This window comes from Anopheles moucheti, chromosome 2 (genome assembly GCF_943734755.1).
Source record: "Anopheles moucheti chromosome 2, idAnoMoucSN_F20_07, whole genome shotgun sequence".
In the NCBI taxonomy this organism is placed as follows: Eukaryota; Metazoa; Arthropoda; class Insecta; order Diptera; family Culicidae; genus Anopheles; species Anopheles moucheti.
This window is the reverse complement of record NC_069140.1, coordinates 64,180,515-64,250,181: the sequence shown is the minus strand read 5'-3', so window position 1 is coordinate 64,250,181 and position 69,667 is coordinate 64,180,515. Positions and strand designations below refer to the sequence as shown.

At 48.6% G+C, this 69,667-nt stretch overlaps 4 protein-coding genes across 4 annotated transcripts in view; all 4 read left to right on the top strand.

Moving 5' to 3' along the window:
- The first annotated feature begins 5,960 nt into the window (after nucleotides 1-5,960).
- On the top strand, nucleotides 5,961-16,486 carry LOC128297223 (histone H3-like). Its single transcript, XM_053032833.1, has 2 exons — nucleotides 5,961-6,359; nucleotides 16,076-16,486. The coding sequence occupies exons 1-2, from the start codon at nucleotides 5,961-5,963 to the stop codon at nucleotides 16,484-16,486; spliced, it is 810 nt and encodes a 269-aa protein (XP_052888793.1).
- A 9,429-nt stretch (nucleotides 16,487-25,915) lies between these two features.
- LOC128297214 (histone H3-like) lies at nucleotides 25,916-35,109 on the top strand. Its single transcript, XM_053032820.1, has 2 exons — nucleotides 25,916-26,314; nucleotides 34,699-35,109. Exons 1-2 carry the CDS (start codon nucleotides 25,916-25,918, stop codon nucleotides 35,107-35,109), a joined length of 810 nt encoding a protein of 269 aa, XP_052888780.1.
- Nucleotides 35,110-45,071: 9,962 nt separating this feature from the next.
- On the top strand, nucleotides 45,072-55,051 carry LOC128297204 (histone H3-like). Its single transcript, XM_053032808.1, has 2 exons — nucleotides 45,072-45,470; nucleotides 54,641-55,051. Exons 1-2 carry the CDS (start codon nucleotides 45,072-45,074, stop codon nucleotides 55,049-55,051), a joined length of 810 nt encoding a protein of 269 aa, XP_052888768.1.
- Nucleotides 55,052-63,940: 8,889 nt separating this feature from the next.
- LOC128297194 (histone H3-like) overlaps nucleotides 63,941-69,667 on the top strand; it is an 18,478-nt gene continuing 12,751 nt past the window's right edge. The window contains exon 1 of the mRNA XM_053032797.1: nucleotides 63,941-64,339. Within this exon, the coding sequence (XP_052888757.1) occupies nucleotides 63,941-64,339 (399 nt within the window). The remainder of the gene's footprint in view (nucleotides 64,340-69,667) is intronic.

Genomic DNA, 69,667 nt, shown 5'->3' with positions numbered 1-69,667 from the left:
GCAACGACGAGGAATTGAACAAGCTGTTGTCCGGCGTCACCATTGCCCAAGGTGGTGTGCTGCCCAACATTCAGGCCGTGCTGCTGCCAAAGAAGACTGAGAAGAAGGCTTAAGGCTTCTCCCAATCTCTCTGCAAACTCCCCCAAAACAAACCGTCCTTTTCAGGGCGACAAATCGATTTACATAAAAGATGTTTGTTCGACCATCTCTTCTGAGCTGATATCAAACCGGCGCAGCATTACCTAATCGAAGGTAAATCCAGTGAAAAAACACAAGCAATCGCAATATGCGGGAAACCCCCTGAGAAACGTCATCACTTTTCGTGTTTTAAAATCTTTGGTCGGAGGTAGACTCCTCTGACCGTGCTGGTGGTACCGAGCAATGGATGAAAAGCTAAAAGCAGTGCCCCACCAGCAGCCTACCTGCTATCGTACCTGGAATGACCGATCCTACGAAGGAAAAATAACTTCCACTTTCCACCCAAAAGGAGCCCTGTGCAGGTACCGTACCTGGTCGAGGGTCTGAAGCTCAACAATTGTTAAGAAATTTCCCAATGCGAATGAAACAAACTAGCCCACGAATGGGCACCGAATATTTCAGTCTATTTTTAGCCCACCTGTATGCAGCCCTAATGGCAGATATTTCTTATTTTCTAAATAAACACGACGCCTACTGCGATGCATCGGGCTGAACGCTTAACGCTGATCACTACACCATCGACCCTAGCAACGAAACCCCAAACCATGCATGCAAATGAATATGGAACACAATCTTACCTTCAGTAGTGCGCAGCGCACGGCTTCACGCACTCCTTTCAAGCAATTGCGGTGCACTCAGCACAGTATTTTCACCACACACCAAGTCACTTCACTACATAGAGACGAATGTCGCCGCAAGTCGCAAAGTCTCTATAAGCAGAAACAACAACAACTTCACTACACCGCCCCTGCTTCTCTGATCTTTGCAGCAGCAGCAACAACAACAACAACAACTTTGTTTTTTAAAAGAGTATTTTTTTAGCGAACTCCGCGGAGGATTTCGCTGCCCCACGCACTGGGCGCCGTCGCGGTTCGTGCATCGTTTCACGCACGCATTTCACCAGCAAAAGCCGCCTTTTTGGCGGTAATCCTGCGCAGGATGGGCCGACGCACCACGCACCGAAACACCGTCGCGATTTGGATTGTCCATCGTCCTCTTTCCGAACACACGCTCATGCACATTTCACCAGCAGCAGCAGCAGCAACAACAACAACAACAACAACTTTGTTTTTTAAAAGAGTTTTTTTTTAGCGAACCCCGCGGAGGATTTCGCTGCCCCACGCACTGGGCGCCGTCGCGGTTCGTGCATCGTTTCACGCACGCATTTCACCAGCAAAAGCCGCCTTTTTGGCGGTAATCCTGCGCAGGATGGGCCGACGCACCACGCACCGAAACACCGTCGCGATTTGGATTGTCCATCGTCCTCTTTCCGAACACACGCTCATGCACATTTCACCAGCAGCAGCAGCAGCAGCAACAACAACAACAACAACTTTGTTTTTTAAAAGAGTTTTTTTTTAGCGAACTCCGCGGAGGATTTCGCTGCCCCACGCACTGGGCGCCGTCGCGGTTCGTGCATCGTTTCATGCACGCATTTCACCAGCAAAAGCCGCCTTTTTGGCGATAATCCTGCGCAGGATGGGCCGACGCACCACGCACCGAAACTCCGTCGCGATTTGGATTGTCCATCGTCCTTTCCGCACACACGCATACGCACATTTCACCAGCAGCAGCAGCAGCAACAACAACAACAACAACAACAACTTTGTTTTTTAAAAGAGTATTTTTTTAGCGAACCCCGTGGAGGATTTCGCTGCCCCTCCGCCCGACGCACTGGGCGAGGCACCGTCGCGATTAACGCACCGTCCCGCGAAGCGCTTTTCGCACATTCACACACACGCGCGTTTCTTCCGTCATTTTACCACCCGCACTTTTTAATGCCAATCCTGCGCAGGATTAGCCGTACGCGCACTGCTTCTTACCTCTCTGTCTCTCGACTAAGCGTCGCACTCTTTGTTCATGCTCGACATGCTCGATGTTGCTGGTTCGCGAAGGACGACAAAATGAGCCGGGGCCATCTTGAAATTGGCCCCTGTTCAACACTACTTTTAACACTACACGCACTTACACACACTAATACATCCGGATTGACGACGCGCGCGGACCAACTGTTCCAGTTGGCTGTTCGACGAGGACTGTGCCGAGCTCGGGACATTCGGTTACTAATTACCTTCAGCATACGAACGAGAGTGCCGAAAGTGGATCTCTCTCGCTAACTACCACCACTACTACTACTATTCGCGCAAATGTGGTTCTGTCTCACTACTCTCGCTACACAATCGCACACAATCGTTTCAAAGCACGAAGCAATTTGAAGTCGCCAAACATTTTTGCAATTCCACTACAGACATATCCATTTGCGTATGCTATTATCACCGTACAATCAGTGAAAGCAGCGAAGGATACATATGTGAATTCAGAATAGATACAGTATATGCGTACAAAAATGCAGGATTGGTGGTACATTTCATGTTAGATCTTAAAACAGAAACATATTTCGCTAGTTAATACGACACGTAGGTGCAGAAATAGGTGCGCTGCTTAAAACTAGCCGGCCAGACACACGAACGAAGCGTGCGCTCTTCCTTTGTGCGTCGCATCGGTGATCGAAATTTCTGCGAATTGTCAACCGATGTTCCCTCTCGCTCGCACACTCGGTGGCGACAGGAGGAGACTCGTTTTAGTGGAAATTTTCACCTAACGGTACCGATCACCGTGTACGCGGTCACATTTCCGGATAATTTTTGGCACGAGCTCAGCATGCACACACACACACACAGGATTACGTGCGAGAAGGAAAAAACCGACCTTTGATTTGAATACGCATGGCAACGCGAGCCCCCACCCATTTTGGAAATATTTAATCTCTATACTTCCACTAATTTACGCATTACGTTTTGTAACATTTTCAGATAATTTTTTTTCAGACTATCTAATCGGCCCGGTTACAGGGCTGTGCAACAGAATTTTGTTGTGTACGCAAACTCAAAGATGTTTTAAAAAGAGGCTTTCTTCCCAATTGGAGGATGTTGTTAATTTTATTTTATTTAGCTTAATAAATTATCAAATTTCTCACCTCGGACCCCTTTGGCTCTCATAAAAACCTATTTGGCAAAGCATATTCCAAGTCGCTTTGAGCTTTTGTTGTTGTTATTAGTTTTAACAGACCTTGAGCCTTGATGACTTCGTTCTTCTCTTAGTCTGATATATATATATATATATATTGATCTTAGTGGTTGATAAGTCCCGAACCTTGGTCATTTATCACGAATGAAATGTATCGTAAAAATTTACGTCACGTCGTGTTTGCGTGCAGCTCCCATCTGGATCATATGCAACATATCATTTTAACATGAATATTCTAAATTACAATTAAGCACTTCTTAATATTTTTGCGTCAGATCCCCAGTTGCTTGCTATGCATTTATGCTTTTTGTAGGCATCGCACATAATTTCGTCGAAAGTCGACGTCTTTCACAATCAGATAAAAGCAACTGATTGGATATATCTAAGGTTAAGTAGCCATCCACATTCAGGTACCACAGATTTCCCATGTTTTTTTTTCTAACTTTTTCCTCACAGACAGTATATTTGAGTCATGTCTTTCCAGTAACAGACACACACATGTTTAAATTTCATAAGGTGCCATTTAATCAGATGTAGCGGCGCCAGTCTTCTTTAGATAGGACCGGTACAAAATTACAACCCAACCAATCCCTCGTTCCCAGGAACAACTATCCAGGTTGCGGGTAAATAAAGTTAAAAGGCCCAGAATTTGCTGGCCAATATCTCTTGATGTTGTGCTTGTGTCATGGGTTATTGAAATACAGAGGATTTGAAAAAAATATTGACCCTACTAAAAATCTTCTCGGTTACCTGGTTTGATAAAAATTTCTCTATTTAAACTGAGAAGTAAACAACATAGCACAACAACAGCAATTACTCCTGAAACAATCTCGCATTTCTTTTAGTGAAAAATAAAACATGAAAAATTGCAGCGAATCAAGCAGTAAACTTTAACTTTAAAATATTTATAAGCTACTGTAAAGCATGGTATTGTTTTAGAAAATAATGCTGCTATTTTCGTGGATTGAACGACCATTTCTGGTCTTCCTTAATTTGTATTCATCAGGATAGTGAGTCGCTCACTTGGCACTTGGAAGCGTTGGAGCGGCCCGGTGGTTTGATGGTAGCGACCCTAGCGATCTTCACACGATCGGACCTGACAAAAATCCCATCCGGATCAATCACCCGTACTCAGGACTGACTATCCAGCTTCGGGTAAATAAAGATACAGAAAACCAGAAATGGCAGGTTCAGACCTCTTAGAAGAAGTGAGTGCTGCGTACGGGGGTACGGCTCGAATAGGTCGTTTAAGAAACCGTTCACCGTTCTGTATCACCGACCAAAATTAAAATCTTTTTGAAAATCTTGTAAAGGATCCGACTGAAAATGCAAGAAAACGCGCGAATACCCAAGGACAACACATAAAAACATTCACAAATTGCGCGTCTGTGGACGTCGATCCGTGTAAAAAACTTCCATTTGGTAAAATCATAGTATGCATGGAAAAATAAATTGTTGGCGAGGGAATCATAGAAGGCGTTGAAAGATAGCAGTTTAAAGAAGAGCTGGGAAATCAAAACGCTCCACTTAAAAACTTGATCCAAGGGTGTTGGAAATAATGTTACCATGGAAACGTTATGAGTCGCCTCCAACTAAAATTTGTATAGCGATAATTTTCAGATAATTCTTCTATTTTTCGGATGAAATAAATTAAGCTCGCTGCCCAAATGCGTGAAATATTTAATGTTTGTTTTAAAAAAGACTAGCAATTGTGTGAAATGCTTCACAATTGGTTTTAAAACGGTCAATGTTTTAGCTTTGCAATAAAATGACTACATAATACAGTTGAATTGCGGATTCTTGTGCCATCACACACATTCCCGAACACCGTAGCACGTTCATCATACTACGGAGTATTGACACACTCACAGTAGCTGAACCGTCCACAGGATCGACGCGATGCTCATCGCTTCTTCTTCTTCTTCTTGGCTTCGAAGACGCTCGGCTGCGTGATACGTTTACCTCGGGACACAGTTGTACCCCATAGACGGTAGATGAGGCTAAGGATTCGACTCACAACCTTACGTTGAACGACACACTTCATAGCGATCGGAATCATAGGAAAGAATATTTTGATGCAAAGAATGTGTGGTCCTGATAAGGACCGTTTGTTGAGATGAGCGTCGAACGTGCGTCGGCTGGCGGGTTTAACCTCCGAAACCGTACAGAGTGCGACCCTGGCGCTTCAGCGCGTACACTACGTCCATCGCGGTGACGGTTTTGCGCTTGGCGTGTTCGGTATAGGTGACCGCATCGCGGATAACATTCTCCAGGAACACTTTCAGCACGCCACGCGTTTCTTCGTAGATGAGACCGGAGATACGCTTCACTCCTCCACGGCGGGCCAGACGGCGGATGGCCGGCTTGGTGATGCCCTGGATGTTGTCGCGCAGCACTTTGCGATGACGCTTGGCTCCACCTTTACCCAGACCTTTGCCTCCTTTTCCTCGTCCAGTCATTTCGATGTCGATGCGTACCGTGTGTACCAACCGTACTGTGCAAGAGTTCACGAGTAACAATAAGGCTACGCACAATGTTTCGCTCTTTTATACACTTACCCGCAGCACACGCACACGTTCTCACACCACTGGTACACGATCGAATCGGAGTATGTGTGTGCGTGGAGCGAGGTTATAAAAATGACGATCTGGCCTCGCATACCCACATTCCGAACCTATCGTCGACACAACACAGACGTCTTTACGTTCCACTAATAAAACCGCCGAACCAGTGAAATGGCCCGTACGAAGCAAACTGCCCGTAAGTCGACCGGAGGTAAGGCTCCGCGCAAGCAGCTGGCCACCAAGGCTGCTCGCAAGAGTGCCCCGGCCACCGGAGGAGTGAAGAAGCCGCATCGTTACCGTCCGGGAACCGTAGCCCTGCGTGAGATCCGTCGCTACCAGAAATCGACCGAGCTGCTGATCCGCAAGCTGCCCTTCCAGCGTCTGGTGCGTGAAATTGCCCAGGACTTCAAGACCGATCTGCGCTTCCAGAGCTCGGCCGTGATGGCCCTGCAGGAGGCCAGCGAGGCGTACCTTGTCGGCCTGTTCGAGGACACCAACTTGTGCGCCATTCATGCGAAGCGCGTCACCATCATGCCGAAAGACATTCAGCTGGCTCGTCGCATCCGCGGAGAGCGTGCCTAAATCTTCGCCCGTATCCCCCCCGGGGCTCCTCTTCCATCGATCGTCGAGGGGCTTCACTCAAACGGTCCTTCTCAGGACCACCACAAATGTTAACCAAAAAGATATGTGTCGATTTGTCCGTACCTTCTTCCGTCCGTAGTGGCTCGTTAGTGGTGATGGTATTGAAACAATTTCGTATGCGTTTATGTCGCCCGGTCGGTGCAGAGAGCCCGTGACCGTATCCGGGTACAACAAAAGCTGCGTGTGTCGAAAAAACGTTTGTTTACGGGATGAGCAACACACCATCTTCACACGACAGGATCGACTTTCTGTCCGACGGGTAAATAAAGCCAAAGAAAGCCAGCAATGGCAGGCCTGGACGGCCGGTTAAGCAAAATGAAATAAGGGGCAGCCCAGAAAGTCAAAAGACGCGTTTTCGATTGACCGTTTGGCGATCGATCGTCAGATGTGCTTCCGATGCTGTTACACTGTGCGAGACACGGAACATTCTTCTTCTCGTGCCAACTCGTGTTTTGTACCCGCGCCCCTTTGCTTTCCGCTCACGGGTTCACATGAACGCGTCGAAAATTATGCTTTATTTTATTTAAACTTTAATCTTTTGCCCACCGTGTGAGAGGGAATGTCAAGCAGAAATATATCTTTCGTATGGATGCGTTTTGTGGTCCTGAAAAGGACCGGTTTGGGTAGATGCGAACGAACTGCGCTTCGACGCTTCGAATTACTTCGAGCTGGTGTACTTGGTGACAGCCTTCGTGCCTTCGGACACGGCGTGCTTGGCCAGCTCACCGGGCAGGAGCAGACGGACGGCCGTTTGGATTTCGCGGGACGTGATCGTCGAACGCTTGTTGTAGTGCGCCAAGCGGGATGCTTCGGCAGCGATGCGCTCGAAAATGTCGTTCACGAAGCTGTTCATGATGCTCATCGCCTTGGACGAAATGCCGGTGTCCGGGTGGACTTGCTTCAACACCTTGTAGATGTAGATAGCGTAGCTTTCCTTGCGGGTCTTCCTTTTCTTCTTCTTGTCCGACTTGGAGATGTTTTTCTGGGCTTTGCCAGACTTCTTCGCGGCTTTTCCACTGGTTTTCGGGGCCATTTTGCTTCGATTCACGCACTGATGCTCACTAACGGAGAGTCAAAACCTTTCTGATAGAGAACTACGACTCTCAGGTTCGTTTATATTCCGGTTTTCGGATCACTCTCGGGTATTCGACTTGAGTGCGTGCAGGCAGCATAACTCGGGGTATTTAATCGCACCCTGTTCAAATTTTCATTCAGAATACAAGCACTCTCCGAACAGTGAGCATCGTTGCGAACGCACTCTCATCTAAACCGAAGCTATCAACAATGTCTGGCCGTGGCAAGGGAGGCAAAGTGAAGGGAAAGGCAAAGTCCCGCTCGAACCGTGCCGGTCTGCAGTTCCCGGTTGGCCGTATCCATCGTCTGCTCCGCAAAGGCAACTATGCCGAGCGCGTCGGTGCTGGTGCACCGGTGTATTTGGCCGCCGTGATGGAATACTTGGCCGCTGAAGTGTTGGAGTTGGCAGGAAACGCTGCCCGAGACAACAAGAAAACTCGCATCATCCCGCGTCATCTGCAGCTGGCCATCCGCAACGACGAGGAATTGAACAAGCTGTTGTCCGGCGTCACCATTGCCCAAGGTGGTGTGCTGCCCAACATTCAGGCCGTGCTGCTGCCAAAGAAGACTGAGAAGAAGGCTTAAGGCTTCTCCCAATCTCTCTGCAAACTCCCCCAAAACAAACCGTCCTTTTCAGGGCGACAAATCGATTTACATAAAAGATGTTTGTTCGACCATCTCTTCTGAGCTGATATCAAACCGGCGCAGCATTACCTAATCGAAGGTAAATCCAGTGAAAAAACACAAGCAATCGCAATATGCGGGAAACCCCCTGAGAAACGTCATCACTTTTCGTGTTTTAAAATCTTTGGTCGGAGGTAGACTCCTCTGACCGTGCTGGTGGTACCGAGCAATGGATGAAAAGCTAAAAGCAGTGCCCCACCAGCAGCCTACCTGCTATCGTACCTGGAATGACCGATCCTACGAAGGAAAAATAACTTCCACTTTCCACCCAAAAGGAGCCCTGTGCAGGTACCGTACCTGGTCGAGGGTCTGAAGCTCAACAATTGTTAAGAAATTTCCCAATGCGAATGAAACAAACTAGCCCACGAATGGGCACCGAATATTTCAGTCTATTTTTAGCCCACCTGTATGCAGCCCTAATGGCAGATATTTCTTATTTTCTAAATAAACACGACGCCTACTGCGATGCATCGGGCTGAACGCTTAACGCTGATCACTACACCATCGACCCTAGCAACGAAACCCCAAACCATGCATGCAAATGAATATGGAACACAATCTTACCTTCAGTAGTGCGCAGCGCACGGCTTCACGCACTCCTTTCAAGCAATTGCGGTGCACTCAGCACAGTATTTTCACCACACACCAAGTCACTTCACTACATAGAGACGAATGTCGCCGCAAGTCGCAAAGTCTCTATAAGCAGAAACAACAACAACTTCACTACACCGCCCCTGCTTCTCTGATCTTTGCAGCAGCAGCAACAACAACAACAACAACTTTGTTTTTTAAAAGAGTATTTTTTTAGCGAACTCCGCGGAGGATTTCGCTGCCCCACGCACTGGGCGCCGTCGCGGTTCGTGCATCGTTTCACGCACGCATTTCACCAGCAAAAGCCGCCTTTTTGGCGGTAATCTTGCGCAGGATGGGACGACGCACCACGCACCGAAACATCGTCGCGATTTGGATTGTCCATCGTCCTTTCCGCACACACGCTCATGCACATTTCACCAGCAGCAGCAGCAGCAACAACAACAACAACAACAACTTTGTTTTTTAAAAGAGTTTTTTTTTAGCGAACCCCGTGGAGGATTTCGCTGCCCCACGCACTGGGCGCCGTCGCGGTTCGTGCATCGTTTCACGCACGGATTTCACCAGCAAAAGCCGCCTTTTTGGCGGTAATCTTGCGCAGGATGGGCCGACGCACCATGCACCGAAACTCCGTCACGATTTGGATTGTCCATCGTCCTTTCCGCACACACGCTCATGCACATTTCACCAGCAGCAGCAGCAGCAACAACAACAACAACAACAACTTTGTTTTTTAAAAGAGTTTTTTTTTAGCGAACCCCGTGGAGGATTTCGCTGCCCCACGCACTGGGCGCCGTCGCGGTTCGTGCATCGTTTCACGCACGCATTTCACCAGCAAAAGCCGCCTTTTTGGCGGTAATCTTGCGCAGGATGGGACGACGCACCACGCACCGAAACATCGTCGCGATTTGGATTGTCCATCGTCCTTTCCGCACACACGCTCATGCACATTTCACCAGCAGCAGCAGCAGCAACAACAACAACAACAACAACTTTGTTTTTTAAAAGAGTTTTTTTTTAGCGAACCCCGCGGAGGATTTCGCTGCCCCACGCACTGGGCGCCGTCGCGGTTCGTGCATCGTTTCACGCACGCATTTCACCAGCAAAAGCCGCCTTTTTGGCGGTAATCCTGCGCAGGATGGGCCGACGCACCACGCACCGAAACACCGTCGCGATTTGGATTGTCCATCGTCCTCTTTCCGAACACACGCTCATGCACATTTCACCAGCAGCAGCAGCAGCAGCAACAACAACAACAACAACTTTGTTTTTTAAAAGAGTTTTTTTTTAGCGAACTCCGCGGAGGATTTCGCTGCCCCACGCACTGGGCGCCGTCGCGGTTCGTGCATCGTTTCATGCACGCATTTCACCAGCAAAAGCCGCCTTTTTGGCGATAATCCTGCGCAGGATGGGCCGACGCACCACGCACCGAAACTCCGTCGCGATTTGGATTGTCCATCGTCCTTTCCGCACACACGCATACGCACATTTCACCAGCAGCAGCAGCAGCAACAACAACAACAACAACAACTTTGTTTTTTAAAAGAGTTTTTTTTTAGCGAACCCCGCGGAGGATTTCGCTGCCCCACGCACTGGGCGCCGTCGCGGTTCGTGCATCGTTTCACGCACGCATTTCACCAGCAAAAGCCGCCTTTTTGGCGATAATCCTGCGCAGGATGGGCCGACGCACCACGCACCGAAACATCGTCGCGATTTGGATTGTCCATCGTCCTTTCCGCACACACGCTCATGCACATTTCACCAGCAGCAGCAGCAGCAACAACAACAACAACAACAACTTTGTTTTTTAAAAGAGTTTTTTTTTAGCGAACCCCGTGGAGGATTTCGCTGCCCCACGCACTGGGCGCCGTCGCGGTTCGTGCATCGTTTCACGCACGGATTTCACCAGCAAAAGCCGCCTTTTTGGCGGTAATCTTGCGCAGGATGGGCCGACGCACCATGCACCGAAACTCCGTCACGATTTGGATTGTCCATCGTCCTTTCCGCACACACGCTCATGCACATTTCACCAGCAGCAGCAGCAGCAACAACAACAACAACAACAACTTTGTTTTTTAAAAGAGTTTTTTTTTAGCGAACCCCGTGGAGGATTTCGCTGCCCCACGCACTGGGCGCCGTCGCGGTTCGTGCATCGTTTCACGCACGCATTTCACCAGCAAAAGCCGCCTTTTTGGCGGTAATCTTGCGCAGGATGGGCCGACGCACCATGCACCGAAACTCCGTCACGATTTGGATTGTCCATCGTCCTTTCCGCACACACGCTCATGCACATTTCACCAGCAGCAGCAGCAGCAACAACAACAACAACAACAACTTTGTTTTTTAAAAGAGTTTTTTTTTAGCGAACCCCGTGGAGGATTTCGCTGCCCCACGCACTGGGCGCCGTCGCGGTTCGTGCATCGTTTCACGCACGCATTTCACCAGCAAAAGCCGCCTTTTTGGCGGTAATCTTGCGCAGGATGGGACGACGCACCACGCACCGAAACATCGTCGCGATTTGGATTGTCCATCGTCCTTTCCGCACACACGCTCATGCACATTTCACCAGCAGCAGCAGCAGCAACAACAACAACAACAACAACTTTGTTTTTTAAAAGAGTTTTTTTTTAGCGAACCCCGCGGAGGATTTCGCTGCCCCACGCACTGGGCGCCGTCGCGGTTCGTGCATCGTTTCACGCACGCATTTCACCAGCAAAAGCCGCCTTTTTGGCGGTAATCCTGCGCAGGATGGGCCGACGCACCACGCACCGAAACACCGTCGCGATTTGGATTGTCCATCGTCCTCTTTCCGAACACACGCTCATGCACATTTCACCAGCAGCAGCAGCAGCAGCAACAACAACAACAACAACTTTGTTTTTTAAAAGAGTTTTTTTTTAGCGAACTCCGCGGAGGATTTCGCTGCCCCACGCACTGGGCGCCGTCGCGGTTCGTGCATCGTTTCATGCACGCATTTCACCAGCAAAAGCCGCCTTTTTGGCGATAATCCTGCGCAGGATGGGCCGACGCACCACGCACCGAAACTCCGTCGCGATTTGGATTGTCCATCGTCCTTTCCGCACACACGCATACGCACATTTCACCAGCAGCAGCAGCAGCAACAACAACAACAACAACAACAACTTTGTTTTTTAAAAGAGTATTTTTTTAGCGAACCCCGTGGAGGATTTCGCTGCCCCTCCGCCCGACGCACTGGGCGAGGCACCGTCGCGATTAACGCACCGTCCCGCGAAGCGCTTTTCGCACATTCACACACACGCGCGTTTCTTCCGTCATTTTACCACCCGCACTTTTTAATGCCAATCCTGCGCAGGATTAGCCGTACGCGCACTGCTTCTTACCTCTCTGTCTCTCGACTAAGCGTCGCACTCTTTGTTCATGCTCGACATGCTCGATGTTGCTGGTTCGCGAAGGACGACAAAATGAGCCGGGGCCATCTTGAAATTGGCCCCTGTTCAACACTACTTTTAACACTACACGCACTTACACACACTAATACATCCGGATTGACGACGCGCGCGGACCAACTGTTCCAGTTGGCTGTTCGACGAGGACTGTGCCGAGCTCGGGACATTCGGTTACTAATTACCTTCAGCATACGAACGAGAGTGCCGAAAGTGGATCTCTCTCGCTAACTACCACCACTACTACTACTATTCGCGCAAATGTGGTTCTGTCTCACTACTCTCGCTACACAATCGCACACAATCGTTTCAAAGCACGAAGCAATTTGAAGTCGCCAAACATTTTTGCAATTCCACTACAGACATATCCATTTGCGTATGCTATTATCACCGTACAATCAGTGAAAGCAGCGAAGGATACATATGTGAATTCAGAATAGATACAGTATATGCGTACAAAAATGCAGGATTGGTGGTACATTTCATGTTAGATCTTAAAACAGAAACATATTTCGCTAGTTAATACGACACGTAGGTGCAGAAATAGGTGCGCTGCTTAAAACTAGCCGGCCAGACACACGAACGAAGCGTGCGCTCTTCCTTTGTGCGTCGCATCGGTGATCGAAATTTCTGCGAATTGTCAACCGATGTTCCCTCTCGCTCGCACACTCGGTGGCGACAGGAGGAGACTCGTTTTAGTGGAAATTTTCACCTAACGGTACCGATCACCGTGTACGCGGTCACATTTCCGGATAATTTTTGGCACGAGCTCAGCATGCACACACACACACACAGGATTACGTGCGAGAAGGAAAAAACCGACCTTTGATTTGAATACGCATGGCAACGCGAGCCCCCACCCATTTTGGAAATATTTAATCTCTATACTTCCACTAATTTACGCATTACGTTTTGTAACATTTTCAGATAATTTTTTTTCAGACTATCTAATCGGCCCGGTTACAGGGCTGTGCAACAGAATTTTGTTGTGTACGCAAACTCAAAGATGTTTTAAAAAGAGGCTTTCTTCCCAATTGGAGGATGTTGTTAATTTTATTTTATTTAGCTTAATAAATTATCAAATTTCTCACCTCGGACCCCTTTGGCTCTCATAAAAACCTATTTGGCAAAGCATATTCCAAGTCGCTTTGAGCTTTTGTTGTTGTTATTAGTTTTAACAGACCTTGAGCCTTGATGACTTCGTTCTTCTCTTAGTCTGATATATATATATATTGATCTTAGTGGTTGATAAGTCCCGAACCTTGGTCATTTATCACGAATGAAATGTATCGTAAAAATTTACGTCACGTCGTGTTTGCGTGCAGCTCCCATCTGGATCATATGCAACATATCATTTTAACATGAATATTCTAAATTACAATGAAGCACTTCTTAATATTTTTGCGTCAGATCCCCAGTTGCTTGCTATGCATTTATGCTTTTTGTAGGCATCGCACATAATTTCGTCGAAAGTCGACGTCTTTCACAATCAGATAAAAGCAACTGATTGGATATATCTAAGGTTAAGTAGCCATCCACATTCAGGTACCACAGATTTCCCATGTTTTTTTTTCTAACTTTTTCCTCACAGACAGTATATTTGAGTCATGTCTTTCCAGTAACAGACACACACATGTTTAAATTTCATAAGGTGCCATTTAATCAGATGTAGCGGCGCCAGTCTTCTTTAGATAGGACCGGTACAAAATTACAACCCAACCAATCCCTCGTTCCCAGGAACAACTATCCAGGTTGCGGGTAAATAAAGTTAAAAGGCCCAGAATTTGCTGGCCAATATCTCTTGATGTTGTGCTTGTGTCATGGGTTATTGAAATACAGAGGATTTGAAAAAAATATTGACCCTACTAAAAATCTTCTCGGTTACCTGGTTTGATAAAAATTTCTCTATTTAAACTGAGAAGTAAACAACATAGCACAACAACAGCAATTACTCCTGAAACAATCTCGCATTTCTTTTAGTGAAAAATAAAACATGAAAAATTGCAGCGAATCAAGCAGTAAACTTTAACTTTAAAATATTTATAAGCTACTGTAAAGCATGGTATTGTTTTAGAAAATAATGCTGCTATTTTCGTGGATTGAACGACCATTTCTGGTCTTCCTTAATTTGTATTCATCAGGATAGTGAGTCGCTCACTTGGCACTTGGAAGCGTTGGAGCGGCCCGGTGGTTTGATGGTAGCGACCCTAGCGATCTTCACACGATCGGACCTGACAAAAATCCCATCCGGATCAATCACCCGTACTCAGGACTGACTATCCAGCTTCGGGTAAATAAAGATACAGAAAACCAGAAATGGCAGGTTCAGACCTCTTAGAAGAAGTGAGTGCTGCGTACGGGGGTACGGCTCGAATAGGTCGTTTAAGAAACCGTTCACCGTTCTGTATCACCGACCAAAATTAAAATCTTTTTGAAAATCTTGTAAAGGATCCGACTGAAAATGCAAGAAAACGCGCGAATACCCAAGGACAACACATAAAAACATTCACAAATTGCGCGTCTGTGGACGTCGATCCGTGTAAAAAACTTCCATTTGGTAAAATCATAGTATGCATGGAAAAATAAATTGTTGGCGAGGGAATCATAGAAGGCGTTGAAAGATAGCAGTTTAAAGAAGAGCTGGGAAATCAAAACGCTCCACTTAAAAACTTGATCCAAGGGTGTTGGAAATAATGTTACCATGGAAACGTTATGAGTCGCCTCCAACTAAAATTTGTATAGCGATAATTTTCAGATAATTCTTCTATTTTTCGGATGAAATAAATTAAGCTCGCTGCCCAAATGCGTGAAATATTTAATGTTTGTTTTAAAAAAGACTAGCAATTGTGTGAAATGCTTCACAATTGGTTTTAAAACGGTCAATGTTTTAGCTTTGCAATAAAATGACTACATAATACAGTTGAATTGCGGATTCTTGTGCCATCACACACATTCCCGAACACCGTAGCACGTTCATCATACTACGGAGTATTGACACACTCACAGTAGCTGAACCGTCCACAGGATCGACGCGATGCTCATCGCTTCTTCTTCTTCTTCTTGGCTTCGAAGACGCTCGGCTGCGTGATACGTTTACCTCGGGACACAGTTGTACCCCATAGACGGTAGATGAGGCTAAGGATTCGACTCACAACCTTACGTTGAACGACACACTTCATAGCGATCGGAATCATAGGAAAGAATATTTTGATGCAAAGAATGTGTGGTCCTGATAAGGACCGTTTGTTGAGATGAGCGTCGAACGTGCGTCGGCTGGCGGGTTTAACCTCCGAAACCGTACAGAGTGCGACCCTGGCGCTTCAGCGCGTACACTACGTCCATCGCGGTGACGGTTTTGCGCTTGGCGTGTTCGGTATAGGTGACCGCATCGCGGATAACATTCTCCAGGAACACTTTCAGCACGCCACGCGTTTCTTCGTAGATGAGACCGGAGATACGCTTCACTCCTCCACGGCGGGCCAGACGGCGGATGGCCGGCTTGGTGATGCCCTGGATGTTGTCGCGCAGCACTTTGCGATGACGCTTGGCTCCACCTTTACCCAGACCTTTGCCTCCTTTTCCTCGTCCAGTCATTTCGATGTCGATGCGTACCGTGTGTACCAACCGTACTGTGCAAGAGTTCACGAGTAACAATAAGGCTACGCACAATGTTTCGCTCTTTTATACACTTACCCGCAGCACACGCACACGCTCTCACACCACTGGTACACGATCGGATCGGAGTATGTGTGTGCGTGGAGCGAGGTTATAAAAATGACGATCTGGCCTCGCATACCCACATTCCGAACCTATCGTCGACACAACACAGACGTCTTTACGTTCCACTAATAAAACCGCCGAACCAGTGAAATGGCCCGTACGAAGCAAACTGCCCGTAAGTCGACCGGAGGTAAGGCTCCGCGCAAGCAGCTGGCCACCAAGGCTGCTCGCAAGAGTGCCCCGGCCACCGGAGGAGTGAAGAAGCCGCATCGTTACCGTCCGGGAACCGTAGCCCTGCGTGAGATCCGTCGCTACCAGAAATCGACCGAGCTGCTGATCCGCAAGCTGCCCTTCCAGCGTCTGGTGCGTGAAATTGCCCAGGACTTCAAGACCGATCTGCGCTTCCAGAGCTCGGCCGTGATGGCCCTGCAGGAGGCCAGCGAGGCGTACCTTGTCGGCCTGTTCGAGGACACCAACTTGTGCGCCATTCATGCGAAGCGCGTCACCATCATGCCGAAAGACATTCAGCTGGCTCGTCGCATCCGCGGAGAGCGTGCCTAAATCTTCGCCCGTATCCCCCCCGGGGCTCCTCTTCCATCGATCGTCGAGGGGCTTCACTCAAACGGTCCTTCTCAGGACCACCACAAATGTTAACCAAAAAGATATGTGTCGATTTGTCCGTACCTTCTTCCGTCCGTAGTGGCTCGTTAGTGGTGATGGTATTGAAACAATTTCGTATGCGTTTATGTCGCCCGGTCGGTGCAGAGAGCCCGTGACCGTATCCGGGTACAACAAAAGCTGCGTGTGTCGAAAAAACGTTTGTTTACGGGATGAGCAACACACCATCTTCACACGACAGGATCGACTTTCTGTCCGACGGGTAAATAAAGCCAAAGAAAGCCAGCAATGGCAGGCCTGGACGGCCGGTTAAGCAAAATGAAATAAGGGGCAGCCCAGAAAGTCAAAAGACGCGTTTTCGATTGACCGTTTGGCGATCGATCGTCAGATGTGCTTCCGATGCTGTTACACTGTGCGAGACACGGAACATTCTTCTTCTCGTGCCAACTCGTGTTTTGTACCCGCGCCCCTTTGCTTTCCGCTCACGGGTTCACATGAACGCGTCGAAAATTATGCTTTATTTTATTTAAACTTTAATCTTTTGCCCACCGTGTGAGAGGGAATGTCAAGCAGAAATATATCTTTCGTATGGATGCGTTTTGTGGTCCTGAAAAGGACCGGTTTGGGTAGATGCGAACGAACTGCGCTTCGACGCTTCGAATTACTTCGAGCTGGTGTACTTGGTGACAGCCTTCGTGCCTTCGGACACGGCGTGCTTGGCCAGCTCACCGGGCAGGAGCAGACGGACGGCCGTTTGGATTTCGCGGGACGTGATCGTCGAACGCTTGTTGTAGTGCGCCAAGCGGGATGCTTCGGCAGCGATGCGCTCGAAAATGTCGTTCACGAAGCTGTTCATGATGCTCATCGCCTTGGACGAAATGCCGGTGTCCGGGTGGACTTGCTTCAACACCTTGTAGATGTAGATAGCGTAGCTTTCCTTGCGGGTCTTCCTTTTCTTCTTCTTGTCCGACTTGGAGATGTTTTTCTGGGCTTTGCCAGACTTCTTCGCGGCTTTTCCACTGGTTTTCGGGGCCATTTTGCTTCGATTCACGCACTGATGCTCACTAACGGAGAGTCAAAACCTTTCTGATAGAGAACTACGACTCTCAGGTTCGTTTATATTCCGGTTTTCGGATCACTCTCGGGTATTCGACTTGAGTGCGTGCAGGCAGCATAACTCGGGGTATTTAATCGCACCCTGTTCAAATTTTCATTCAGAATACAAGCACTCTCCGAACAGTGAGCATCGTTGCGAACGCACTCTCATCTAAACCGAAGCTATCAACAATGTCTGGCCGTGGCAAGGGAGGCAAAGTGAAGGGAAAGGCAAAGTCCCGCTCGAACCGTGCCGGTCTGCAGTTCCCGGTTGGCCGTATCCATCGTCTGCTCCGCAAAGGCAACTATGCCGAGCGCGTCGGTGCTGGTGCACCGGTGTATTTGGCCGCCGTGATGGAATACTTGGCCGCTGAAGTGTTGGAGTTGGCAGGAAACGCTGCCCGAGACAACAAGAAAACTCGCATCATCCCGCGTCATCTGCAGCTGGCCATCCGCAACGACGAGGAATTGAACAAGCTGTTGTCCGGCGTCACCATTGCCCAAGGTGGTGTGCTGCCCAACATTCAGGCCGTGCTGCTGCCAAAGAAGACTGAGAAGAAGGCTTAAGGCTTCTCCCAATCTCTCTGCAAACTCCCCCAAAACAAACCGTCCTTTTCAGGGCGACAAATCGATTTACATAAAAGATGTTTGTTCGACCATCTCTTCTGAGCTGATATCAAACCGGCGCAGCATTACCTAATCGAAGGTAAATCCAGTGAAAAAACACAAGCAATCGCAATATGCGGGAAACCCCCTGAGAAACGTCATCACTTTTCGTGTTTTAAAATCTTTGGTCGGAGGTAGACTCCTCTGACCGTGCTGGTGGTACCGAGCAATGGATGAAAAGCTAAAAGCAGTGCCCCACCAGCAGCCTACCTGCTATCGTACCTGGAATGACCGATCCTACGAAGGAAAAATAACTTCCACTTTCCACCCAAAAGGAGCCCTGTGCAGGTACCGTACCTGGTCGAGGGTCTGAAGCTCAACAATTGTTAAGAAATTTCCCAATGCGAATGAAACAAACTAGCCCACGAATGGGCACCGAATATTTCAGTCTATTTTTAGCCCACCTGTATGCAGCCCTAATGGCAGATATTTCTTATTTTCTAAATAAACACGACGCCTACTGCGATGCATCGGGCTGAACGCTTAACGCTGATCACTACACCATCGACCCTAGCAACGAAACCCCAAACCATGCATGCAAATGAATATGGAACACAATCTTACCTTCAGTAGTGCGCAGCGCACGGCTTCACGCACTCCTTTCAAGCAATTGCGGTGCACTCAGCACAGTATTTTCACCACACACCAAGTCACTTCACTACATAGAGACGAATGTCGCCGCAAGTCGCAAAGTCTCTATAAGCAGAAACAACAACAACTTCACTACACCGCCCCTGCTTCTCTGATCTTTGCAGCAGCAGCAACAACAACAACAACAACTTTGTTTTTTAAAAGAGTATTTTTTTAGCGAACTCCGCGGAGGATTTCGCTGCCCCACGCACTGGGCGCCGTCGCGGTTCGTGCATCGTTTCACGCACGCATTTCACCAGCAAAAGCCGCCTTTTTGGCGGTAATCTTGCGCAGGATGGGACGACGCACCACGCACCGAAACATCGTCGCGATTTGGATTGTCCATCGTCCTTTCCGCACACACGCTCATGCACATTTCACCAGCAGCAGCAGCAGCAACAACAACAACAACAACAACTTTGTTTTTTAAAAGAGTTTTTTTTTAGCGAACCCCGCGGAGGATTTCGCTGCCCCACGCACTGGGCGCCGTCGCGGTTCGTGCATCGTTTCATGCACGCATTTCACCAGCAAAAGCCGCCTTTTTGGCGGTAATCCTGCGCAGGATGGGCCGACGCACCACGCACCGAAACACCGTCGCGATTTGGATTGTCCATCGTCCTCTTTCCGAACACACGCTCATGCACATTTCACCAGCAGCAGCAGCAGCAGCAACAACAACAACAACAACTTTGTTTTTTAAAAGAGTTTTTTTTTAGCGAACTCCGCGGAGGATTTCGCTGCCCCACGCACTGGGCGCCGTCGCGGTTCGTGCATCGTTTCATGCACGCATTTCACCAGCAAAAGCCGCCTTTTTGGCGATAATCCTGCGCAGGATGGGCCGACGCACCACGCACCGAAACTCCGTCGCGATTTGGATTGTCCATCGTCCTTTCCGCACACACGCATACGCACATTTCACCAGCAGCAGCAGCAGCAACAACAACAACAACAACAACTTTGTTTTTTAAAAGAGTTTTTTTTTAGCGAACCCCGCGGAGGATTTCGCTGCCCCACGCACTGGGCGCCGTCGCGGTTCGTGCATCGTTTCACGCACGCATTTCACCAGCAAAAGCCGCCTTTTTGGCGATAATCCTGCGCAGGATGGGCCGACGCACCACGCACCGAAACATCGTCGCGATTTGGATTGTCCATCGTCCTTTCCGCACACACGCTCATGCACATTTCACCAGCAGCAGCAGCAGCAACAACAACAACAACAACAACTTTGTTTTTTAAAAGAGTTTTTTTTTAGCGAACCCCGCGGAGGATTTCGCTGCCCCACGCACTGGGCGCCGTCGCGGTTCGTGCATCGTTTCACGCACGCATTTCACCAGCAAAAGCCGCCTTTTTGGCGGTAATCCTGTGCAGGATGGGTCGACGCACCATGCACCGAAACACCGTCGCGATTTGGATTGTCCATCGTCCTTTCCGCACACACGCATACGCACATTTCACCAGCAGCAGCAGCAGCAACAACAACAACAACAACAACTTTGTTTTTTAAAAGAGTTTTTTTTTAGCGAACTCCGCGGAGGATTTCGCTGCCCCACGCACTGGGCGCCGTCGCGGTTCGTGCATCGTTTCATGCACGCATTTCACCAGCAAAAGCCGCCTTTTTGGCGATAATCCTGCGCAGGATGGGCCGACGCACCACGCACCGAAACATCGTCGCGATTTGGATTGTCCATCGTCCTTTCCGCACACACGCTCATGCACATTTCACCAGCAGCAGCAGCAGCAACAACAACAACAACAACAACTTTGTTTTTTAAAAGAGTTTTTTTTTAGCGAACCCCGCGGAGGATTTCGCTGCCCCACGCACTGGGCGCCGTCGCGGTTCGTGCATCGTTTCACGCACGCATTTCACCAGCAAAAGCCGCCTTTTTGGCGGTAATCCTGTGCAGGATGGGTCGACGCACCATGCACCGAAACACCGTCGCGATTTTGATTGTTCATCGTCCTCTTTCCGAACACACGCTCATGCACATTTCACCAGCAGCAGCAGCAGCAGCAACAACAACAACAACAACTTTGTTTTTTAAAAGAGTTTTTTTTAGCGAACTCCGCGGAGGATTTCGCTGCCCCACGCACTGGGCGCCGTCGCGGTTCGTGCATCGTTTCATGCACGCATTTCACCAGCAAAAGCCGCCTTTTTGGCGATAATCCTGCGCAGGATGGGCCGACGCACCACGCACCGAAACATCGTCGCGATTTGGATTGTCCATCGTCCTTTCCGCACACACGCTCATGCACATTTCACCAGCAGCAGCAGCAGCAGCAACAACAACAACAACAACAACTTTGTTTTTTAAAAGAGTTTTTTTTTAGCGAACCCCGCGGAGGATTTCGCTGCCCCACGCACTGGGCGCCGTCGCGGTTCGTGCATCGTTTCACGCACGCATTTCACCAGCAAAAGCCGCCTTTTTGGCGGTAATCCTGTGCAGGATGGGTCGACGCACCATGCACCGAAACACCGTCGCGATTTTGATTGTTCATCGTCCTCTTTCCGAACACACGCTCATGCACATTTCACCAGCAGCAGCAGCAGCAGCAACAACAACAACAACAACTTTGTTTTTTAAAAGAGTTTTTTTTTAGCGAACTCCGCGGAGGATTTCGCTGCCCCACGCACTGGGCGCCGTCGCGGTTCGTGCATCGTTTCACGCACGCATTTCACCAGCAAAAGCCGCCTTTTTGGCGGTAATCTTGCGCAGGATGGGCCGACGCACCACGCACCTAAACACCGTCGCGATTTGGCGATTGTCCATCGTCCTTTCCGCGCACACGCATACGCACATTTCACCAGCAGCAGCAGCAGCAACAGCTATGTTTATAAAAACAATTATTTTTGGGGCGAACCCCGTGGAAGATTTCGCTGCCCCTCCGCCCGACGCACTGGGCGAGGCACCGTCGCGATTAACGCACCGTCCCGCGAAGCGCTTTTCGCACATTCACACACACACGCGCGTTTCTTCCGCCATTTTACCACCCGCACTTTTTAATGCCAATCCTGCGCAGGATTAGCCGTACGCGCACTGCTTCTTACCTCTCTGTCTCTCGACTAAGCGTCGCACTCTTTGTTCATGCTCGACATGCTCGATGTTGCTGGTTCGCGAAGGACGACAAAATGAGCCGGCGCCATCTTGAAATTGGCCCCTGTTCAACACTACTTTTAACACTACACGCACTTACACACACTAATACATCCGGATTGACGACGCGCGCGGACCAACTGTTCCAGTTGGCTGTTCGACGAGGACTGTGCCGAGCTCGGGACATTCGGTTACTAATTACCTTCAGCATACGAACGAGAGTGCCGAAAGTGGATCTCTCTCGCTAACTACCACCACTACTACTACTATTCGCGCAAATGTGGTTCTGTCTCACTACTCTCGCTACACAATCGCACACAATCGTTTCAAAGCACGAAGCAATATGAAGTCGCCACACATTTTTGCAATTCCACTACAGACATATCCATTTGCGTATGCTATTATCACCGTACAATCAGTGAAAGCAACGAAGGATACGTATGTGAATTCAGAATAGATACAGTATATGCGTACAAAAATGCAGGATTGGTGGTACATTTCATGTTAGATCTTAAAACAGAAACATATTTCGCTAGTTAGTACGACACGTAGGTGCAGAAATAGGTGCGCTGCTTAAAACTAGCCGGCCAGACACACGAACGAAGCGTGCGCTCTTCATTTGTGTGCTGCATTGGTGATCGAAATTTCTGCGAATTGTCAACCGATGCTCCCTCTCGCTCGCACACTCGGTGGCGACAAGAGGAGACTCGTTTTAGTGGAAATTTCCACCTAACGGTACCGATCGCCGTGTACGCGGTCACATTTCCTGATAACTTTTGGCACGAGCTCAGCATGCACACACACACACAGGATTACGTGCGAGAAGGAAAAAACCGACCTTTGATTTGAATACGCATGGCAACGCGAGCCCCCACCCATTTTGGAAATATTTAATCTCTATACTTCCACTAATTTACGCATTACGTTTTGTAACATTTTCAGATAATTTTTTTTCAGACTATCTAATCGGCCCGGTTACAGGGCTGTGCAACAGAATTTTGTTGTGTACGCAAACTCAAAGATGTTTTAAAAAGAGGTTTTCTTCCCAATTGGAGGATGTTGTTAATTTTATTTTATTTAGTTTAATAAATTATCAAATTTCTCACCTCGGGCCCATTTGGCTCTCATAAAAACCTATTTGGCAAAGCATATTCCAAGTCGCTTTGAGCTTTTGTTGTTGTTATTAGTTTTAACAGACCTTGAGCCTTGATGACTTCGTTCTTCTCTTAGTCTGATATATATATATATATATTGATCTTAGTGGTTGATAAGTCCCGAACCTTGGTCATTTATCACGAATGAAATGTATCGTAACAATATACGTCACGTCGTGTTTGCGTGCAGCTCCCATCTGGATCATATGCAACATATCATTTTAACATGAGTATTCTAAATTACAATGAAGCACTTCTTAATATTTTTGCGTCAGATCCCCAGTTGCTTGCTATGCATTTATGCTTTTCGTAGGCATCGCACATAATTTCGTCGAAAGTCGACGTCTTTCACAATCAGATAAAAGCAACTGATTGGATATATCTAAGGTTAAGTAGCCATCCACATTCAGGTACCACAGATTTCCCATGTTTTTTTTTCTAACTTTTTCCTCACAGACAGTATATTTGAGTCATGTCTTTCCAGTAACAGACACACACATGTTTAAATTTCATAAGGTGCCATTTAATCAGATGTAGCGGCGCCAGTCTTCTTTAGATAGGACCGGTACAAAATTACAACCCAACCAATCCCTCGTTCCCAGGAACAACTATCCAGGTTGCGGGTAAATAAAGTTAAAAGGCCCAGAATTTGCTGGCCAATATCTCTTGATGTTGTGCTTGTGTCATGGGTTATTGAAATACAGAGGATTTGAAAAAAATATTGACCCTACTAAAAATCTTCTCGGTTACCTGGTTTGATAAAAATTTCTCTATTTAAACTGAGAAGTAAACAACATAGCACAACAACAGCAATTACTCCTGAAACAATCTCGCATTTCTTTTAGTGAAAAATAAAACATGAAAAATTGCAGCGAATCAAGCAGTAAACTTTAACTTTAAAATATTTATAAGCTACTGTAAAGCATGGTATTGTTTTAGAAAATAATGCTGCTATTTTCGTGGATTGAACGACCATTTCTGGTCTTCCTTGATTTGTATTCATCAGGATAGTGAGTCGCTCACTTGGCACTTGGAAGCGTTGGAGCGGCCCGGTGGTTTGATGGTAGCGACCCTAGCGATCTTCACACGATCGGACCTGACAAAAATCCCATCCGGATCAATCACCCGTACTCAGGACTGACTATCCAGCTTCGGGTAAATAAAGATACAGAAAACCAGAAATGGCAGGTTCAGACCTCTTAGAAGAAGTGAGTGCTGCGTACGGGGGTACGGCTCGAATAGGTCGTTTAAGAAACCGTTCCCCGTTCTGTATCACCGACCAAAATTAAAATCTTTTTGAAAATCTTGTAAAGGATCCGACTGAAAATGCAAGAAAACGCGCGAATACCCAAGGACAACACATAAAAACATTCACAAATTGCGCGTCTGTGGACGTCGATCCGTGTAAAAAACTTCCATTTGGTAAAATCATAGTATGCATGGAAAAATAAATTGTTGGCGAGGGAATCATAGAAGGCGTTGAAAGATAGCAGTTTAAAGAAGAGCTGGGAAATCAAAACGCTCCACTTAAAAACTTGATCCAAGGGTGTTGGAAATAATGTTACCATGGAAACGTTATGAGTCGCCTCCAACTAAAATTTGTATAGCGATAATTTTCAGATAATTCTTCTATTTTTCGGATGAAATAAATTAAGCTCGCTGCCCAAATGCGTGAAATATTTAATGTTTGTTTTAAAAAAGACTAGCAATTGTGTGAAATGCTTCACAATTGGTTTTAAAACGGTCAATGTTTTAGCTTTGCAATAAAATGACTACATAATACAGTTGAATTGCGGATTCTTGTGCCATCACACACATTCCCGAACACCGTAGCACGTTCATCATACTACGGAGTATTGACACACTCACAGTAGCTGAACCGTCCACAGGATCGACGCGATGCTCATCGCTTCTTCTTCTTCTTCTTGGCTTCGAAGACGCTCGGCTGCGTGATACGTTTACCTCGGGACACAGTTGTACCCCATAGACGGTAGATGAGGCTAAGGATTCGACTCACAACCTTACGTTGAACGACACACTTCATAGCGATCGGAATCATAGGAAAGAATATTTTGATGCAAAGAATGTGTGGTCCTGATAAGGACCGTTTGTTGAGATGAGCGTCGAACGTGCGTCGGCTGGCGGGTTTAACCTCCGAAACCGTACAGAGTGCGACCCTGGCGCTTCAGCGCGTACACTACGTCCATCGCGGTGACGGTTTTGCGCTTGGCGTGTTCGGTATAGGTGACCGCATCGCGGATAACATTCTCCAGGAACACTTTCAGCACGCCACGCGTTTCTTCGTAGATGAGACCGGAGATACGCTTCACTCCTCCACGGCGGGCCAGACGGCGGATGGCCGGCTTGGTGATGCCCTGGATGTTGTCGCGCAGCACTTTGCGATGACGCTTGGCTCCACCTTTACCCAGACCTTTGCCTCCTTTTCCTCGTCCAGTCATTTCGATGTCGATGCGTACCGTGTGTACCAACCGTACTGTGCAAGAGTTCACGAGTAACAATAAGGCTACGCACAATGTTTCGCTCTTTTATACACTTACCCGCAGCACACGCACACGCTCTCACACCACTGGTACACGATCGGATCGGAGTATGTGTGTGCGTGGAGCGAGGTTATAAAAATGACGATCTGGCCTCGCATACCCACATTCCGAACCTATCGTCGACACAACACAGACGTCTTTACGTTCCACTAATAAAACCGCCGAACCAGTGAAATGGCCCGTACGAAGCAAACTGCCCGTAAGTCGACCGGAGGTAAGGCTCCGCGCAAGCAGCTGGCCACCAAGGCTGCTCGCAAGAGTGCCCCGGCCACCGGAGGAGTGAAGAAGCCGCATCGTTACCGTCCGGGAACCGTAGCCCTGCGTGAGATCCGTCGCTACCAGAAATCGACCGAGCTGCTGATCCGCAAGCTGCCCTTCCAGCGTCTGGTGCGTGAAATTGCCCAGGACTTCAAGACCGATCTGCGCTTCCAGAGCTCGGCCGTGATGGCCCTGCAGGAGGCCAGCGAGGCGTACCTTGTCGGCCTGTTCGAGGACACCAACTTGTGCGCCATTCATGCGAAGCGCGTCACCATCATGCCGAAAGACATTCAGCTGGCTCGTCGCATCCGCGGAGAGCGTGCCTAAATCTTCGCCCGTATCCCCCCCCCCGGGGCTCCTCTTCCATCGATCGTCGAGGGGCTTCACTCAAACGGTCCTTCTCAGGACCACCACAAATGTTAACCAAAAAGATATGTGTCGATTTGTCCGTACCTTCTTCCGTCCGTAGTGGCTCGTTAGTGGTGATGGTATTGAAACAATTTCGTATGCGTTTATGTCGCCCGGTCGGTGCAGAGAGCCCGTGACCGTATCCGGGTACAACAAAAGCTGCGTGTGTCGAAAAAACGTTTGTTTACGCGATGAGCAACACACCATCTTCACACGACAGGATCGACTTTCTGTCCGACGGGTAAATAAAGCCAAAGAAAGCCAGCAATGGCAGGCCTGGACGGCCGGTTAAGCAAAATGAAATAAGGGGCAGCCCAGAAAGTCAAAAGACGCGTTTTCGATTGACCGTTTGGCGATCGATCGTCAGAAGATGTGCTTCCGATGCTGTTACACTGTGCGAGACACGGAACATTCTTCTTCTCGTGCCAACTCGTGTTTTGTACCCGCGCCCCTTTGCTTTCCGCTCACGGGTTCACATGAACGCGTCGAAAATTATGCTTTATTTTATTTAAACTTTAATCTTTTGCCCACCGTGTGAGAGGGAATGTCAAGCAGAAATATATCTTTCGTATGGATGCGTTTTGTGGTCCTGAAAAGGACCGGTTTGGGTAGATGCGAACGAACTGCGCTTCGACGCTTCGAATTACTTCGAGCTGGTGTACTTGGTGACAGCCTTCGTGCCTTCGGACACGGCGTGCTTGGCCAGCTCACCGGGCAGGAGCAGACGGACGGCCGTTTGGATTTCGCGGGACGTGATCGTCGAACGCTTGTTGTAGTGCGCCAAGCGGGATGCTTCGGCAGCGATGCGCTCGAAAATGTCGTTCACGAAGCTGTTCATGATGCTCATCGCCTTGGACGAAATGCCGGTGTCCGGGTGGACTTGCTTCAACACCTTGTAGATGTAGATAGCGTAGCTTTCCTTGCGGGTCTTCCTTTTCTTCTTCTTGTCCGACTTGGAGATGTTTTTCTGGGCTTTGCCAGACTTCTTCGCGGCTTTTCCACTGGTTTTCGGGGCCATTTTGCTTCGATTCACGCACTGATGCTCACTAACGGAGAGTCAAAACCTTTCTGATAGAGAACTACGACTCTCAGGTTCGTTTATATTCCGGTTTTCGGATCACTCTCGGGTATTCGACTTGAGTGCGTGCAGGCAGCATAACTCGGGGTATTTAATCGCACCCTGTTCAAATTTTCATTCAGAATACAAGCACTCTCCGAACAGTGAGCATCGTTGCGAACGCACTCTCATCTAAACCGAAGCTATCAACAATGTCTGGCCGTGGCAAGGGAGGCAAAGTGAAGGGAAAGGCAAAGTCCCGCTCGAACCGTGCCGGTCTGCAGTTCCCGGTTGGCCGTATCCATCGTCTGCTCCGCAAAGGCAACTATGCCGAGCGCGTCGGTGCTGGTGCACCGGTGTATTTGGCCGCCGTGATGGAATACTTGGCCGCTGAAGTGTTGGAGTTGGCAGGAAACGCTGCCCGAGACAACAAGAAAACTCGCATCATCCCGCGTCATCTGCAGCTGGCCATCCGCAACGACGAGGAATTGAACAAGCTGTTGTCCGGCGTCACCATTGCCCAAGGTGGTGTGCTGCCCAACATTCAGGCCGTGCTGCTGCCAAAGAAGACTGAGAAGAAGGCTTAAGGCTTCTCCCAATCTCTCTGCAAACCCCCCCAAAACAAACCGTCCTTTTCAGGGCGACAAATCGATTTACATAAAAGATGTTTGTTCGACCATCTCTTCTGAGCTGATATCAAACCGGCGCAGCATTACCTAATCGAAGGTAAATCCAGTGAAAAAACACAAGCAATCGCAATATGCGGGAAACCCCCTGAGAAACGTCATCACTTTTCGTGTTTTAAAATCTTTGGTCGGAAGTAGACTCCTCTGACCGTGCTGGTGGTACCGAGCAATGGATGAAAAGCTAAAAGCAGTGCCCCACCAGCAGCCTACCTGCTATCGTACCTGGAATGACCGATCCTACGAAGGAAAAATAACTTCCACTTTCCACCCAAAAGGAGCCCTGTACAGGTACCGTACCTGGTCGAGGGTCTGAAGCGCAACAATTGTTAAGAAAATTCCCAATGCGAATGAAACAAATTAGCCCACGAATGGGCACCGAATATTTCAGTCTATTTTTAGCCCACCTGTATGCAGCCCTAATGGCAGATATTTCTTATTTTCTAAATAAACACGACGCCTACTGCGATGCATCGGGCTGAACGCTTAACGCTGATCACTACACCATCGACCCTAGCAACGAAACCCCAAACCATGCATGCAAATGAATATGGAACACAATCTTACCTTCAGTAGTGCGCAGCGCACGGCTTCACGCACTCCTTTCAAGCAATTGCGGTGCACTCAGCACAGTATTTTCACCACACACCAAGTCACTTCACTACATAGAGACGAATGTCGCCGCAAGTCGCAAAGTCTCTATAAGCAGAAACAACAACAACTTCACTACACCGCCCCTGCTTCTCTGATCTTTGCAGCAGCAGCAACAACAACAACAACAACTTTGTTTTTTAAAAGAGTATTTTTTTAGCGAACTCCGCGGAGGATTTCGCTGCCCCACGCACTGGGCGCCGTCGCGGTTCGTGCATCGTTTCACGCACGCATTTCACCAGCAAAAGCCGCCTTTTTGGCGGTAATCTTGCGCAGGATGGGCCGACGCACCATGCACCGAAACTCCGTCACGATTTGGATTGTCCATCGTCCTTTCCGCACACACGCTCATGCACATTTCACCAGCAGCAGCAGCAGCAACAACAACAACAACAACAACTTTGTTTTTTAAAAGAGTTTTTTTTTAGCGAACCCCGTGGAGGATTTCGCTGCCCCACGCACTGGGCGCCGTCGCGGTTCGTGCATCGTTTCACGCACGCATTTCACCAGCAAAAGCCGCCTTTTTGGCGGTAATCTTGCGCAGGATGGGACGACGCACCACGCACCGAAACATCGTCGCGATTTGGATTGTCCATCGTCCTTTCCGCACACACGCTCATGCACATTTCACCAGCAGCAGCAGCAGCAACAACAACAACAACAACAACTTTGTTTTTTAAAAGAGTTTTTTTTTAGCGAACCCCGCGGAGGATTTCGCTGCCCCACGCACTGGGCGCCGTCGCGGTTCGTGCATCGTTTCACGCACGCATTTCACCAGCAAAAGCCGCCTTTTTGGCGGTAATCTTGCGCAGGATGGGCCGACGCACCATGCACCGAAACTCCGTCACGATTTGGATTGTCCATCGTCCTTTCCGCACACACGCTCATGCACATTTCACCAGCAGCAGCAGCAGCAACAACAACAACAACAACAACTTTGTTTTTTAAAAGAGTTTTTTTTTAGCGAACCCCGTGGAGGATTTCGCTGCCCCACGCACTGGGCGCCGTCGCGGTTCGTGCATCGTTTCACGCACGCATTTCACCAGCAAAAGCCGCCTTTTTGGCGGTAATCTTGCGCAGGATGGGACGACGCACCACGCACCGAAACATCGTCGCGATTTGGATTGTCCATCGTCCTTTCCGCACACACGCTCATGCACATTTCACCAGCAGCAGCAGCAGCAACAACAACAACAACAACAACTTTGTTTTTTAAAAGAGTTTTTTTTTAGCGAACCCCGCGGAGGATTTCGCTGCCCCACGCACTGGGCGCCGTCGCGGTTCGTGCATCGTTTCACGCACGCATTTCACCAGCAAAAGCCGCCTTTTTGGCGGTAATCCTGCGCAGGATGGGCCGACGCACCACGCACCGAAACACCGTCGCGATTTGGATTGTCCATCGTCCTCTTTCCGAACACACGCTCATGCACATTTCACCAGCAGCAGCAGCAGCAGCAACAACAACAACAACAACTTTGTTTTTTAAAAGAGTTTTTTTTTAGCGAACTCCGCGGAGGATTTCGCTGCCCCACGCACTGGGCGCCGTCGCGGTTCGTGCATCGTTTCATGCACGCATTTCACCAGCAAAAGCCGCCTTTTTGGCGATAATCCTGCGCAGGATGGGCCGACGCACCACGCACCGAAACTCCGTCGCGATTTGGATTGTCCATCGTCCTTTCCGCACACACGCATACGCACATTTCACCAGCAGCAGCAGCAGCAACAACAACAACAACAACAACAACTTTGTTTTTTAAAAGAGTATTTTTTTAGCGAACCCCGTGGAGGATTTCGCTGCCCCTCCGCCCGACGCACTGGGCGAGGCACCGTCGCGATTAACGCACCGTCCCGCGAAGCGCTTTTCGCACATTCACACACACGCGCGTTTCTTCCGTCATTTTACCACCCGCACTTTTTAATGCCAATCCTGCGCAGGATTAGCCGTACGCGCACTGCTTCTTACCTCTCTGTCTCTCGACTAAGCGTCGCACTCTTTGTTCATGCTCGACATGCTCGATGTTGCTGGTTCGCGAAGGACGACAAAATGAGCCGGGGCCATCTTGAAATTGGCCCCTGTTCAACACTACTTTTAACACTACACGCACTTACACACACTAATACATCCGGATTGACGACGCGCGCGGACCAACTGTTCCAGTTGGCTGTTCGACGAGGACTGTGCCGAGCTCGGGACATTCGGTTACTAATTACCTTCAGCATACGAACGAGAGTGCCGAAAGTGGATCTCTCTCGCTAACTACCACCACTACTACTACTATTCGCGCAAATGTGGTTCTGTCTCACTACTCTCGCTACACAATCGCACACAATCGTTTCAAAGCACGAAGCAATTTGAAGTCGCCAAACATTTTTGCAATTCCACTACAGACATATCCATTTGCGTATGCTATTATCACCGTACAATCAGTGAAAGCAGCGAAGGATACATATGTGAATTCAGAATAGATACAGTATATGCGTACAAAAATGCAGGATTGGTGGTACATTTCATGTTAGATCTTAAAACAGAAACATATTTCGCTAGTTAATACGACACGTAGGTGCAGAAATAGGTGCGCTGCTTAAAACTAGCCGGCCAGACACACGAACGAAGCGTGCGCTCTTCCTTTGTGCGTCGCATCGGTGATCGAAATTTCTGCGAATTGTCAACCGATGTTCCCTCTCGCTCGCACACTCGGTGGCGACAGGAGGAGACTCGTTTTAGTGGAAATTTTCACCTAACGGTACCGATCACCGTGTACGCGGTCACATTTCCGGATAATTTTTGGCACGAGCTCAGCATGCACACACACACACACAGGATTACGTGCGAGAAGGAAAAAACCGACCTTTGATTTGAATACGCATGGCAACGCGAGCCCCCACCCATTTTGGAAATATTTAATCTCTATACTTTCACTAATTTACGCATTACGTTTTGTAACATTTTCAGATAATTTTTTTTCAGACTATCTAATCGGCCCGGTTACAGGGCTGTGCAACAGAATTTTGTTGTGTACGCAAACTCAAAGATGTTTTAAAAAGAGGCTTTCTTCCCAATTGGAGGATGTTGTTAATTTTATTTTATTTAGCTTAATAAATTATCAAATTTCTCACCTCGGACCCCTTTGGCTCTCATAAAAACCTATTTGGCAAAGCATATTCCAAGTCGCTTTGAGCTTTTGTTGTTGTTATTAGTTTTAACAGACCTTGAGCCTTGATGACTTCGTTCTTCTCTTAGTCTGATATATATATATATATATTGATCTTAGTGGTTGATAAGTCCCGAACCTTGGTCATTTATCACGAATGAAATGTATCGTAAAAATTTACGTCACGTCGTGTTTGCGTGCAGCTCCCATCTGGATCATATGCAACATATCATTTTAACATGAATATTCTAAATTACAATGAAGCACTTCTTAATATTTTTGCGTCAGATCCCCAGTTGCTTGCTATGCATTTATGCTTTTTGTAGGCATCGCACATAATTTCGTCGAAAGTCGACGTCTTTCACAATCAGATAAAAGCAACTGATTGGATATATCTAAGGTTAAGTAGCCATCCACATTCAGGTACCACAGATTTCCCATGTTTTTTTTTCTAACTTTTTCCTCACAGACAGTATATTTGAGTCATGTCTTTCCAGTAACAGACACACACATGTTTAAATTTCATAAGGTGCCATTTAATCAGATGTAGCGGCGCCAGTCTTCTTTAGATAGGACCGGTACAAAATTACAACCCAACCAATCCCTCGTTCCCAGGAACAACTATCCAGGTTGCGGGTAAATAAAGTTAAAAGGCCCAGAATTTGCTGGCCAATATCTCTTGATGTTGTGCTTGTGTCATGGGTTATTGAAATACAGAGGATTTGAAAAAAATATTGACCCTACTAAAAATCTTCTCGGTTACCTGGTTTGATAAAAATTTCTCTATTTAAACTGAGAAGTAAACAACATAGCACAACAACAGCAATTACTCCTGAAACAATCTCGCATTTCTTTTAGTGAAAAATAAAACATGAAAAATTGCAGCGAATCAAGCAGTAAACTTTAACTTTAAAATATTTATAAGCTACTGTAAAGCATGGTATTGTTTTAGAAAATAATGCTGCTATTTTCGTGGATTGAACGACCATTTCTGGTCTTCCTTAATTTGTATTCATCAGGATAGTGAGTCGCTCACTTGGCACTTGGAAGCGTTGGAGCGGCCCGGTGGTTTGATGGTAGCGACCCTAGCGATCTTCACACGATCGGACCTGACAAAAATCCCATCCGGATCAATCACCCGTACTCAGGACTGACTATCCAGCTTCGGGTAAATAAAGATACAGAAAACCAGAAATGGCAGGTTCAGACCTCTTAGAAGAAGTGAGTGCTGCGTACGGGGGTACGGCTCGAATAGGTCGTTTAAGAAACCGTTCACCGTTCTGTATCACCGACCAAAATTAAAATCTTTTTGAAAATCTTGTAAAGGATCCGACTGAAAATGCAAGAAAACGCGCGAATACCCAAGGACAACACATAAAAACATTCACAAATTGCGCGTCTGTGGACGTCGATCCGTGTAAAAAACTTCCATTTGGTAAAATCATAGTATGCATGGAAAAATAAATTGTTGGCGAGGGAATCATAGAAGGCGTTGAAAGATAGCAGTTTAAAGAAGAGCTGGGAAATCAAAACGCTCCACTTAAAAACTTGATCCAAGGGTGTTGGAAATAATGTTACCATGGAAACGTTATGAGTCGCCTCCAACTAAAATTTGTATAGCGATAATTTTCAGATAATTCTTCTATTTTTCGGATGAAATAAATTAAGCTCGCTGCCCAAATGCGTGAAATATTTAATGTTTGTTTTAAAAAAGACTAGCAATTGTGTGAAATGCTTCACAATTGGTTTTAAAACGGTCAATGTTTTAGCTTTGCAATAAAATGACTACATAATACAGTTGAATTGCGGATTCTTGTGCCATCACACACATTCCCGAACACCGTAGCACGTTCATCATACTACGGAGTATTGACACACTCACAGTAGCTGAACCGTCCACAGGATCGACGCGATGCTCATCGCTTCTTCTTCTTCTTCTTGGCTTCGAAGACGCTCGGCTGCGTGATACGTTTACCTCGGGACACAGTTGTACCCCATAGACGGTAGATGAGGCTAAGGATTCGACTCACAACCTTACGTTGAACGACACACTTCATAGCGATCGGAATCATAGGAAAGAATATTTTGATGCAAAGAATGTGTGGTCCTGATAAGGACCGTTTGTTGAGATGAGCGTCGAACGTGCGTCGGCTGGCGGGTTTAACCTCCGAAACCGTACAGAGTGCGACCCTGGCGCTTCAGCGCGTACACTACGTCCATCGCGGTGACGGTTTTGCGCTTGGCGTGTTCGGTATAGGTGACCGCATCGCGGATAACATTCTCCAGGAACACTTTCAGCACGCCACGCGTTTCTTCGTAGATGAGACCGGAGATACGCTTCACTCCTCCACGGCGGGCCAGACGGCGGATGGCCGGCTTGGTGATGCCCTGGATGTTGTCGCGCAGCACTTTGCGATGACGCTTGGCTCCACCTTTACCCAGACCTTTGCCTCCTTTTCCTCGTCCAGTCATTTCGATGTCGATGCGTACCGTGTGTACCAACCGTACTGTGCAAGAGTTCACGAGTAACAATAAGGCTACGCACAATGTTTCGCTCTTTTATACACTTACCCGCAGCACACGCACACGTTCTCACACCACTGGTACACGATCGAATCGGAGTATGTGTGTGCGTGGAGCGAGGTTATAAAAATGACGATCTGGCCTCGCATACCCACATTCCGAACCTATCGTCGACACAACACAGACGTCTTTACGTTCCACTAATAAAACCGCCGAACCAGTGAAATGGCCCGTACGAAGCAAACTGCCCGTAAGTCGACCGGAGGTAAGGCTCCGCGCAAGCAGCTGGCCACCAAGGCTGCTCGCAAGAGTGCCCCGGCCACCGGAGGAGTGAAGAAGCCGCATCGTTACCGTCCGGGAACCGTAGCCCTGCGTGAGATCCGTCGCTACCAGAAATCGACCGAGCTGCTGATCCGCAAGCTGCCCTTCCAGCGTCTGGTGCGTGAAATTGCCCAGGACTTCAAGACCGATCTGCGCTTCCAGAGCTCGGCCGTGATGGCCCTGCAGGAGGCCAGCGAGGCGTACCTTGTCGGCCTGTTCGAGGACACCAACTTGTGCGCCATTCATGCGAAGCGCGTCACCATCATGCCGAAAGACATTCAGCTGGCTCGTCGCATCCGCGGAGAGCGTGCCTAAATCTTCGCCCGTATCCCCCCCGGGGCTCCTCTTCCATCGATCGTCGAGGGGCTTCACTCAAACGGTCCTTCTCAGGACCACCACAAATGTTAACCAAAAAGATATGTGTCGATTTGTCCGTACCTTCTTCCGTCCGTAGTGGCTCGTTAGTGGTGATGGTATTGAAACAATTTCGTATGCGTTTATGTCGCCCGGTCGGTGCAGAGAGCCCGTGACCGTATCCGGGTACAACAAAAGCTGCGTGTGTCGAAAAAACGTTTGTTTACGGGATGAGCAACACACCATCTTCACACGACAGGATCGACTTTCTGTCCGACGGGTAAATAAAGCCAAAGAAAGCCAGCAATGGCAGGCCTGGACGGCCGGTTAAGCAAAATGAAATAAGGGGCAGCCCAGAAAGTCAAAAGACGCGTTTTCGATTGACCGTTTGGCGATCGATCGTCAGATGTGCTTCCGATGCTGTTACACTGTGCGAGACACGGAACATTCTTCTTCTCGTGCCAACTCGTGTTTTGTACCCGCGCCCCTTTGCTTTCCGCTCACGGGTTCACATGAACGCGTCGAAAATTATGCTTTATTTTATTTAAACTTTAATCTTTTGCCCACCGTGTGAGAGGGAATGTCAAGCAGAAATATATCTTTCGTATGGATGCGTTTTGTGGTCCTGAAAAGGACCGGTTTGGGTAGATGCGAACGAACTGCGCTTCGACGCTTCGAATTACTTCGAGCTGGTGTACTTGGTGACAGCCTTCGTGCCTTCGGACACGGCGTGCTTGGCCAGCTCACCGGGCAGGAGCAGACGGACGGCCGTTTGGATTTCGCGGGACGTGATCGTCGAACGCTTGTTGTAGTGCGCCAAGCGGGATGCTTCGGCAGCGATGCGCTCGAAAATGTCGTTCACGAAGCTGTTCATGATGCTCATCGCCTTGGACGAAATGCCGGTGTCCGGGTGGACTTGCTTCAACACCTTGTAGATGTAGATAGCGTAGCTTTCCTTGCGGGTCTTCCTTTTCTTCTTCTTGTCCGACTTGGAGATGTTTTTCTGGGCTTTGCCAGACTTCTTCGCGGCTTTTCCACTGGTTTTCGGGGCCATTTTGCTTCGATTCACGCACTGATGCTCACTAACGGAGAGTCAAAACCTTTCTGATAGAGAACTACGACTCTCAGGTTCGTTTATATTCCGGTTTTCGGATCACTCTCGGGTATTCGACTTGAGTGCGTGCAGGCAGCATAACTCGGGGTATTTAATCGCACCCTGTTCAAATTTTCATTCAGAATACAAGCACTCTCCGAACAGTGAGCATCGTTGCGAACGCACTCTCATCTAAACCGAAGCTATCAACAATGTCTGGCCGTGGCAAGGGAGGCAAAGTGAAGGGAAAGGCAAAGTCCCGCTCGAACCGTGCCGGTCTGCAGTTCCCGGTTGGCCGTATCCATCGTCTGCTCCGCAAAGGCAACTATGCCGAGCGCGTCGGTGCTGGTGCACCGGTGTATTTGGCCGCCGTGATGGAATACTTGGCCGCTGAAGTGTTGGAGTTGGCAGGAAACGCTGCCCGAGACAACAAGAAAACTCGCATCATCCCGCGTCATCTGCAGCTGGCCATCCGCAACGACGAGGAATTGAACAAGCTGTTGTCCGGCGTCACCATTGCCCAAGGTGGTGTGCTGCCCAACATTCAGGCCGTGCTGCTGCCAAAGAAGACTGAGAAGAAGGCTTAAGGCTTCTCCCAATCTCTCTGCAAACTCCCCCAAAACAAACCGTCCTTTTCAGGGCGACAAATCGATTTACATAAAAGATGTTTGTTCGACCATCTCTTCTGAGCTGATATCAAACCGGCGCAGCATTACCTAATCGAAGGTAAATCCAGTGAAAAAACACAAGCAATCGCAATATGCGGGAAACCCCCTGAGAAACGTCATCACTTTTCGTGTTTTAAAATCTTTGGTCGGAGGTAGACTCCTCTGACCGTGCTGGTGGTACCGAGCAATGGATGAAAAGCTAAAAGCAGTGCCCCACCAGCAGCCTACCTGCTATCGTACCTGGAATGACCGATCCTACGAAGGAAAAATAACTTCCACTTTCCACCCAAAAGGAGCCCTGTGCAGGTACCGTACCTGGTCGAGGGTCTGAAGCTCAACAATTGTTAAGAAATTTCCCAATGCGAATGAAACAAACTAGCCCACGAATGGGCACCGAATATTTCAGTCTATTTTTAGCCCACCTGTATGCAGCCCTAATGGCAGATATTTCTTATTTTCTAAATAAACACGACGCCTACTGCGATGCATCGGGCTGAACGCTTAACGCTGATCACTACACCATCGACCCTAGCAACGAAACCCCAAACCATGCATGCAAATGAATATGGAACACAATCTTACCTTCAGTAGTGCGCAGCGCACGGCTTCACGCACTCCTTTCAAGCAATTGCGGTGCACTCAGCACAGTATTTTCACCACACACCAAGTCACTTCACTACATAGAGACGAATGTCGCCGCAAGTCGCAAAGTCTCTATAAGCAGAAACAACAACAACTTCACTACACCGCCCCTGCTTCTCTGATCTTTGCAGCAGCAGCAACAACAACAACAACAACTTTGTTTTTTAAAAGAGTATTTTTTTAGCGAACTCCGCGGAGGATTTCGCTGCCCCACGCACTGGGCGCCGTCGCGGTTCGTGCATCGTTTCACGCACGCATTTCACCAGCAAAAGCCGCCTTTTTGGCGGTAATCTTGCGCAGGATGGGACGACGCACCACGCACCGAAACATCGTCGCGATTTGGATTGTCCATCGTCCTTTCCGCACACACGCTCATGCACATTTCACCAGCAGCAGCAGCAGCAACAACAACAACAACAACAACTTTGTTTTTTAAAAGAGTTTTTTTTTAGCGAACCCCGTGGAGGATTTCGCTGCCCCACGCACTGGGCGCCGTCGCGGTTCGTGCATCGTTTCACGCACGGATTTCACCAGCAAAAGCCGCCTTTTTGGCGGTAATCTTGCGCAGGATGGGCCGACGCACCATGCACCGAAACTCCGTCACGATTTGGATTGTCCATCGTCCTTTCCGCACACACGCTCATGCACATTTCACCAGCAGCAGCAGCAGCAACAACAACAACAACAACAACTTTGTTTTTTAAAAGAGTTTTTTTTTAGCGAACCCCGTGGAGGATTTCGCTGCCCCACGCACTGGGCGCCGTCGCGGTTCGTGCATCGTTTCACGCACGCATTTCACCAGCAAAAGCCGCCTTTTTGGCGGTAATCTTGCGCAGGATGGGACGACGCACCACGCACCGAAACATCGTCGCGATTTGGATTGTCCATCGTCCTTTCCGCACACACGCTCATGCACATTTCACCAGCAGCAGCAGCAGCAACAACAACAACAACAACAACTTTGTTTTTTAAAAGAGTTTTTTTTTAGCGAACCCCGCGGAGGATTTCGCTGCCCCACGCACTGGGCGCCGTCGCGGTTCGTGCATCGTTTCACGCACGCATTTCACCAGCAAAAGCCGCCTTTTTGGCGGTAATCCTGCGCAGGATGGGCCGACGCACCACGCACCGAAACACCGTCGCGATTTGGATTGTCCATCGTCCTCTTTCCGAACACACGCTCATGCACATTTCACCAGCAGCAGCAGCAGCAGCAACAACAACAACAACAACTTTGTTTTTTAAAAGAGTTTTTTTTTAGCGAACTCCGCGGAGGATTTCGCTGCCCCACGCACTGGGCGCCGTCGCGGTTCGTGCATCGTTTCATGCACGCATTTCACCAGCAAAAGCCGCCTTTTTGGCGATAATCCTGCGCAGGATGGGCCGACGCACCACGCACCGAAACTCCGTCGCGATTTGGATTGTCCATCGTCCTTTCCGCACACACGCATACGCACATTTCACCAGCAGCAGCAGCAGCAACAACAACAACAACAACAACTTTGTTTTTTAAAAGAGTTTTTTTTTAGCGAACCCCGCGGAGGATTTCGCTGCCCCACGCACTGGGCGCCGTCGCGGTTCGTGCATCGTTTCACGCACGCATTTCACCAGCAAAAGCCGCCTTTTTGGCGATAATCCTGCGCAGGATGGGCCGACGCACCACGCACCGAAACATCGTCGCGATTTGGATTGTCCATCGTCCTTTCCGCACACACGCTCATGCACATTTCACCAGCAGCAGCAGCAGCAACAACAACAACAACAACAACTTTGTTTTTTAAAAGAGTTTTTTTTTAGCGAACCCCGCGGAGGATTTCGCTGCCCCACGCACTGGGCGCCGTCGCGGTTCGTGCATCGTTTCACGCACGCATTTCACCAGCAAAAGCCGCCTTTTTGGCGGTAATCCTGTGCAGGATGGGTCGACGCACCATGCACCGAAACACCGTCGCGATTTGGATTGTCCATCGTCCTTTCCGCACACACGCATACGCACATTTCACCAGCAGCAGCAGCAGCAACAACAACAACAACAACAACTTTGTTTTTTAAAAGAGTTTTTTTTTAGCGAACTCCGCGGAGGATTTCGCTGCCCCACGCACTGGGCGCCGTCGCGGTTCGTGCATCGTTTCATGCACGCATTTCACCAGCAAAAGCCGCCTTTTTGGCGATAATCCTGCGCAGGATGGGCCGACGCACCACGCACCGAAACATCGTCGCGATTTGGATTGTCCATCGTCCTTTCCGCACACACGCTCATGCACATTTCACCAGCAGCAGCAGCAGCAACAACAACAACAACAACAACTTTGTTTTTTAAAAGAGTTTTTTTTTAGCGAACCCCGCGGAGGATTTCGCTGCCCCACGCACTGGGCGCCGTCGCGGTTCGTGCATCGTTTCACGCACGCATTTCACCAGCAAAAGCCGCCTTTTTGGCGGTAATCCTGTGCAGGATGGGTCGACGCACCATGCACCGAAACACCGTCGCGATTTTGATTGTTCATCGTCCTCTTTCCGAACACACGCTCATGCACATTTCACCAGCAGCAGCAGCAGCAGCAACAACAACAACAACAACTTTGTTTTTTAAAAGAGTTTTTTTTAGCGAACTCCGCGGAGGATTTCGCTGCCCCACGCACTGGGCGCCGTCGCGGTTCGTGCATCGTTTCATGCACGCATTTCACCAGCAAAAGCCGCCTTTTTGGCGATAATCCTGCGCAGGATGGGCCGACGCACCACGCACCGAAACATCGTCGCGATTTGGATTGTCCATCGTCCTTTCCGCACACACGCTCATGCACATTTCACCAGCAGCAGCAGCAGCAACAACAACAACAACAACAACTTTGTTTTTTAAAAGAGTTTTTTTTTAGCGAACCCCGCGGAGGATTTCGCTGCCCCACGCACTGGGCGCCGTCGCGGTTCGTGCATCGTTTCACGCACGCATTTCACCAGCAAAAGCCGCCTTTTTGGCGGTAATCCTGTGCAGGATGGGTCGACGCACCATGCACCGAAACACCGTCGCGATTTTGATTGTTCATCGTCCTCTTTCCGAACACACGCTCATGCACATTTCACCAGCAGCAGCAGCAGCAGCAACAACAACAACAACAACTTTGTTTTTTAAAAGAGTTTTTTTTTAGCGAACTCCGCGGAGGATTTCGCTGCCCCACGCACTGGGCGCCGTCGCGGTTCGTGCATCGTTTCACGCACGCATTTCACCAGCAAAAGCCGCCTTTTTGGCGGTAATCTTGCGCAGGATGGGCCGACGCACCACGCACCTAAACACCGTCGCGATTTGGCGATTGTCCATCGTCCTTTCCGCGCACACGCATACGCACATTTCACCAGCAGCAGCAGCAGCAACAGCTATGTTTATAAAAACAATTATTTTTGGGGCGAACCCCGTGGAAGATTTCGCTGCCCCTCCGCCCGACGCACTGGGCGAGGCACCGTCGCGATTAACGCACCGTCCCGCGAAGCGCTTTTCGCACATTCACACACACACGCGCGTTTCTTCCGCCATTTTACCACCCGCACTTTTTAATGCCAATCCTGCGCAGGATTAGCCGTACGCGCACTGCTTCTTACCTCTCTGTCTCTCGACTAAGCGTCGCACTCTTTGTTCATGCTCGACATGCTCGATGTTGCTGGTTCGCGAAGGACGACAAAATGAGCCGGCGCCATCTTGAAATTGGCCCCTGTTCAACACTACTTTTAACACTACACGCACTTACACACACTAATACATCCGGATTGACGACGCGCGCGGACCAACTGTTCCAGTTGGCTGTTCGACGAGGACTGTGCCGAGCTCGGGACATTCGGTTACTAATTACCTTCAGCATACGAACGAGAGTGCCGAAAGTGGATCTCTCTCGCTAACTACCACCACTACTACTACTATTCGCGCAAATGTGGTTCTGTCTCACTACTCTCGCTACACAATCGCACACAATCGTTTCAAAGCACGAAGCAATATGAAGTCGCCACACATTTTTGCAATTCCACTACAGACATATCCATTTGCGTATGCTATTATCACCGTACAATCAGTGAAAGCAACGAAGGATACGTATGTGAATTCAGAATAGATACAGTATATGCGTACAAAAATGCAGGATTGGTGGTACATTTCATGTTAGATCTTAAAACAGAAACATATTTCGCTAGTTAGTACGACACGTAGGTGCAGAAATAGGTGCGCTGCTTAAAACTAGCCGGCCAGACACACGAACGAAGCGTGCGCTCTTCATTTGTGTGCTGCATTGGTGATCGAAATTTCTGCGAATTGTCAACCGATGCTCCCTCTCGCTCGCACACTCGGTGGCGACAAGAGGAGACTCGTTTTAGTGGAAATTTCCACCTAACGGTACCGATCGCCGTGTACGCGGTCACATTTCCTGATAACTTTTGGCACGAGCTCAGCATGCACACACACACACAGGATTACGTGCGAGAAGGAAAAAACCGACCTTTGATTTGAATACGCATGGCAACGCGAGCCCCCACCCATTTTGGAAATATTTAATCTCTATACTTCCACTAATTTACGCATTACGTTTTGTAACATTTTCAGATAATTTTTTTTCAGACTATCTAATCGGCCCGGTTACAGGGCTGTGCAACAGAATTTTGTTGTGTACGCAAACTCAAAGATGTTTTAAAAAGAGGTTTTCTTCCCAATTGGAGGATGTTGTTAATTTTATTTTATTTAGTTTAATAAATTATCAAATTTCTCACCTCGGGCCCATTTGGCTCTCATAAAAACCTATTTGGCAAAGCATATTCCAAGTCGCTTTGAGCTTTTGTTGTTGTTATTAGTTTTAACAGACCTTGAGCCTTGATGACTTCGTTCTTCTCTTAGTCTGATATATATATATATATATTGATCTTAGTGGTTGATAAGTCCCGAACCTTGGTCATTTATCACGAATGAAATGTATCGTAACAATATACGTCACGTCGTGTTTGCGTGCAGCTCCCATCTGGATCATATGCAACATATCATTTTAACATGAGTATTCTAAATTACAATGAAGCACTTCTTAATATTTTTGCGTCAGATCCCCAGTTGCTTGCTATGCATTTATGCTTTTCGTAGGCATCGCACATAATTTCGTCGAAAGTCGACGTCTTTCACAATCAGATAAAAGCAACTGATTGGATATATCTAAGGTTAAGTAGCCATCCACATTCAGGTACCACAGATTTCCCATGTTTTTTTTTCTAACTTTTTCCTCACAGACAGTATATTTGAGTCATGTCTTTCCAGTAACAGACACACACATGTTTAAATTTCATAAGGTGCCATTTAATCAGATGTAGCGGCGCCAGTCTTCTTTAGATAGGACCGGTACAAAATTACAACCCAACCAATCCCTCGTTCCCAGGAACAACTATCCAGGTTGCGGGTAAATAAAGTTAAAAGGCCCAGAATTTGCTGGCCAATATCTCTTGATGTTGTGCTTGTGTCATGGGTTATTGAAATACAGAGGATTTGAAAAAAATATTGACCCTACTAAAAATCTTCTCGGTTACCTGGTTTGATAAAAATTTCTCTATTTAAACTGAGAAGTAAACAACATAGCACAACAACAGCAATTACTCCTGAAACAATCTCGCATTTCTTTTAGTGAAAAATAAAACATGAAAAATTGCAGCGAATCAAGCAGTAAACTTTAACTTTAAAATATTTATAAGCTACTGTAAAGCATGGTATTGTTTTAGAAAATAATGCTGCTATTTTCGTGGATTGAACGACCATTTCTGGTCTTCCTTGATTTGTATTCATCAGGATAGTGAGTCGCTCACTTGGCACTTGGAAGCGTTGGAGCGGCCCGGTGGTTTGATGGTAGCGACCCTAGCGATCTTCACACGATCGGACCTGACAAAAATCCCATCCGGATCAATCACCCGTACTCAGGACTGACTATCCAGCTTCGGGTAAATAAAGATACAGAAAACCAGAAATGGCAGGTTCAGACCTCTTAGAAGAAGTGAGTGCTGCGTACGGGGGTACGGCTCGAATAGGTCGTTTAAGAAACCGTTCCCCGTTCTGTATCACCGACCAAAATTAAAATCTTTTTGAAAATCTTGTAAAGGATCCGACTGAAAATGCAAGAAAACGCGCGAATACCCAAGGACAACACATAAAAACATTCACAAATTGCGCGTCTGTGGACGTCGATCCGTGTAAAAAACTTCCATTTGGTAAAATCATAGTATGCATGGAAAAATAAATTGTTGGCGAGGGAATCATAGAAGGCGTTGAAAGATAGCAGTTTAAAGAAGAGCTGGGAAATCAAAACGCTCCACTTAAAAACTTGATCCAAGGGTGTTGGAAATAATGTTACCATGGAAACGTTATGAGTCGCCTCCAACTAAAATTTGTATAGCGATAATTTTCAGATAATTCTTCTATTTTTCGGATGAAATAAATTAAGCTCGCTGCCCAAATGCGTGAAATATTTAATGTTTGTTTTAAAAAAGACTAGCAATTGTGTGAAATGCTTCACAATTGGTTTTAAAACGGTCAATGTTTTAGCTTTGCAATAAAATGACTACATAATACAGTTGAATTGCGGATTCTTGTGCCATCACACACATTCCCGAACACCGTAGCACGTTCATCATACTACGGAGTATTGACACACTCACAGTAGCTGAACCGTCCACAGGATCGACGCGATGCTCATCGCTTCTTCTTCTTCTTCTTGGCTTCGAAGACGCTCGGCTGCGTGATACGTTTACCTCGGGACACAGTTGTACCCCATAGACGGTAGATGAGGCTAAGGATTCGACTCACAACCTTACGTTGAACGACACACTTCATAGCGATCGGAATCATAGGAAAGAATATTTTGATGCAAAGAATGTGTGGTCCTGATAAGGACCGTTTGTTGAGATGAGCGTCGAACGTGCGTCGGCTGGCGGGTTTAACCTCCGAAACCGTACAGAGTGCGACCCTGGCGCTTCAGCGCGTACACTACGTCCATCGCGGTGACGGTTTTGCGCTTGGCGTGTTCGGTATAGGTGACCGCATCGCGGATAACATTCTCCAGGAACACTTTCAGCACGCCACGCGTTTCTTCGTAGATGAGACCGGAGATACGCTTCACTCCTCCACGGCGGGCCAGACGGCGGATGGCCGGCTTGGTGATGCCCTGGATGTTGTCGCGCAGCACTTTGCGATGACGCTTGGCTCCACCTTTACCCAGACCTTTGCCTCCTTTTCCTCGTCCAGTCATTTCGATGTCGATGCGTACCGTGTGTACCAACCGTACTGTGCAAGAGTTCACGAGTAACAATAAGGCTACGCACAATGTTTCGCTCTTTTATACACTTACCCGCAGCACACGCACACGCTCTCACACCACTGGTACACGATCGGATCGGAGTATGTGTGTGCGTGGAGCGAGGTTATAAAAATGACGATCTGGCCTCGCATACCCACATTCCGAACCTATCGTCGACACAACACAGACGTCTTTACGTTCCACTAATAAAACCGCCGAACCAGTGAAATGGCCCGTACGAAGCAAACTGCCCGTAAGTCGACCGGAGGTAAGGCTCCGCGCAAGCAGCTGGCCACCAAGGCTGCTCGCAAGAGTGCCCCGGCCACCGGAGGAGTGAAGAAGCCGCATCGTTACCGTCCGGGAACCGTAGCCCTGCGTGAGATCCGTCGCTACCAGAAATCGACCGAGCTGCTGATCCGCAAGCTGCCCTTCCAGCGTCTGGTGCGTGAAATTGCCCAGGACTTCAAGACCGATCTGCGCTTCCAGAGCTCGGCCGTGATGGCCCTGCAGGAGGCCAGCGAGGCGTACCTTGTCGGCCTGTTCGAGGACACCAACTTGTGCGCCATTCATGCGAAGCGCGTCACCATCATGCCGAAAGACATTCAGCTGGCTCGTCGCATCCGCGGAGAGCGTGCCTAAATCTTCGCCCGTATCCCCCCCCCCGGGGCTCCTCTTCCATCGATCGTCGAGGGGCTTCACTCAAACGGTCCTTCTCAGGACCACCACAAATGTTAACCAAAAAGATATGTGTCGATTTGTCCGTACCTTCTTCCGTCCGTAGTGGCTCGTTAGTGGTGATGGTATTGAAACAATTTCGTATGCGTTTATGTCGCCCGGTCGGTGCAGAGAGCCCGTGACCGTATCCGGGTACAACAAAAGCTGCGTGTGTCGAAAAAACGTTTGTTTACGCGATGAGCAACACACCATCTTCACACGACAGGATCGACTTTCTGTCCGACGGGTAAATAAAGCCAAAGAAAGCCAGCAATGGCAGGCCTGGACGGCCGGTTAAGCAAAATGAAATAAGGGGCAGCCCAGAAAGTCAAAAGACGCGTTTTCGATTGACCGTTTGGCGATCGATCGTCAGAAGATGTGCTTCCGATGCTGTTACACTGTGCGAGACACGGAACATTCTTCTTCTCGTGCCAACTCGTGTTTTGTACCCGCGCCCCTTTGCTTTCCGCTCACGGGTTCACATGAACGCGTCGAAAATTATGCTTTATTTTATTTAAACTTTAATCTTTTGCCCACCGTGTGAGAGGGAATGTCAAGCAGAAATATATCTTTCGTATGGATGCGTTTTGTGGTCCTGAAAAGGACCGGTTTGGGTAGATGCGAACGAACTGCGCTTCGACGCTTCGAATTACTTCGAGCTGGTGTACTTGGTGACAGCCTTCGTGCCTTCGGACACGGCGTGCTTGGCCAGCTCACCGGGCAGGAGCAGACGGACGGCCGTTTGGATTTCGCGGGACGTGATCGTCGAACGCTTGTTGTAGTGCGCCAAGCGGGATGCTTCGGCAGCGATGCGCTCGAAAATGTCGTTCACGAAGCTGTTCATGATGCTCATCGCCTTGGACGAAATGCCGGTGTCCGGGTGGACTTGCTTCAACACCTTGTAGATGTAGATAGCGTAGCTTTCCTTGCGGGTCTTCCTTTTCTTCTTCTTGTCCGACTTGGAGATGTTTTTCTGGGCTTTGCCAGACTTCTTCGCGGCTTTTCCACTGGTTTTCGGGGCCATTTTGCTTCGATTCACGCACTGATGCTCACTAACGGAGAGTCAAAACCTTTCTGATAGAGAACTACGACTCTCAGGTTCGTTTATATTCCGGTTTTCGGATCACTCTCGGGTATTCGACTTGAGTGCGTGCAGGCAGCATAACTCGGGGTATTTAATCGCACCCTGTTCAAATTTTCATTCAGAATACAAGCACTCTCCGAACAGTGAGCATCGTTGCGAACGCACTCTCATCTAAACCGAAGCTATCAACAATGTCTGGCCGTGGCAAGGGAGGCAAAGTGAAGGGAAAGGCAAAGTCCCGCTCGAACCGTGCCGGTCTGCAGTTCCCGGTTGGCCGTATCCATCGTCTGCTCCGCAAAGGCAACTATGCCGAGCGCGTCGGTGCTGGTGCACCGGTGTATTTGGCCGCCGTGATGGAATACTTGGCCGCTGAAGTGTTGGAGTTGGCAGGAAACGCTGCCCGAGACAACAAGAAAACTCGCATCATCCCGCGTCATCTGCAGCTGGCCATCCGCAACGACGAGGAATTGAACAAGCTGTTGTCCGGCGTCACCATTGCCCAAGGTGGTGTGCTGCCCAACATTCAGGCCGTGCTGCTGCCAAAGAAGACTGAGAAGAAGGCTTAAGGCTTCTCCCAATCTCTCTGCAAACCCCCCCAAAACAAACCGTCCTTTTCAGGGCGACAAATCGATTTACATAAAAGATGTTTGTTCGACCATCTCTTCTGAGCTGATATCAAACCGGCGCAGCATTACCTAATCGAAGGTAAATCCAGTGAAAAAACACAAGCAATCGCAATATGCGGGAAACCCCCTGAGAAACGTCATCACTTTTCGTGTTTTAAAATCTTTGGTCGGAAGTAGACTCCTCTGACCGTGCTGGTGGTACCGAGCAATGGATGAAAAGCTAAAAGCAGTGCCCCACCAGCAGCCTACCTGCTATCGTACCTGGAATGACCGATCCTACGAAGGAAAAATAACTTCCACTTTCCACCCAAAAGGAGCCCTGTACAGGTACCGTACCTGGTCGAGGGTCTGAAGCGCAACAATTGTTAAGAAAATTCCCAATGCGAATGAAACAAATTAGCCCACGAATGGGCACCGAATATTTCAGTCTATTTTTAGCCCACCTGTATGCAGCCCTAATGGCAGATATTTCTTATTTTCTAAATAAACACGACGCCTACTGCGATGCATCGGGCTGAACGCTTAACGCTGATCACTACACCATCGACCCTAGCAACGAAACCCCAAACCATGCATGCAAATGAATATGGAACACAATCTTACCTTCAGTAGTGCGCAGCGCACGGCTTCACGCACTCCTTTCAAGCAATTGCGGTGCACTCAGCACAGTATTTTCACCACACACCAAGTCACTTCACTACATAGAGACGAATGTCGCCGCAAGTCGCAAAGTCTCTATAAGCAGAAACAACAACAACTTCACTACACCGCCCCTGCTTCTCTGATCTTTGCAGCAGCAGCAACAACAACAACAACAACTTTGTTTTTTAAAAGAGTATTTTTTTAGCGAACCCCGCGGAGGATTTCGCTGCCCCACGCACTGGGCGCCGTCGCGGTTCGTGCATCGTTTCACGCACGCATTTCACCAGCAAAAGCCGCCTTTTTGGCGGTAATCTTGCGCAGGATGGGACGACGCACCACGCACCGAAACATCGTCGCGATTTGGATTGTCCATCGTCCTTTCCGCACACACGCTCATGCACATTTCACCAGCAGCAGCAGCAGCAACAACAACAACAACAACAACTTTGTTTTTTAAAAGAGTTTTTTTTTAGCGAACCCCGTGGAGGATTTCGCTGCCCCACGCACTGGGCGCCGTCGCGGTTCGTGCATCGTTTCACGCACGGATTTCACCAGCAAAAGCCGCCTTTTTGGCGGTAATCTTGCGCAGGATGGGCCGACGCACCATGCACCGAAACTCCGTCACGATTTGGATTGTCCATCGTCCTTTCCGCACACACGCTCATGCACATTTCACCAGCAGCAGCAGCAGCAACAACAACAACAACAACAACTTTGTTTTTTAAAAGAGTTTTTTTTTAGCGAACCCCGTGGAGGATTTCGCTGCCCCACGCACTGGGCGCCGTCGCGGTTCGTGCATCGTTTCACGCACGCATTTCACCAGCAAAAGCCGCCTTTTTGGCGGTAATCCTGCGCAGGATGGGACGACGCACCACGCACCGAAACATCGTCGCGATTTGGATTGTCCATCGTCCTTTCCGCACACACGCTCATGCACATTTCACCAGCAGCAGCAGCAGCAACAACAACAACAACAACAACTTTGTTTTTTAAAAGAGTTTTTTTTTAGCGAACCCCGTGGAGGATTTCGCTGCCCCACGCACTGGGCGCCGTCGCGGTTCGTGCATCGTTTCACGCACGCATTTCACCAGCAAAAGCCGCCTTTTTGGCGGTAATCCTGCGCAGGATGGGACGACGCACCACGCACCGAAACATCGTCGCGATTTGGATTGTCCATCGTCCTTTCCGCACACACGCTCATGCACATTTCACCAGCAGCAGCAGCAGCAACAACAACAACAACAACTTTGTTTTTTAAAAGAGTTTTTTTTTAGCGAACCCCGCGGAGGATTTCGCTGCCCCACGCACTGGGCGCCGTCGCGGTTCGTGCATCGTTTCACGCACGCATTTCACCAGCAAAAGCCGCCTTTTTGGCGGTAATCCTGCGCAGGATGGGACGACGCACCACGCACCGAAACATCGTCGCGATTTGGATTGTCCATCGTCCTTTCCGCACACACGCTCATGCACATTTCACCAGCAGCAGCAGCAGCAACAACAACAACAACAACAACTTTGTTTTTTAAAAGAGTTTTTTTTAGCGAACCCCGCGGAGGATTTCGCTGCCCCACGCACTGGGCGCCGTCGCGGTTCGTGCATCGTTTCATGCACGCATTTCACCAGCAAAAGCCGCCTTTTTGGCGGTAATCCTGCGCAGCCGACGCACCACGCACCGAAACACCGTCGCGATTTGGATTGTCCATTGTCCTCTTTCCGAACACACGCTCAAGCACATTTCACCAGCAGCAGCAGCAGCAACAACAACAACAACAACAACTTTGTTTTTTAAAAGAGTTTTTTTTTAGCGAACCCCGTGGAGGATTTCGCTGCCCCACGCACTGGGCGCCGTCGCGGTTCGTGCATCGTTTCATGCACGCATTTCACCAGCAAAAGCCGCCTTTTTGGCGATAATCCTGCGCAGGATGGGCCGACGCACCACGCACCGAAACACCGTCGCGATTTGGATTGTCCATCGTCCTTTCCGCACACACGCATACGCACATTTCACCAGCAGCAGCAGCAGCAGCAACAACAACAACAACAACAACTTTGTTTTTTAAAAGAGTTTTTTTTTAGCGAACCCCGCGGAGGATTTCGCTGCCCCACGCACTGGGCGCCGTCGCGGTTCGTGCATCGTTTCACGCACGCATTTCACCAGCAAAAGCCGCCTTTTTGGCGGTAATCCTGTGCAGGATGGGTCGACGCACCATGCACCGAAACACCGTCGCGATTTTGATTGTTCATCGTCCTCTTTCCGAACACACGCTCATGCACATTTCACCAGCAGCAGCAGCAGCAGCAACAACAACAACAACAACTTTGTTTTTTAAAAGAGTTTTTTTTTAGCGAACTCCGCGGAGGATTTCGCTGCCCCACGCACTGGGCGCCGTCGCGGTTCGTGCATCGTTTCACGCACGCATTTCACCAGCAAAAGCCGCCTTTTTGGCGGTAATCTTGCGCAGGATGGGCCGACGCACCACGCACCTAAACACCGTCGCGATTTGGCGATTGTCCATCGTCCTTTCCGCGCACACGCATACGCACATTTCACCAGCAGCAGCAGCAGCAACAGCTATGTTTATAAAAACAATTATTTTTGGGGCGAACCCCGTGGAAGATTTCGCTGCCCCTCCGCCCGACGCACTGGGCGAGGCACCGTCGCGATTAACGCACCGTCCCGCGAAGCGCTTTTCGCACATTCACACACACACGCGCGTTTCTTCCGCCATTTTACCACCCGCACTTTTTAATGCCAATCCTGCGCAGGATTAGCCGTACGCGCACTGCTTCTTACCTCTCTGTCTCTCGACTAAGCGTCGCACTCTTTGTTCATGCTCGACATGCTCGATGTTGCTGGTTCGCGAAGGACGACAAAATGAGCCGGCGCCATCTTGAAATTGGCCCCTGTTCAACACTACTTTTAACACTACACGCACTTACACACACTAATACATCCGGATTGACGACGCGCGCGGACCAACTGTTCCAGTTGGCTGTTCGACGAGGACTGTGCCGAGCTCGGGACATTCGGTTACTAATTACCTTCAGCATACGAACGAGAGTGCCGAAAGTGGATCTCTCTCGCTAACTACCACCACTACTACTACTATTCGCGCAAATGTGGTTCTGTCTCACTACTCTCGCTACACAATCGCACACAATCGTTTCAAAGCACGAAGCAATATGAAGTCGCCACACATTTTTGCAATTCCACTACAGACATATCCATTTGCGTATGCTATTATCACCGTACAATCAGTGAAAGCAACGAAGGATACGTATGTGAATTCAGAATAGATACAGTATATGCGTACAAAAATGCAGGATTGGTGGTACATTTCATGTTAGATCTTAAAACAGAAACATATTTCGCTAGTTAGTACGACACGTAGGTGCAGAAATAGGTGCGCTGCTTAAAACTAGCCGGCCAGACACACGAACGAAGCGTGCGCTCTTCATTTGTGTGCTGCATTGGTGATCGAAATTTCTGCGAATTGTCAACCGATGCTCCCTCTCGCTCGCACACTCGGTGGCGACAAGAGGAGACTCGTTTTAGTGGAAATTTCCACCTAACGGTACCGATCGCCGTGTACGCGGTCACATTTCCTGATAACTTTTGGCACGAGCTCAGCATGCACACACACACACACAGGATTACGTGCGAGAAGGAAAAAACCGACCTTTGATTTGAATACGCATGGCAACGCGAGCCCCCACCCATTTTGGAAATATTTAATCTCTATACTTCCACTAATTTACGCATTACGTTTTGTAACATTTTCAGATAATTTTTTTTCAGACTATCTAATCGGCCCGGTTACAGGGCTGTGCAACAGAATTTTGTTGTGTACGCAAACTCAAAGATGTTTTAAAAAGAGGTTTTCTTCCCAATTGGAGGATGTTGTTAATTTTATTTTATTTAGTTTAATAAATTATCAAATTTCTCACCTCGGGCCCATTTGGCTCTCATAAAAACCTATTTGGCAAAGCATATTCCAAGTCGCTTTGAGCTTTTGTTGTTGTTATTAGTTTTAACAGACCTTGAGCCTTGATGACTTCGTTCTTCTCTTAGTCTGATATATATATATATATATTGATCTTAGTGGTTGATAAGTCCCGAACCTTGGTCATTTATCACGAATGAAATGTATCGTAACAATATACGTCACGTCGTGTTTGCGTGCAGCTCCCATCTGGATCATATGCAACATATCATTTTAACATGAGTATTCTAAATTACAATGAAGCACTTCTTAATATTTTTGCGTCAGATCCCCAGTTGCTTGCTATGCATTTATGCTTTTCGTAGGCATCGCACATAATTTCGTCGAAAGTCGACGTCTTTCACAATCAGATAAAAGCAACTGATTGGATATATCTAAGGTTAAGTAGCCATCCACATTCAGGTACCACAGATTTCCCATGTTTTTTTTTCTAACTTTTTCCTCACAGACAGTATATTTGAGTCATGTCTTTCCAGTAACAGACACACACATGTTTAAATTTCATAAGGTGCCATTTAATCAGATGTAGCGGCGCCAGTCTTCTTTAGATAGGACCGGTACAAAATTACAACCCAACCAATCCCTCGTTCCCAGGAACAACTATCCAGGTTGCGGGTAAATAAAGTTAAAAGGCCCAGAATTTGCTGGCCAATATCTCTTGATGTTGTGCTTGTGTCATGGGTTATTGAAATACAGAGGATTTGAAAAAAATATTGACCCTACTAAAAATCTTCTCGGTTACCTGGTTTGATAAAAATTTCTCTATTTAAACTGAGAAGTAAACAACATAGCACAACAACAGCAATTACTCCTGAAACAATCTCGCATTTCTTTTAGTGAAAAATAAAACATGAAAAATTGCAGCGAATCAAGCAGTAAACTTTAACTTTAAAATATTTATAAGCTACTGTAAAGCATGGTATTGTTTTAGAAAATAATGCTGCTATTTTCGTGGATTGAACGACCATTTCTGGTCTTCCTTGATTTGTATTCATCAGGATAGTGAGTCGCTCACTTGGCACTTGGAAGCGTTGGAGCGGCCCGGTGGTTTGATGGTAGCGACCCTAGCGATCTTCACACGATCGGACCTGACAAAAATCCCATCCGGATCAATCACCCGTACTCAGGACTGACTATCCAGCTTCGGGTAAATAAAGATACAGAAAACCAGAAATGGCAGGTTCAGACCTCTTAGAAGAAGTGAGTGCTGCGTACGGGGGTACGGCTCGAATAGGTCGTTTAAGAAACCGTTCCCCGTTCTGTATCACCGACCAAAATTAAAATCTTTTTGAAAATCTTGTAAAGGATCCGACTGAAAATGCAAGAAAACGCGCGAATACCCAAGGACAACACATAAAAACATTCACAAATTGCGCGTCTGTGGACGTCGATCCGTGTAAAAAACTTCCATTTGGTAAAATCATAGTATGCATGGAAAAATAAATTGTTGGCGAGGGAATCATAGAAGGCGTTGAAAGATAGCAGTTTAAAGAAGAGCTGGGAAATCAAAACGCTCCACTTAAAAACTTGATCCAAGGGTGTTGGAAATAATGTTACCATGGAAACGTTATGAGTCGCCTCCAACTAAAATTTGTATAGCGATAATTTTCAGATAATTCTTCTATTTTTCGGATGAAATAAATTAAGCTCGCTGCCCAAATGCGTGAAATATTTAATGTTTGTTTTAAAAAAGACTAGCAATTGTGTGAAATGCTTCACAATTGGTTTTAAAACGGTCAATGTTTTAGCTTTGCAATAAAATGACTACATAATACAGTTGAATTGCGGATTCTTGTGCCATCACACACATTCCCGAACACCGTAGCACGTTCATCATACTACGGAGTATTGACACACTCACAGTAGCTGAACCGTCCACAGGATCGACGCGATGCTCATCGCTTCTTCTTCTTCTTCTTGGCTTCGAAGACGCTCGGCTGCGTGATACGTTTACCTCGGGACACAGTTGTACCCCATAGACGGTAGATGAGGCTAAGGATTCGACTCACAACCTTACGTTGAACGACACACTTCATAGCGATCGGAATCATAGGAAAGAATATTTTGATGCAAAGAATGTGTGGTCCTGATAAGGACCGTTTGTTGAGATGAGCGTCGAACGTGCGTCGGCTGGCGGGTTTAACCTCCGAAACCGTACAGAGTGCGACCCTGGCGCTTCAGCGCGTACACTACGTCCATCGCGGTGACGGTTTTGCGCTTGGCGTGTTCGGTATAGGTGACCGCATCGCGGATAACATTCTCCAGGAACACTTTCAGCACGCCACGCGTTTCTTCGTAGATGAGACCGGAGATACGCTTCACTCCTCCACGGCGGGCCAGACGGCGGATGGCCGGCTTGGTGATGCCCTGGATGTTGTCGCGCAGCACTTTGCGATGACGCTTGGCTCCACCTTTACCCAGACCTTTGCCTCCTTTTCCTCGTCCAGTCATTTCGATGTCGATGCGTACCGTGTGTACCAACCGTACTGTGCAAGAGTTCACGAGTAACAATAAGGCTACGCACAATGTTTCGCTCTTTTATACACTTACCCGCAGCACACGCACACGCTCTCACACCACTGGTACACGATCGGATCGGAGTATGTGTGTGCGTGGAGCGAGGTTATAAAAATGACGATCTGGCCTCGCATACCCACATTCCGAACCTATCGTCGACACAACACAGACGTCTTTACGTTCCACTAATAAAACCGCCGAACCAGTGAAATGGCCCGTACGAAGCAAACTGCCCGTAAGTCGACCGGAGGTAAGGCTCCGCGCAAGCAGCTGGCCACCAAGGCTGCTCGCAAGAGTGCCCCGGCCACCGGAGGAGTGAAGAAGCCGCATCGTTACCGTCCGGGAACCGTAGCCCTGCGTGAGATCCGTCGCTACCAGAAATCGACCGAGCTGCTGATCCGCAAGCTGCCCTTCCAGCGTCTGGTGCGTGAAATTGCCCAGGACTTCAAGACCGATCTGCGCTTCCAGAGCTCGGCCGTGATGGCCCTGCAGGAGGCCAGCGAGGCGTACCTTGTCGGCCTGTTCGAGGACACCAACTTGTGCGCCATTCATGCGAAGCGCGTCACCATCATGCCGAAAGACATTCAGCTGGCTCGTCGCATCCGCGGAGAGCGTGCCTAAATCTTCGCCCGTATCCCCCCCCCCGGGGCTCCTCTTCCATCGATCGTCGAGGGGCTTCACTCAAACGGTCCTTCTCAGGACCACCACAAATGTTAACCAAAAAGATATGTGTCGATTTGTCCGTACCTTCTTCCGTCCGTAGTGGCTCGTTAGTGGTGATGGTATTGAAACAATTTCGTATGCGTTTATGTCGCCCGGTCGGTGCAGAGAGCCCGTGACCGTATCCGGGTACAACAAAAGCTGCGTGTGTCGAAAAAACGTTTGTTTACGCGATGAGCAACACACCATCTTCACACGACAGGATCGACTTTCTGTCCGACGGGTAAATAAAGCCAAAGAAAGCCAGCAATGGCAGGCCTGGACGGCCGGTTAAGCAAAATGAAATAAGGGGCAGCCCAGAAAGTCAAAAGACGCGTTTTCGATTGACCGTTTGGCGATCGATCGTCAGAAGATGTGCTTCCGATGCTGTTACACTGTGCGAGACACGGAACATTCTTCTTCTCGTGCCAACTCGTGTTTTGTACCCGCGCCCCTTTGCTTTCCGCTCACGGGTTCACATGAACGCGTCGAAAATTATGCTTTATTTTATTTAAACTTTAATCTTTTGCCCACCGTGTGAGAGGGAATGTCAAGCAGAAATATATCTTTCGTATGGATGCGTTTTGTGGTCCTGAAAAGGACCGGTTTGGGTAGATGCGAACGAACTGCGCTTCGACGCTTCGAATTACTTCGAGCTGGTGTACTTGGTGACAGCCTTCGTGCCTTCGGACACGGCGTGCTTGGCCAGCTCACCGGGCAGGAGCAGACGGACGGCCGTTTGGATTTCGCGGGACGTGATCGTCGAACGCTTGTTGTAGTGCGCCAAGCGGGATGCTTCGGCAGCGATGCGCTCGAAAATGTCGTTCACGAAGCTGTTCATGATGCTCATCGCCTTGGACGAAATGCCGGTGTCCGGGTGGACTTGCTTCAACACCTTGTAGATGTAGATAGCGTAGCTTTCCTTGCGGGTCTTCCTTTTCTTCTTCTTGTCCGACTTGGAGATGTTTTTCTGGGCTTTGCCAGACTTCTTCGCGGCTTTTCCACTGGTTTTCGGGGCCATTTTGCTTCGATTCACGCACTGATGCTCACTAACGGAGAGTCAAAACCTTTCTGATAGAGAACTACGACTCTCAGGTTCGTTTATATTCCGGTTTTCGGATCACTCTCGGGTATTCGACTTGAGTGCGTGCAGGCAGCATAACTCGGGGTATTTAATCGCACCCTGTTCAAATTTTCATTCAGAATACAAGCACTCTCCGAACAGTGAGCATCGTTGCGAACGCACTCTCATCTAAACCGAAGCTATCAACAATGTCTGGCCGTGGCAAGGGAGGCAAAGTGAAGGGAAAGGCAAAGTCCCGCTCGAACCGTGCCGGTCTGCAGTTCCCGGTTGGCCGTATCCATCGTCTGCTCCGCAAAGGCAACTATGCCGAGCGCGTCGGTGCTGGTGCACCGGTGTATTTGGCCGCCGTGATGGAATACTTGGCCGCTGAAGTGTTGGAGTTGGCAGGAAACGCTGCCCGAGACAACAAGAAAACTCGCATCATCCCGCGTCATCTGCAGCTGGCCATCCGCAACGACGAGGAATTGAACAAGCTGTTGTCCGGCGTCACCATTGCCCAAGGTGGTGTGCTGCCCAACATTCAGGCCGTGCTGCTGCCAAAGAAGACTGAGAAGAAGGCTTAAGGCTTCTCCCAATCTCTCTGCAAACCCCCCCAAAACAAACCGTCCTTTTCAGGGCGACAAATCGATTTACATAAAAGATGTTTGTTCGACCATCTCTTCTGAGCTGATATCAAACCGGCGCAGCATTACCTAATCGAAGGTAAATCCAGTGAAAAAACACAAGCAATCGCAATATGCGGGAAACCCCCTGAGAAACGTCATCACTTTTCGTGTTTTAAAATCTTTGGTCGGAAGTAGACTCCTCTGACCGTGCTGGTGGTACCGAGCAATGGATGAAAAGCTAAAAGCAGTGCCCCACCAGCAGCCTACCTGCTATCGTACCTGGAATGACCGATCCTACGAAGGAAAAATAACTTCCACTTTCCACCCAAAAGGAGCCCTGTACAGGTACCGTACCTGGTCGAGGGTCTGAAGCGCAACAATTGTTAAGAAAATTCCCAATGCGAATGAAACAAATTAGCCCACGAATGGGCACCGAATATTTCAGTCTATTTTTAGCCCACCTGTATGCAGCCCTAATGGCAGATATTTCTTATTTTCTAAATAAACACGACGCCTACTGCGATGCATCGGGCTGAACGCTTAACGCTGATCACTACACCATCGACCCTAGCAACGAAACCCCAAACCATGCATGCAAATGAATATGGAACACAATCTTACCTTCAGTAGTGCGCAGCGCACGGCTTCACGCACTCCTTTCAAGCAATTGCGGTGCACTCAGCACAGTATTTTCACCACACACCAAGTCACTTCACTACATAGAGACGAATGTCGCCGCAAGTCGCAAAGTCTCTATAAGCAGAAACAACAACAACTTCACTACACCGCCCCTGCTTCTCTGATCTTTGCAGCAGCAGCAACAACAACAACAACAACTTTGTTTTTTAAAAGAGTATTTTTTTAGCGAACCCCGCGGAGGATTTCGCTGCCCCACGCACTGGGCGCCGTCGCGGTTCGTGCATCGTTTCACGCACGCATTTCACCAGCAAAAGCCGCCTTTTTGGCGGTAATCTTGCGCAGGATGGGCCGACGCACCATGCACCGAAACTCCGTCACGATTTGGATTGTCCATCGTCCTTTCCGCACACACGCTCATGCACATTTCACCAGCAGCAGCAGCAGCAACAACAACAACAACAACAACTTTGTTTTTTAAAAGAGTTTTTTTTTAGCGAACCCCGTGGAGGATTTCGCTGCCCCACGCACTGGGCGCCGTCGCGGTTCGTGCATCGTTTCACGCACGCATTTCACCAGCAAAAGCCGCCTTTTTGGCGGTAATCCTGCGCAGGATGGGACGACGCACCACGCACCGAAACATCGTCGCGATTTGGATTGTCCATCGTCCTTTCCGCACACACGCTCATGCACATTTCACCAGCAGCAGCAGCAGCAACAACAACAACAACAACAACTTTGTTTTTTAAAAGAGTTTTTTTTAGCGAACCCCGCGGAGGATTTCGCTGCCCCACGCACTGGGCGCCGTCGCGGTTCGTGCATCGTTTCATGCACGCATTTCACCAGCAAAAGCCGCCTTTTTGGCGGTAATCCTGCGCAGGATGGGACGACGCACCACGCACCGAAACATCGTCGCGATTTGGATTGTCCATCGTCCTTTCCGCACACACGCTCATGCACATTTCACCAGCAGCAGCAGCAGCAACAACAACAACAACAACTTTGTTTTTTAAAAGAGTTTTTTTTTAGCGAACCCCGCGGAGGATTTCGCTGCCCCACGCACTGGGCGCCGTCGCGGTTCGTGCATCGTTTCACGCACGCATTTCACCAGCAAAAGCCGCCTTTTTGGCGGTAATCCTGCGCAGGATGGGACGACGCACCACGCACCGAAACATCGTCGCGATTTGGATTGTCCATCGTCCTTTCCGCACACACGCTCATGCACATTTCACCAGCAGCAGCAGCAGCAACAACAACAACAACAACAACTTTGTTTTTTAAAAGAGTTTTTTTTAGCGAACCCCGCGGAGGATTTCGCTGCCCCACGCACTGGGCGCCGTCGCGGTTCGTGCATCGTTTCATGCACGCATTTCACCAGCAAAAGCCGCCTTTTTGGCGGTAATCCTGCGCAGCCGACGCACCACGCACCGAAACACCGTCGCGATTTGGATTGTCCATTGTCCTCTTTCCGAACACACGCTCAAGCACATTTCACCAGCAGCAGCAGCAGCAACAACAACAACAACAACAACTTTGTTTTTTAAAAGAGTTTTTTTTTAGCGAACCCCGTGGAGGATTTCGCTGCCCCACGCACTGGGCGCCGTCGCGGTTCGTGCATCGTTTCATGCACGCATTTCACCAGCAAAAGCCGCCTTTTTGGCGATAATCCTGCGCAGGATGGGCCGACGCACCACGCACCGAAACACCGTCGCGATTTGGATTGTCCATCGTCCTTTCCGCACACACGCATACGCACATTTCACCAGCAGCAGCAGCAGCAGCAACAACAACAACAACAACAACTTTGTTTTTTAAAAGAGTTTTTTTTTAGCGAACCCCGCGGAGGATTTCGCTGCCCCACGCACTGGGCGCCGTCGCGGTTCGTGCATCGTTTCACGCACGCATTTCACCAGCAAAAGCCGCCTTTTTGGCGGTAATCCTGTGCAGGATGGGTCGACGCACCATGCACCGAAACACCGTCGCGATTTTGATTGTTCATCGTCCTCTTTCCGAACACACGCTCATGCACATTTCACCAGCAGCAGCAGCAGCAGCAACAACAACAACAACAACTTTGTTTTTTAAAAGAGTTTTTTTTTAGCGAACTCCGCGGAGGATTTCGCTGCCCCACGCACTGGGCGCCGTCGCGGTTCGTGCATCGTTTCACGCACGCATTTCACCAGCAAAAGCCGCCTTTTTGGCGGTAATCTTGCGCAGGATGGGCCGACGCACCACGCACCTAAACACCGTCGCGATTTGGCGATTGTCCATCGTCCTTTCCGCGCACACGCATACGCACATTTCACCAGCAGCAGCAGCAGCAACAGCTATGTTTATAAAAACAATTATTTTTGGGGCGAACCCCGTGGAAGATTTCGCTGCCCCTCCGCCCGACGCACTGGGCGAGGCACCGTCGCGATTAACGCACCGTCCCGCGAAGCGCTTTTCGCACATTCACACACACACGCGCGTTTCTTCCGCCATTTTACCACCCGCACTTTTTAATGCCAATCCTGCGCAGGATTAGCCGTACGCGCACTGCTTCTTACCTCTCTGTCTCTCGACTAAGCGTCGCACTCTTTGTTCATGCTCGACATGCTCGATGTTGCTGGTTCGCGAAGGACGACAAAATGAGCCGGCGCCATCTTGAAATTGGCCCCTGTTCAACACTACTTTTAACACTACACGCACTTACACACACTAATACATCCGGATTGACGACGCGCGCGGACCAACTGTTCCAGTTGGCTGTTCGACGAGGACTGTGCCGAGCTCGGGACATTCGGTTACTAATTACCTTCAGCATACGAACGAGAGTGCCGAAAGTGGATCTCTCTCGCTAACTACCACCACTACTACTACTATTCGCGCAAATGTGGTTCTGTCTCACTACTCTCGCTACACAATCGCACACAATCGTTTCAAAGCACGAAGCAATATGAAGTCGCCACACATTTTTGCAATTCCACTACAGACATATCCATTTGCGTATGCTATTATCACCGTACAATCAGTGAAAGCAACGAAGGATACGTATGTGAATTCAGAATAGATACAGTATATGCGTACAAAAATGCAGGATTGGTGGTACATTTCATGTTAGATCTTAAAACAGAAACATATTTCGCTAGTTAGTACGACACGTAGGTGCAGAAATAGGTGCGCTGCTTAAAACTAGCCGGCCAGACACACGAACGAAGCGTGCGCTCTTCATTTGTGTGCTGCATTGGTGATCGAAATTTCTGCGAATTGTCAACCGATGCTCCCTCTCGCTCGCACACTCGGTGGCGACAAGAGGAGACTCGTTTTAGTGGAAATTTCCACCTAACGGTACCGATCGCCGTGTACGCGGTCACATTTCCTGATAACTTTTGGCACGAGCTCAGCATGCACACACACACACACAGGATTACGTGCGAGAAGGAAAAAACCGACCTTTGATTTGAATACGCATGGCAACGCGAGCCCCCACCCATTTTGGAAATATTTAATCTCTATACTTCCACTAATTTACGCATTACGTTTTGTAACATTTTCAGATAATTTTTTTTCAGACTATCTAATCGGCCCGGTTACAGGGCTGTGCAACAGAATTTTGTTGTGTACGCAAACTCAAAGATGTTTTAAAAAGAGGTTTTCTTCCCAATTGGAGGATGTTGTTAATTTTATTTTATTTAGTTTAATAAATTATCAAATTTCTCACCTCGGGCCCATTTGGCTCTCATAAAAACCTATTTGGCAAAGCATATTCCAAGTCGCTTTGAGCTTTTGTTGTTGTTATTAGTTTTAACAGACCTTGAGCCTTGATGACTTCGTTCTTCTCTTAGTCTGATATATATATATATATATTGATCTTAGTGGTTGATAAGTCCCGAACCTTGGTCATTTATCACGAATGAAATGTATCGTAACAATATACGTCACGTCGTGTTTGCGTGCAGCTCCCATCTGGATCATATGCAACATATCATTTTAACATGAGTATTCTAAATTACAATGAAGCACTTCTTAATATTTTTGCGTCAGATCCCCAGTTGCTTGCTATGCATTTATGCTTTTCGTAGGCATCGCACATAATTTCGTCGAAAGTCGACGTCTTTCACAATCAGATAAAAGCAACTGATTGGATATATCTAAGGTTAAGTAGCCATCCACATTCAGGTACCACAGATTTCCCATGTTTTTTTTTCTAACTTTTTCCTCACAGACAGTATATTTGAGTCATGTCTTTCCAGTAACAGACACACACATGTTTAAATTTCATAAGGTGCCATTTAATCAGATGTAGCGGCGCCAGTCTTCTTTAGATAGGACCGGTACAAAATTACAACCCAACCAATCCCTCGTTCCCAGGAACAACTATCCAGGTTGCGGGTAAATAAAGTTAAAAGGCCCAGAATTTGCTGGCCAATATCTCTTGATGTTGTGCTTGTGTCATGGGTTATTGAAATACAGAGGATTTGAAAAAAATATTGACCCTACTAAAAATCTTCTCGGTTACCTGGTTTGATAAAAATTTCTCTATTTAAACTGAGAAGTAAACAACATAGCACAACAACAGCAATTACTCCTGAAACAATCTCGCATTTCTTTTAGTGAAAAATAAAACATGAAAAATTGCAGCGAATCAAGCAGTAAACTTTAACTTTAAAATATTTATAAGCTACTGTAAAGCATGGTATTGTTTTAGAAAATAATGCTGCTATTTTCGTGGATTGAACGACCATTTCTGGTCTTCCTTGATTTGTATTCATCAGGATAGTGAGTCGCTCACTTGGCACTTGGAAGCGTTGGAGCGGCCCGGTGGTTTGATGGTAGCGACCCTAGCGATCTTCACACGATCGGACCTGACAAAAATCCCATCCGGATCAATCACCCGTACTCAGGACTGACTATCCAGCTTCGGGTAAATAAAGATACAGAAAACCAGAAATGGCAGGTTCAGACCTCTTAGAAGAAGTGAGTGCTGCGTACGGGGGTACGGCTCGAATAGGTCGTTTAAGAAACCGTTCCCCGTTCTGTATCACCGACCAAAATTAAAATCTTTTTGAAAATCTTGTAAAGGATCCGACTGAAAATGCAAGAAAACGCGCGAATACCCAAGGACAACACATAAAAACATTCACAAATTGCGCGTCTGTGGACGTCGATCCGTGTAAAAAACTTCCATTTGGTAAAATCATAGTATGCATGGAAAAATAAATTGTTGGCGAGGGAATCATAGAAGGCGTTGAAAGATAGCAGTTTAAAGAAGAGCTGGGAAATCAAAACGCTCCACTTAAAAACTTGATCCAAGGGTGTTGGAAATAATGTTACCATGGAAACGTTATGAGTCGCCTCCAACTAAAATTTGTATAGCGATAATTTTCAGATAATTCTTCTATTTTTCGGATGAAATAAATTAAGCTCGCTGCCCAAATGCGTGAAATATTTAATGTTTGTTTTAAAAAAGACTAGCAATTGTGTGAAATGCTTCACAATTGGTTTTAAAACGGTCAATGTTTTAGCTTTGCAATAAAATGACTACATAATACAGTTGAATTGCGGATTCTTGTGCCATCACACACATTCCCGAACACCGTAGCACGTTCATCATACTACGGAGTATTGACACACTCACAGTAGCTGAACCGTCCACAGGATCGACGCGATGCTCATCGCTTCTTCTTCTTCTTCTTGGCTTCGAAGACGCTCGGCTGCGTGATACGTTTACCTCGGGACACAGTTGTACCCCATAGACGGTAGATGAGGCTAAGGATTCGACTCACAACCTTACGTTGAACGACACACTTCATAGCGATCGGAATCATAGGAAAGAATATTTTGATGCAAAGAATGTGTGGTCCTGATAAGGACCGTTTGTTGAGATGAGCGTCGAACGTGCGTCGGCTGGCGGGTTTAACCTCCGAAACCGTACAGAGTGCGACCCTGGCGCTTCAGCGCGTACACTACGTCCATCGCGGTGACGGTTTTGCGCTTGGCGTGTTCGGTATAGGTGACCGCATCGCGGATAACATTCTCCAGGAACACTTTCAGCACGCCACGCGTTTCTTCGTAGATGAGACCGGAGATACGCTTCACTCCTCCACGGCGGGCCAGACGGCGGATGGCCGGCTTGGTGATGCCCTGGATGTTGTCGCGCAGCACTTTGCGATGACGCTTGGCTCCACCTTTACCCAGACCTTTGCCTCCTTTTCCTCGTCCAGTCATTTCGATGTCGATGCGTACCGTGTGTACCAACCGTACTGTGCAAGAGTTCACGAGTAACAATAAGGCTACGCACAATGTTTCGCTCTTTTATACACTTACCCGCAGCACACGCACACGCTCTCACACCACTGGTACACGATCGGATCGGAGTATGTGTGTGCGTGGAGCGAGGTTATAAAAATGACGATCTGGCCTCGCATACCCACATTCCGAACCTATCGTCGACACAACACAGACGTCTTTACGTTCCACTAATAAAACCGCCGAACCAGTGAAATGGCCCGTACGAAGCAAACTGCCCGTAAGTCGACCGGAGGTAAGGCTCCGCGCAAGCAGCTGGCCACCAAGGCTGCTCGCAAGAGTGCCCCGGCCACCGGAGGAGTGAAGAAGCCGCATCGTTACCGTCCGGGAACCGTAGCCCTGCGTGAGATCCGTCGCTACCAGAAATCGACCGAGCTGCTGATCCGCAAGCTGCCCTTCCAGCGTCTGGTGCGTGAAATTGCCCAGGACTTCAAGACCGATCTGCGCTTCCAGAGCTCGGCCGTGATGGCCCTGCAGGAGGCCAGCGAGGCGTACCTTGTCGGCCTGTTCGAGGACACCAACTTGTGCGCCATTCATGCGAAGCGCGTCACCATCATGCCGAAAGACATTCAGCTGGCTCGTCGCATCCGCGGAGAGCGTGCCTAAATCTTCGCCCGTATCCCCCCCCCCGGGGCTCCTCTTCCATCGATCGTCGAGGGGCTTCACTCAAACGGTCCTTCTCAGGACCACCACAAATGTTAACCAAAAAGATATGTGTCGATTTGTCCGTACCTTCTTCCGTCCGTAGTGGCTCGTTAGTGGTGATGGTATTGAAACAATTTCGTATGCGTTTATGTCGCCCGGTCGGTGCAGAGAGCCCGTGACCGTATCCGGGTACAACAAAAGCTGCGTGTGTCGAAAAAACGTTTGTTTACGCGATGAGCAACACACCATCTTCACACGACAGGATCGACTTTCTGTCCGACGGGTAAATAAAGCCAAAGAAAGCCAGCAATGGCAGGCCTGGACGGCCGGTTAAGCAAAATGAAATAAGGGGCAGCCCAGAAAGTCAAAAGACGCGTTTTCGATTGACCGTTTGGCGATCGATCGTCAGAAGATGTGCTTCCGATGCTGTTACACTGTGCGAGACACGGAACATTCTTCTTCTCGTGCCAACTCGTGTTTTGTACCCGCGCCCCTTTGCTTTCCGCTCACGGGTTCACATGAACGCGTCGAAAATTATGCTTTATTTTATTTAAACTTTAATCTTTTGCCCACCGTGTGAGAGGGAATGTCAAGCAGAAATATATCTTTCGTATGGATGCGTTTTGTGGTCCTGAAAAGGACCGGTTTGGGTAGATGCGAACGAACTGCGCTTCGACGCTTCGAATTACTTCGAGCTGGTGTACTTGGTGACAGCCTTCGTGCCTTCGGACACGGCGTGCTTGGCCAGCTCACCGGGCAGGAGCAGACGGACGGCCGTTTGGATTTCGCGGGACGTGATCGTCGAACGCTTGTTGTAGTGCGCCAAGCGGGATGCTTCGGCAGCGATGCGCTCGAAAATGTCGTTCACGAAGCTGTTCATGATGCTCATCGCCTTGGACGAAATGCCGGTGTCCGGGTGGACTTGCTTCAACACCTTGTAGATGTAGATAGCGTAGCTTTCCTTGCGGGTCTTCCTTTTCTTCTTCTTGTCCGACTTGGAGATGTTTTTCTGGGCTTTGCCAGACTTCTTCGCGGCTTTTCCACTGGTTTTCGGGGCCATTTTGCTTCGATTCACGCACTGATGCTCACTAACGGAGAGTCAAAACCTTTCTGATAGAGAACTACGACTCTCAGGTTCGTTTATATTCCGGTTTTCGGATCACTCTCGGGTATTCGACTTGAGTGCGTGCAGGCAGCATAACTCGGGGTATTTAATCGCACCCTGTTCAAATTTTCATTCAGAATACAAGCACTCTCCGAACAGTGAGCATCGTTGCGAACGCACTCTCATCTAAACCGAAGCTATCAACAATGTCTGGCCGTGGCAAGGGAGGCAAAGTGAAGGGAAAGGCAAAGTCCCGCTCGAACCGTGCCGGTCTGCAGTTCCCGGTTGGCCGTATCCATCGTCTGCTCCGCAAAGGCAACTATGCCGAGCGCGTCGGTGCTGGTGCACCGGTGTATTTGGCTGCCGTGATGGAATACTTGGCCGCTGAAGTATTGGAGTTGGCAGGAAACGCTGCCCGAGACAACAAGAAAACTCGCATCATCCCGCGTCATCTGCAGCTGGCCATCCGCAACGACGAGGAATTGAACAAGCTGTTGTCCGGCGTCACCATTGCCCAAGGTGGTGTGCTGCCCAACATTCAGGCCGTGCTGCTGCCAAAGAAGACTGAGAAGAAGGCTTAAGGCTTCTCCCAATCTCTCTGCAAACCCCCCCAAAACAAACCGTCCTTTTCAGGGCGACAAATCGATTTACATAAAAGATGTTTGTTCGACCATCTCTTCTGAGCTGATATCAAACCGGCGCAGCATTACCTAATCGAAGGTAAATCCAGTGAAAAAACACAAGCAATCGCAATATGCGGGAAACCCCCTGAGAAACGTCATCACTTTTCGTGTTTTAAAATCTTTGGTCGGAGGTAGACTCCTCTGACCGTGCTGGTGGTACCGAGCAATGGATGAAAAGCTAAAAGCAGTGCCCCACCAGCAGCCTACCTGCTATCGTACCTGGAATGACCGATCCTACGAAGGAAAAATAACTTCCACTTTCCACCCAAAAGGAGCCCTGTACAGGTACCGTACCTGGTCGAGGGTCTGAAGCGCAACAATTGTTAAGAAAATTCCCAATGCGAATGAAACAAATTAGCCCACGAATGGGCACCGAATATTTCAGTCTATTTTTAGCCCACCTGTATGCAGCCCTAATGGCAGATATTTCTTATTTTCTAAATAAACACGACGCCTACTGCGATGCATCGGGCTGAACGCTTAACGCTGATCACTACACCATCGACCCTAGCAACGAAACCCCAAACCATGCATGCAAATGAATATGGAACACAATCTTACCTTCAGTAGTGCGCAGCGCACGGCTTCACGCACTCCTTTCAAGCAATTGCGGTGCACTCAGCACAGTATTTTCACCACACACCAAGTCACTTCACTACATAGAGACGAATGTCGCCGCAAGTCGCAAAGTCTCTATAAGCAGAAACAACAACAACTTCACTACACCGCCCCTGCTTCTCTGATCTTTGCAGCAGCAACAACAACAACAACAACAACTTTGTTTTTTAAAAGAGTATTTTTTTAGCGAACCCCGCGGAGGATTTCGCTGCCCCACGCACTGGGCGCCGTCGCGGTTCGTGCATCGTTTCACGCACGCATTTCACCAGCAAAAGCCGCCTTTTTGGCGGTAATCTTGCGCAGGATGGGCCGACGCACCATGCACCGAAACTCCGTCACGATTTGGATTGTCCATCGTCCTTTCCGCACACACGCTCATGCACATTTCACCAGCAGCAGCAGCAGCAACAACAACAACAACAACAACTTTGTTTTTTAAAAGAGTTTTTTTTTAGCGAACCCCGTGGAGGATTTCGCTGCCCCACGCACTGGGCGCCGTCGCGGTTCGTGCATCGTTTCACGCACGCATTTCACCAGCAAAAGCCGCCTTTTTGGCGGTAATCCTGCGCAGGATGGGACGACGCACCACGCACCGAAACATCGTCGCGATTTGGATTGTCCATCGTCCTTTCCGCACACACGCTCATGCACATTTCACCAGCAGCAGCAGCAGCAACAACAACAACAACAACAACTTTGTTTTTTAAAAGAGTTTTTTTTAGCGAACCCCGCGGAGGATTTCGCTGCCCCACGCACTGGGCGCCGTCGCGGTTCGTGCATCGTTTCATGCACGCATTTCACCAGCAAAAGCCGCCTTTTTGGCGGTAATCCTGCGCAGCCGACGCACCACGCACCGAAACACCGTCGCGATTTGGATTGTCCATTGTCCTCTTTCCGAACACACGCTCAAGCACATTTCACCAGCAGCAGCAGCAGCAACAACAACAACAACAACAACTTTGTTTTTTAAAAGAGTTTTTTTTTAGCGAACCCCGTGGAGGATTTCGCTGCCCCACGCACTGGGCGCCGTCGCGGTTCGTGCATCGTTTCATGCACGCATTTCACCAGCAAAAGCCGCCTTTTTGGCGATAATCCTGCGCAGGATGGGCCGACGCACCACGCACCGAAACACCGTCGCGATTTGGATTGTCCATCGTCCTTTCCGCACACACGCATACGCACATTTCACCAGCAGCAGCAGCAGCAGCAACAACAACAACAACAACAACTTTGTTTTTTAAAAGAGTTTTTTTTTAGCGAACCCCGCGGAGGATTTCGCTGCCCCACGCACTGGGCGCCGTCGCGGTTCGTGCATCGTTTCACGCACGCATTTCACCAGCAAAAGCCGCCTTTTTGGCGGTAATCCTGTGCAGGATGGGTCGACGCACCATGCACCGAAACACCGTCGCGATTTTGATTGTTCATCGTCCTCTTTCCGAACACACGCTCATGCACATTTCACCAGCAGCAGCAGCAGCAGCAACAACAACAACAACAACTTTGTTTTTTAAAAGAGTTTTTTTTTAGCGAACTCCGCGGAGGATTTCGCTGCCCCACGCACTGGGCGCCGTCGCGGTTCGTGCATCGTTTCACGCACGCATTTCACCAGCAAAAGCCGCCTTTTTGGCGGTAATCTTGCGCAGGATGGGCCGACGCACCACGCACCTAAACACCGTCGCGATTTGGCGATTGTCCATCGTCCTTTCCGCGCACACGCATACGCACATTTCACCAGCAGCAGCAGCAGCAACAGCTATGTTTATAAAAACAATTATTTTTGGGGCGAACCCCGTGGAAGATTTCGCTGCCCCTCCGCCCGACGCACTGGGCGAGGCACCGTCGCGATTAACGCACCGTCCCGCGAAGCGCTTTTCGCACATTCACACACACACGCGCGTTTCTTCCGCCATTTTACCACCCGCACTTTTTAATGCCAATCCTGCGCAGGATTAGCCGTACGCGCACTGCTTCTTACCTCTCTGTCTCTCGACTAAGCGTCGCACTCTTTGTTCATGCTCGACATGCTCGATGTTGCTGGTTCGCGAAGGACGACAAAATGAGCCGGCGCCATCTTGAAATTGGCCCCTGTTCAACACTACTTTTAACACTACACGCACTTACACACACTAATACATCCGGATTGACGACGCGCGCGGACCAACTGTTCCAGTTGGCTGTTCGACGAGGACTGTGCCGAGCTCGGGACATTCGGTTACTAATTACCTTCAGCATACGAACGAGAGTGCCGAAAGTGGATCTCTCTCGCTAACTACCACCACTACTACTACTATTCGCGCAAATGTGGTTCTGTCTCACTACTCTCGCTACACAATCGCACACAATCGTTTCAAAGCACGAAGCAATATGAAGTCGCCACACATTTTTGCAATTCCACTACAGACATATCCATTTGCGTATGCTATTATCACCGTACAATCAGTGAAAGCAACGAAGGATACGTATGTGAATTCAGAATAGATACAGTATATGCGTACAAAAATGCAGGATTGGTGGTACATTTCATGTTAGATCTTAAAACAGAAACATATTTCGCTAGTTAGTACGACACGTAGGTGCAGAAATAGGTGCGCTGCTTAAAACTAGCCGGCCAGACACACGAACGAAGCGTGCGCTCTTCATTTGTGTGCTGCATTGGTGATCGAAATTTCTGCGAATTGTCAACCGATGCTCCCTCTCGCTCGCACACTCGGTGGCGACAAGAGGAGACTCGTTTTAGTGGAAATTTCCACCTAACGGTACCGATCGCCGTGTACGCGGTCACATTTCCTGATAACTTTTGGCACGAGCTCAGCATGCACACACACACACAGGATTACGTGCGAGAAGGAAAAAACCGACCTTTGATTTGAA

Coding starts and splice junctions, on each gene's coding strand:
- LOC128297223 (XM_053032833.1), top strand. CDS start 5,961: ATGGCCCGTACGAAGCAAACTGCCCGTAAGTCGACCGGAGGTAAGGCT. Junction 6,360..16,075: donor TGGCTCGTCGCATCCGCGGA/GAGCGTGCCTAA, acceptor CGAACCAGTGAA/ATGGCCCGTACGAAGCAAAC.
- LOC128297214 (XM_053032820.1), top strand. CDS start 25,916: ATGGCCCGTACGAAGCAAACTGCCCGTAAGTCGACCGGAGGTAAGGCT. Junction 26,315..34,698: donor TGGCTCGTCGCATCCGCGGA/GAGCGTGCCTAA, acceptor CGAACCAGTGAA/ATGGCCCGTACGAAGCAAAC.
- LOC128297204 (XM_053032808.1), top strand. CDS start 45,072: ATGGCCCGTACGAAGCAAACTGCCCGTAAGTCGACCGGAGGTAAGGCT. Junction 45,471..54,640: donor TGGCTCGTCGCATCCGCGGA/GAGCGTGCCTAA, acceptor CGAACCAGTGAA/ATGGCCCGTACGAAGCAAAC.